The sequence below is a fragment of the Cyrtonyx montezumae genome, unplaced genomic scaffold, assembly GCF_038088225.1.
Source record: "Cyrtonyx montezumae isolate F1298 unplaced genomic scaffold, pur_monq_1.0 scaffold_10, whole genome shotgun sequence".
NCBI lineage: Eukaryota > Metazoa > Chordata > Aves > Galliformes > Odontophoridae > Cyrtonyx > Cyrtonyx montezumae.
The window spans coordinates 18,383,082-18,445,223 of NW_027071826.1; the positions used below are offsets into that span (position 1 = coordinate 18,383,082).

Below are 62,142 nucleotides of genomic sequence, written 5' to 3' on the forward strand. Positions count from 1 at the left end.
TTTTTCTTCTGTCACTACAGATGGTTTTTCATACTGTAGATTATATATTTTGAGGCAGGTGGAAAGATAATGATTAAGCTGAGACCTGAGAAAAGCTATTTTGCACTTACTAGTGGTTGTTTTAAGCTTTTGAAAAATTTGCTGTTTAGGTGAGGTAGAAAAAGGTGAAGGAAAAAAAAGGAAATTTTTGCAGAAGCATTCTCACCATACTGCATAGAATGTAGTGTGTCAATTTTATTTTGACAAACACTAATGGTCAGATGCTTGAGGAGAGGAGCAAGAATGATCTAGAAGAGGTATCCAGTTTAAATATGAGCTTTAAGGCAATCCTCTTAAGTACAGGTGGGAAGGTCATGCAGGGAAAGAGAAACGAGACTTGCAGTTCAGCAGTGATACTTCTAAATATCCTTGTGGTGTCATTTGGTAATCTTGCAAGACAGGTCTAAAGAAATAGTAAAGAGTAGAGGACACAACTTGGAAAACTTCTGAGGTGGAAAGACCACTTATAGAAAGAAAAAGTTGAGGAAAGTGAAAATACTTAAATCTGGAGAAGTTATTTTTATGTATCTATGCATCATCTTAAAATATCTTTTTTCCTCCTCTATGAACTTCCTGCTTTTTTAGAGATCTGTTTCCATTTGCAGTACACTAGACAAAGATAAGTAAGTCATGGAATTTCTATTTCAAACGGAATATAGAGAGTGGTGTAAATAATATTTATTTGCACTGTTTAGGTGCTTTAGAAAAAAAGTAAATACGCATAAGGATAAATTTTTGTGAAGGGAAATTGCGAGCACTAGAACTTGCAGAATAAAGGAATGAAAAGATTTCATGTGACATGTTGATAAAAGACTATTGTGCTCATCATCTGTTTTGAACATTGAAGCTGGGCCCTGAAATTGGTAAGGACATCCCCTTAGGGCTCGTATCACCAAGGGAAGAAAGGAAAGGTACACAAGCCCTCTGCTGGAAAGCTTAATACTTCACACCTCAAATGCTCGTATAGATCCATTCTAACAGACTGTAGCCTAGGCTGGCACAAGTAATCTAAGTAACTGTTACAACTTTACTAAAGGTTGCAACTTTTCCCATGTGTTTGTTTCAGGAGCCTCTTAACAGTGAAGATGATGTGAGCGATGAGGAAGGACAAGAACTGTTTGATACGGAAAACGTTGTTGTGTGTCAGTATGATAAGGTAAAATATAAAACAGAATGCAAGAAATGTAATTTTTCTCATTCCTTCAAGTCATAATTTTTAAGTGATGAAATATCTTTGTGTGACTGTTTAGTACAGGTAGATCAGTAAAGGTTATAATATGATTGTTGATAAAAAAAAGCTGTCAACCATTTATGTGAAAGGTAAGGGTATTTTGGTTTGTTTTGTGCTTTTTAACTAGACCTGGTGACATAGAATAAAACCTAGAAAAATTTGGTTGAATTTTTTTCTTCATCATACCTGTGATATCTGTGACTTTAAGGGAAGGTCAGTGAGCTGTGCTATGGAGAATTATCATAAGTAAGTTTTGTAGTTCACTGTAGCCTTAAATTATAGTAGTCATCAAGATTTTGACTTAGTAAAAAACCACTTACTGATCACTAAAAATTTCTCTTTTTGATATGTGAATATTTTTCAGAGGAGTGTGTTCTTTCTATGCTGTTCTTTTTTTATTTTTATTTTCAGGAAAAGCAGTGTGGAATTCTTTTCTACATTTTGCTTTAATTTCTGAACTCTTCTGTCTTCTGTAGAATTACTATGTTATTTCTGTATGCTTGCCCCAAAATACTTGTGTATGTATGTTCACATCTTTGAACTATTTAATATTTGTCCAGAGGCTCTTGGAGGATTTTCTTTCTTTTCATGTGTGAGGTGACTTGGACTGTGAAGAATTAAAGATACATTCTAAAGCAGAAAAAAGATCTTTGAATTAAAAAGCTCTGCATTGCAAATAATGTCTTGCAGAAATAACTGAAGATTTTTTATTCATTCTGCTTGGAGTTTCCTCAAAAAGAATTCAAGAACGAGGAGAGTAGCAGTGCTATCTACAGGCTGGCCGTCCTTCTCCTCCAGACTATAATCAGAAAATACTAGTTTGGAAACAGTTCATAAGGGTTATGAGAGACAGTAGGAAGGAAAGCTGTTTTGGAGCTGCTAAAGCTGAGCAAGAGCAACTATGAAATCCTTGCCCTCTGAAAAGAACTTGAACTTAGTAGGGAAGACTGCCCATCTTGTAACTCTAGAGCCATGTGTTCACCTACCAAACAGCCACTGTTCAGTTTGTTTTCATAAAATACAAAAACAATAGCTCAGGTGTTCTGAACAGAGTTCTCTCTTGCACAATACGTTGTGTCCTGCATCAGCAGATGCCTCTGGCACAATGAGATGAGGGCAGACAGGTAGTGTGATGCTCACAAAAGAGCATTCCACTACCCTTCTGTGATCTGTCTCTTGAGAGAGATAACGGTGGCTTTATATGGTCAAGAAATTATTGTTTTTTGAATCCTAGTAAACTTACAGGGAGAAATTTTGTAGCTGAATTATGTGATATGTGCAAAATTACATATTTCTGAGCATGTTCGTTTTGTGATATTTACTAGTTCTTTGACTGAAAGTGTTTCCTGTTTGCTTTCTTGGTACTTTATGTATTGGAGATCATCATATGCTTCTGTCTTCAAAATCAGAGTTGTACTTTGCTTTGTTGTTAATTGTACAGCTGTCCAAACGTTTGATTATTCTTTATTCTCCAGATGTATTTAATTTTTCTGTATCCTTCCATATCTTATTTGGTATCGAGAGATGTTGACAGAGGATCAGGGATATTCATATTATAGGTGAACCTTCAATTTACCAAATGGTGTAACAGTTTTGTGTCGTTATTCAAGTGTGCTTTTGACCCCACTGATCAGAGAGCTGATGACATCAATCCTTTAGAAAGCTTGGATTTTCAAATTCCTGAGTTGTAATTGTCAACTCCAGCATTTTTTTTTCTATCTGTGCAAGATATAATTGTTTTTTTTCCCTCTGTCATTACAATTATCATATACATTGAATGTCACTGTCACTTTGTTACACAGCTAGGAGCTAGGGTTGCAAAATTGTTCTGTAGCTGTTCAGTAACTGTTCCTTTTATGATCAGTTACGTTTCATCATTTTGCAGATGATTAGTGAATTCTTAAACCATGTTCACTCCAACGAACACAAATATCTTTTGAAATTATCTCATTCTGCTGTAATAGAGGAGTTCTTACTCTTGGTTTACCATCTTTTATCAGTTACTTATCAGAGGGTTTTTCTTCTTTACTTACGTCAGCTCACACGTGTCTGGTCAGAGATATCTGTTAAATGCCATGTGGAAATTAGAGTATAAGAGTCAGACCTTTTCTTGTTTGCTTACTTGCTGATGCCACTAACGTATTTTAGCTTAAAATAGCCAGAGAGCAAATGATAGTACAAATAATTGTTAAGAGTACTGTGGTTCTACACCACTAGTAATAGAGAATGAGACTTTCTGTCCTTGATGAAACTTGAAGAGTAGCAGTTGGGCTTTTTTGATTTTTATGTGCCTATTGTAAAGTTTCCTTAACTTCTTTTATATTGCTTACTGACACTTTTGTGTTCAATCTGTTAGAACTTACAGTGATCTTTCTCTTTTGGACAGTATGTCCTCTTGGAACATCCTTGCTTTCTTTAAATATCTCATTGTTCCATTGCTTAATTGTTCTGATGATTTTGTGATTCTTTCTGATGGCCTTTTTGAGGGGTGGCATGGATTTATTTGTTTAGTACTTACAGTGTGTTTTATTTGCAAACAAAATAAGAGAACCCTAAAATATTCTAACTTTATACTGAATTTCAAACTGCTGTTCATTATTTGTTATCTAGTGCCAATGGGAAGATGTATTGTAAAGAGAATATCTGAGAATGTCTGAGAATTTCACACTGACTGAAGTCTTTTAAAATATTCCATTTGCTTTTTAATCAGTTCTTAACATTCTGAATCCTAGAGTCAAACTCATAATTTAGGTAGATAGTTAAATATGTGCACTGTCTATCTGTATATGAAGTAGTCAAACTAGTTTGCAAGCAAAATAGAATTTAGACAACAGAAGCAAAGAATAAATTTAGTGTTGGACTCTTGCAGGGCTAAGTTTAAAACATCAGTCTTTCAGTATTTGAAATAGAAGTATCTGTCTTTCAAGTGGAGTTTCATAATATGTTGTAATCAAGCATAAAAGTTGATGTCTGTTTCTCATATTTCCTTTCCAGCCATCTCTAAAAATGTTTAAATGCTTTGGGTTTTACAATATCTTTGTGTTTGAACGGTTTCTCAACAGTTGCTGTGAGGATTTGTAACCTGGTTTAAAAAATGTTGCTGAAAGTATTGCTAGATCTTTCATTAGGATTTGTTTTCCTCAGCTAAATGCAGTATTGATATTCAGTGTGTTTATAGTAATTAAGTAATGTGTTTAATTGTTATTTTCATTTTTCTTGCTTATATAATTTACTTTATACATTGCTGCCTATTTTTGATGTGGAATAATACTTCAACCTTCTCCCCTATTTTTAGATCCATAGAAGTAAAAACAAATGGAAATTTCATCTCAAGGATGGCATCATGAATCTTAATGGAAGAGATTATGTATTTTCCAAAGCCATTGGGGACGCAGAATGGTGAAGTTTTTAAGACAAACAAAACAAAAACTCCCTGTAAAAGGAAAAAAAAGTTCAAAAGCAGGAAAGGTTGAGACTTGGACATATTCTCCAACCAAAATATGTTTCTGCACATGAAGCATAAACAAAAGTATTGGAACAAAGGTAAAATGTGGCAACAAAGACACTACTTCAGATGAGCAAGCCATGGACTGTAGCAGCTATAGCATTGTCTGGGAGCTGGTTTTGTGTGTTAGGAATACCTTAATTATCAATTCTACATACAGGTACCTACAGCTGGTATTTAGCATGTAAGGCTTTGTCCCCCCCCTTTTTCCCATCGTTTAAGATTTTAAAATACTTCCAATGATTGAAGGAACTCTTCCCTGTGATAGATTATTAATCTGAAAATGCTTATTGTGTGTACAAATCTTTGCTTTGAACACTTCCTTTTGGTAGTGAGGATGGTCAGAATGTTACTTTGACTGCGTGCAAGCTTTGTACAGAAGGGTAAGAATTAAGGTGTTAAATTTTAAATAACTTGTATAAGGAAAATATTTTTAATTCATTAAATTCATTAATTATAATATCTATTTGTTGTTTTCAGTTCCCCGTAAGCAAGTTGTTGTTCCTAGCAGTTATAAAATGTTAAAATAATCATTTATATTTCAAAGTTATTTTAATTTCATATAAGTGATACTTTTCATTTAGGACAATTTTTTTTTTTGTAATACTAAGCACCTGTAGCTCTGGGCTCCCCCTGCCCCAAAGTCAAACTGCTTAACTTTTTAATTATAGTCTTGCTGTTTGGTGGTGGTTTCAGCATTGTTGAACTGAAACAAATAATAGTTTCCATTGACTTCTTCAAAGGCTTTTTGGAGGGCTTCTGAGTCAGATGTGTAGGTAATTGCATAAAAGATGCATTCCTTCACCTACTTATTACATCCATAGTACAGACATCCACTAAATTTTTAATACAGAAGGTAACATTAACACTGTTGAAATCCTGGCTGCAGCTCTCTTAATCAAAGATCTGCTTTACAATGAAGTAGAGCGGTAAGTTACTTGCAGTAGTTAATCTCTCTAAAGTTTCCAGGTGGCATGTAATTTTGTGAGGAGAGCTTAATGTCTTTGAGAACACCAATTTTGGAAAAGTATCTGTAGACTAACTTCGTTTTTCTGTTACCAAGTCAGAGGCTCTAAATCTTGTGTATCTGCTTTCTCATATGCCTTTTCAAAGAGGTGTGGTTTTGTAATAATTTTCCTTCTAAGCAGCAAGGTTACTTCCCTCTGCTTCTCCTTCTCTCCTGAGTACTGAAGGTTTTTCTTCACACATTGGATATTCTTGGAAATTCTGCTTTCAGAAATGCAGTTACTTTTGAATGAGGAGAGGAAGTGGGCATTATACCTGACAAGCTGTTGAGGAGAGGGTGTCCATGTGGCTCACCATTTCAAACCCTTTTCTTTGCGTGAGTTCTTGGAAAGGCATTGGAAAGAACACAGCAGACATTATTTTAGTTACATTGAGGAATACTTGCAGAAGCAGAGAGTTGACTCATAAGTTCTGCCCTTTTCCTTTCACTCTGGAGAATGAAACTCACTAAGCATTATTTAATGAAGTCGCAGGTATATTTTACTGGTATATAAGCACTGCTCTAATTTTCATTCTGTCTGATTTACTTGCCTTCAAGTGTATTCATAGTCTCAGTAGTATGTAAACAAACAAACAAAATCCTCCATATACATTACAAAGAGGGTTTCTTTACTGTGATTTTGTACATCTGTGCTCTTGTTGATAAAGACTAAAACTGCCTCTAGGCCGTGCCTCGGGCCATATGGTTGTCGGTAAGCCATTTACTTACATAAGCTTTATGAAAAGTTAACTGATATTTTTTCTAATCCATTATTTTGTAATGTCATTATTTAGAGTATGTTTTTGGCTTAGGGCTTCAAGGTCTCTCAGAATGATCGGTGTTTGTTTTCTTCTGAACAAAGCAGATACTTTAGTTATTATTATTTGTACCACTGTTGATAACTTCTATGTACAACTGCAATGAAATCAATATTTTACCAACTAATTCTTTCCTTCTCCTTTTCCATATCTGTTACCAGTGAGTCTTAAGTAGTGGACTTAATTAAAACTCCTGTAACTGCACAGCTAAGCCAGCAAAAGGAAACAGTCCCTTTAGCTATAGATTCCTGATTAGGCTATTGGAACCCACATTACTTGGACAACAATTTGTTTTCATACATCTTAGTAATTTATTTTTTTTTTACCCACTTCTGCATACTAGAAGCTGCATAGCCTTTTTATTTATTTTTAAGGGATAGCAGAATTTTGAAGGTAACTCAAGTTTAGGCTGTTCTGAAGGATGTCTGAAGCTATCTGAACTTGCAGTCTTTTGCAAGCTCATTGTATGATATGCTTTTCAAATAAGTTTTATTTTCAAATACAAGTACCTGTGAAGTTTTCTGTAAGCCAGTCAAACACAAATATACCAAACTGTGCTCTTATTTCTACATCAAGTGTTCCTTTTTTAAATCAGAAAGCATGTTTTAATTTTATCTTATTGTAGCAGCTTGCTGTAAGAATGTAGTTTGCTTAATTTTAATATTGTACTTGAATTTCAATCATGGTTTTAACAATGTAATTAAACAGACCATTTCACTAGGTTCCATAGAAACCATTCCTTCAGAGTGCAAGGGATTCCCATGATTATAGTTCATAAATGATTTTTTTTTCCTTGGAAATGGTTTTTGATGCTGATTTTTTTTTTCTTCTTTAAAATAGTTCAGTATTACGGAAACAATTAATGATTTTGAGAGGACTTATTTAAAATTTGCACAGATAATGGAGCACCTTTTTATGACAAAAAAAAAAAAAATGGGGAAAGATAACTTTGTAATGTTAACCATGATGACTGATTGAAACTTGCAACAGGGCAAAATTGATACTCTTGTGCTTTTTTGGTTTGCACAATGCCTGTTTTGCCAGTATGACTTTCTTTTTCTGCTGGATTCCTGAAAGAGTAAATTTCCTGCAGTGCTTCAATCACAAAAGCAACTTTTTTGCTCTAATTCTGTTGGGTTCTAGTGTGTGCAATCATTTAAAAACATCTAAGTTGAAAACATATTCAAATAAGTTTTCTTTTAAAGAGATAATAGAAAATTTAGTCACATAAGGAACTTTATATTGGACTATTTAAATAAAATAGGATTTTATTCCCCCTGAGTTGCTGGTTAGTGACAAGATTTCTTTGAGGCTTTGTACTCCTTGTTCCTACATTGTACTCATAAGTTGCATTTGAACTTCATTCAGTTTTCTTAATGCAGTTTAAAGTGGTAATTGTGGTTTGAGTTATTTCCAAGATTATGATACCCGATTCTGTAGCACAGTTTTAGGAAGAGCAAAGAACACGTTGTGTCATGTAACTGAATTTTTTACAAATGGTTTTCTACTTCTGCTGCAGAATAGAAGTGCTAATGTAAATTTAACTGAGTCTGTGAAAATAATTCCACCATTTGACAGTTAGCAGTAATTATGTCACCATAAAGCATTTCCAGAGTAAAAATCCTCAATTCCAATGAAGCAGTTGGAGATTTTATTAAATGCATTTTGATTCAATCTCCTCATTTGTTTAAAACGAAAAGAAACAAACGAACAAACAAAAAAACGCTTTTAAAACAAAACAGGTGAAAATTCTTCCCAAAGGAAAAGCTTCCCATCAACTACAGTAAGATGTTCAGGAGGTAAAGAGTGGTCTTAGGATAGTGCACACTGATACTGGGCTGCTTGACACAGCACCGTGAGGGTTTGCTGTGTGCCACCCCCTTCCCTGCTCCACACACACAGCTGAAATCAGAATTATTTTCAGACGTTGAGAATAATGACTGTGAAAGATGAAGAAACTTGCACATTGTTTTGTATTGGTGTCTGGCATTTAAAGTCTTGTTTTCCCATTGCTGTGGTTGGTTGGGAAATGTGTAAAAAACAGTCCATTGGTTTCCCAGTTGTCTAGTTTTTTTAGGGAGTTCATGCAATGTGTCTTTTGATTATTATTTGGCGGATTTGACATTGTGGAACAAAAGGAGCTTTTTTACCAGGATGAACTACCTTGAGTTAGCTATATGTACAGTCATTCAATGAGACATGTTCCAGAGTGCATAGGGTACCAATAGAATATGGAGTGGGGGAATATCCTTTTTTGCTGTTCTGAGCTACTATTGTCAACTGCTGTTGTACATATACTGTTATGTGTAAGGGGGTAAATATATTTATTATGTTTGTAAAATTCATTCTGTACAATTGCAGATCAAGGTTGCTCCTCTGTGATATACAGGATATTATGTTTCAAAGGCCATGCTTGGAATACAATTAGAGAACTTAGTATTTTGATGTACTAAGACCTATTTTAAGTTTAATATTTTGCCTTTGCAAAAACTTTAATTAAAGATGTTATTTAAAAACGTTTGTCACTTCATTTACTACCTTGCACGTGCATTTGATATCTGATGTTTAATGCTTTTTTTGAAGTATCTGAGTTAATTATCGTAACACGAGTAACTTCTCTGTCACCAGTGTGTTGAGTTCACTTTGTAGGCTTTCCCTTTTCATGTCGTTCTGATTATGTTAAAACTCACATTTTAATCTTGATTCCAGACATCTGTATTTATATAAGAATTATTTCCCTGTGGTAACTTGAGGCTTAGGTCTTGAGACAAGATTGTTTGACTAACTTGCTGTGCCATCTGGAGTAGCAGTTCTGTAAATGGGAATGCAGAATAGTACTGGAAATGAAATACACAGTTGTTGGAGAGCAGGCTGATAGTAAGGGTTTCAGCAGTGAAACCAACTGGACAGAAACGCTTTTCTAGTGCAAGCAACTGGCATCTCTTCAGTTTTGGCTAACAGTAGTCTCTTGAGACGTGACTTGTGAACTTGAAATCATTTTCAAAAAGGATTTAGAAATCATTCTGAATAAACATCGGAAATGAAGGTGTTCTGCCACTGCTGCCTAAGCTAGTGTACTGTGCAAGAAATAAACCCGAAAGCTTGAAAAGGGCCTGTTGTTTTGGCAAAAATAAATAAATGAATAAAGAAATACCGAAGGGCCTTAAAAAGAGAAGAAAAGCAGAACAATGGCAAATCAGCAAACTCAAGTGAGTAGATTATTTATTTATTTAACTACATATTATTTTTGTTTGTTTCGTTATTCACTGTTAACTGTGCTTTTCCAGCTGGCATGAGCAAAGCATTTCAAGGTAATGTTTTGGCAAAATCAAGAACTTAAACTGATTGGAAAAATGGTAATTTGATTTCTTTATGGCTTTATTCTTTAACTGCAGAAGTATGAGAGGATAAACATCTCAGAAGGTTAGCATAGCTTTTAATGCATCTCCATTTAACTTCAAGCAGACATCATTCCTTACAACTTGTATTAAATCTGTTAGTGTTTTGTAGTTTTGGGGTTTTTTTTTAGCTAGGGCTTCTGTCTGTTAGAATTCTGGTCAGAGACTGTAGGTGTTGCTGCTTATGGTCAGAGCAGGTCAGGTCAGATTTTCTTCAAAGTATTTTTCTGCCACTAATGAGATTATGCTGAAGCCACTCTAATCCTCTCAGGGGTGATGACATCTGTGGTGCAGCTGCAGTTTGACTTCTTTTTTCAATCTTTATGGGGCTATAAAGCAATCAGAAAAGTAGCTTTATGACAAACTTCACCTTATTTTTGTGTAACGTACCTGTGCAATTAAATCCTTTTACATGTTATGAAATGCCTCTCCTTGCTTGACTTGAAAAAGGATAATCTGGAGCTAATACAGGGAGAATAAATACTGAGAATACTCTTTGCTTTCCAAAGGATCGTGAGTTTCCCATTAGTTTCCAGCATTCAAAATCCCCTCTCTGAGGACGGATACTGGTGAGCTGGTGTTTTAAAATGCCTTTTAGTGATAATTATGTTTAAAACTACAAATTTGGTTTACACAATTTCATTCTTAGTTCAGTTTTGTACAAAAAGTTACTGAAATGGAAGGCAGCAGAGGTCTAGTTCAAGTAAGTGTATTTCAGTAACAAATGAAAACAAATCCTATTGTTAAATTGTAAACATAACTTTAACCACAGTATCTTTAAAGCATGGATGCATAATTCTGCCTAGTTAGGAATGCTTTTTCTTTGCTGGAGGTGTCATACAGAGCACCCGCACTGCGGACAAGTTCTGTAGACACCTGGAAGAGGAGACACGTTTGGAATCCCAGGAGAGCTGGGCTTCTGCTTCTCAAGGTGCGGGAGTCTGTGCAGTACTAGGCAGGATTTAAAGTCAAGGTGACAAAAATAAATCCTACCTAGCAGACCTAAGTTGATGATGGAGAATTGAGTAAAAAATAAGGACTAAAAATGGGCTAAAAAAACTAAGGAAAGTGATCTTTTCTACTAAACCACCTTGCTTCCTCATCTTTCCAAAGGTGTTTCCATTTGTCCTAGGAACTGTCTCGTGAGGTCTCAGGGCTCTGTGTCCTGCATGAGCAGCACCCGAAGATCTCATCTCTCACAGAGTTTTCCCCTCAGGAGCTGCCTGACTCCAGGTGGTCTGCTCAGATCCTACAGGTAATGTTTTCTGAGACGGTGTTCTAGGGAGCAGAGCATTTTGTATGGTGTTATATTGCAGTTCTCACCTTGTAAAAGCTTCTTGTAGATTTTGCTCTGTCTTAGGTTCCCCATTGCTTAGAAAAATCAAATTTTGGAGGTTCTTCTCCCCTTGGTGGGATTGCCTTGTTGAGGCTTTTAACAAGATTAAAAAAACAACAAACAAAAAACAAAGTTGGTGCTGGGAATAATATTTGTAGCAGACTGTTCTCCATGAACGTTAAAGCAGCCTCTAGTAAATTCTCCTGTGTGTACACAGAGTTAACAAATTGCTTAATGACACTGATGATGCTTTCTAATGCTGAAAGCTGCTTGGTTAAAGAAAAAATGTATTCCTGTTACAGCCAATCTGCACACATCATGAGCTGCTTCTGGAGGGGCACAGAGAGGAAGCAGAGCACTTGTTAATTTCAGATCAAGTTGTTCTAATGTTCGTTTAGAACAGCCTTTGGCTTTCATCTTCTGTTCTAAATTGTCATACCCTTAAACAGATCTGTAAAGTCTCCCTGAGGTGTCTTTGAGTATGTTGCCATGCAGCTTAAATAAACTCTAGTTAGGTATGTATAAAATGTAAAGTGGTTCGTCATACAGAGCTTAGGATTTCTTTCATGGTTGGAGAAGGAGACCTAAAGAGCTTCTGGAAAAGGGAAACAACATAGGATAGAGTAGCCAGACTTCTTAGAAAAACTGAGATAGAGTGCAAATATGCTTAGCTGTACAAAGAGAAATATATATAAGGAACAAAAAACTTTATCCAGTGCCTTTCACAAGAAAATGCATCACCCTGTGTGTTAGCTGCCCCTTCTGATTCTTTGATCAAAATGTACATAATTGCTGGAATTCGCTGGAAGTCCATAGCTAGCTAAAAGAGTTGCTCTGTTGTTTCCACAGTTCCCTCTAGGCAGCAGCAGCAGTCTGTGTATGGTTTAGGGAATTCTTTTGACTACATTGAAAGTACAAACAGCCATCAAGCTGCTTGGTATTTCAGTGCTACCCTGTATGTGCTAGCCAGTAACAGGCCATGTTGAGGGCAGACATATCTCTGTTACAGCTTGGGTTTTCAGCTTTGCCTCCACATCAGACAGAGAGTGCTGTCATTTTTCATCACTATTAGCTTTCCAAGGAAAAGCTGCTGCCTTGTCAGCTTTCAGATGACCAGCTTGAGTTTTGCAGTCCAGCCACTTAGCAACCTCAGAGTTTGGAACAGAGAGGCTCTTAGCAGTGAAGTTTTTCTTTGTTCAAAAGGTCTCACTGTGTCTGTCCCTCTATATGTGTATGCACAGGTAACTGTCCCATTGTAGTGACTGGTTACTGAGCTCTTCGATATGTATTACAAATGGAACTGATGTTCACAGCAGATCTCATTCCTTAGAAAAGAAAGAAAAACAGAAACTAAACATTTGTCCTCATCACGGCTGCATAATAAATATCTGAAAACCAAAATGTTGTACTCCTTTTTATCTAACAAATTAATGAAGCTAGATGAGTTTCAGCTGAACCATACAAGTGTACAGCAGTAAAGATGTTTCAAGTGACCATGCTTTACAAGGTTTGGCATTCTGTATAACTGGAACGTCATGGAACACTCCTACCCAAAAAACACTAAGTTTCAAGGTGACTCATTTATCCTCTACAAGAGGAGCTCTTGGAAGGAGCAAGGTGAGGTTGGCCCAAGTGAGTTCTTATTGGATCAGTATGAACTAGAAGTCTGCAATGATGTCAGAATGTCATAGTGTGCATCATTGAGACTGCTTAACTGCCTTCTGTTCCAGGCCACGATAATAACGGCCCTTCACAACTTGTGCCTTAGCCCACAAACAAAGTGCAGTGTGGTAAATGTTTTCAAAACCATTTTTTACCAAGAAAGACAGGAGTGCTCAACCAATTTTGAGCCTTACCCCATCCAGTTCTAACTGTGAGGTAGAAGCTGTATGATTACTGAGTGATTTTAAATCAGATATGTCAGGCATCAGCTAGGTGTGGGAGAACAGAAACAAATGAACAAAAAAAAAACCCAAAACAACCGTGAGATTATACTGCTACTGCAAAACAACCTGAAGGAGGGTTTGGTTAATTTTAACATGAGTATTGGTCTGATCAAATCAAGCTCCACTTTACAAGAAGATTTTCCAAATCTGTGCTCTGAAAATTATGTTAATTATCCAGCAACAATAGAAAGTGCATTTTATATATGTTAATAATCCAAAATGCAGTGGTAGTGCATTGAAATTTACTTTTTATTACTTGTACTACTTTCAGATTCCAAGATTCTACAGGAGATTGTGCTTGACTTTGACGGTAGCTGACACACAGTGGGTGGGATTTTGTCTGCTCGTTGAGGAAAATGCATCTATCTTCAGATGGAGACAGAGAAGAGCAGCACAGGTCAGCTATAGACAGCTTAAATTGCTCAGAGAAAATTAAACATTCTCCCAGCTAAGGCTGCAGGTCAGCTTTGCAGCTGTTTTTTTAATTCTGAGAACGAAGAAATCTTCCATAGTGTCTACAAATAGAATCACATAAGTTTATGCAGAGAAATTAAAAGCTTTCTCTGCCACTCTCAAAGTGGATTTTTACATTCTGTTCTTCTGTCTGAAATCCTAGGTGAGCCCAGAAGACTGTGGCTCTTGCCATTACTATGCAGGGCTTTGAGAGAGGACAGCCAGGCTCTTAACAGGTGCTCTTACACCTGTGCTGTGAGGTAGATCCAATGAGGTGGTGCTGTGAATCGGGATAGTGCTGCTCTCCACTCAGCTGGATTTTGAATTAGAAGGGCTCTGTGATCAGGCCTACTGAAGAAAGGTGCAGTCAGAGATGTTTTTGTAGTCTGAACTGGGGATCTGTTTGAACACAAAGGCAAGTAGCTGTCGTGGAACAGTCTAGAGGTCAATCTGTGCCAAAATGCTGATTGTGACCTGCTAACAAGGTGTGGTGGAGGAAGCATAGCAGATCAGGCAGGTATGTGTTGTTGCCCCAAGTACACCCATCCATTGTGCAACTGCCAAGCAGAACAATGAGGCTAAGTGCAGGAGAAATATTCTTAATATTCTTTACTTCTTTTGTAGGAAAAATTGCTTAAAAACTTCAGAAAAGCTCTCTGGGCCTTTTAAAATTTCAAACAGAACATTTTATTCCAATACTCTGAGTTATTCCTGTCTAGAGGGGAAAAAAAAAGTACTTCACACCAGAAATAGTACATCTTGCTGAGACATTTAAAATAGCAAGTATTACATCAAGGTATACGCAGGCCAAAATGGCTGAAGGAGCTGACCAGAGCAGAAATGTGAGAGGATGTCTCTAGTACCCAACTATTTACAAGTAAAAATCTGACAAATAAATTATTTAAAGTCTACTGCCTGGATGTTTCCCATAGCTTTTAAAATATTTTTCATCAACTTAAACACAATCAGGAATACACAAGACAGAACAAAAATGACCTAACTTTGTTCATACAGGCAATATCACAGAATCCTCATAATTGACAAAAAATAGATACGCAGGGATGGGAGGTTAAAACAAAGTACAATGATGTATAGATACACATCTTCCAAAAGTAACAGCAAGTAACTATTAATTCAAAAGCATAATGCAATCAGTCCAATACACCAATGTCCTAGTAGTTTCTTTGGGATAAATCCTCTGGTTTAGTTTAAGTTTAAATAAAAAGAAAAAAAAGAAAAGAAAAGTTGAAGTAAGTGATCTGTGATAGTTTTAAAAACGTTTTTTTAAGTTAATGCTGATTCAGTCTTACCTCTTTTTTCTGAAAAAAGAATACAGTTCAAGTTGGGATTTTTTCCCCTGCTGGTACACTAGTACATATGAAATTTATGGCGTGAACATACAGTATGTTCTCTGGAAGTTGTTGTTTTAACTGCTGAAGTGATAAAGGCCCTCAGCACAATATGGATAGGTAACTTTTTCTTCTTGTCACAATTACACCAGAATCAGAACTACTGCAGAACCTGAGGGGGGGAGGGAGTTGCATTTTGTAACTTGCTTTGTGTTGTACTCTTGGGCAGGGCCACGTGTTCTGAAAGCAACAGTTCCAGGAGTGTTTGCCCTGGGAGATGAGAAGAATTTGTGCGCTAAGAAGCTACACTGACATTTCACCTGCTGATTCCTGGCCACAGAGTGCTTTCTGTTTCAAAGTCAGCTGAAAGTCAAATGAAAATGGAAGCATGGTCCTCCCCAAAATAAGCAGGTAAATTTATCATTAATGCTTTCTTTTTTAATGACGACAGAATATTTTTCTATGACACTGTGTCACGTCATTGGTTCATGTAGGTCCTTGTTTCTGCACATGGAAGCAGCTTGTATTTATAATCAGGAATATGGAATCCAATTGCTTTGGAACTGAAGTATGTACGTGGTATTCACAGTGGTGCAGTTACAGGCTGTAGCAGCTCTCTTTTGAAAGGACTCTGCTGTTTGAGTATTACAAACTCTTACTATAGAAGATCTGACTACTGTAATTCCAGGAAAATAGTACAGATAGCATAGATAATACAAAACAAACTTTAAAAAACCTACCTGAAGGTGGAGATTAATTGAGTATTCTCTATTCTCATCATGGTGGGCCTCCCAAATTGATGGGTGAAATCATCAATTGCTATCTTGTACTAGTCCAAGCAGAGCTAGTTTCTACATCTGGCTGAGAACAGGTTTGCATTTCCTTAAGTGCAGTGTGGAGAGCATGCACCTAAGCTACAGACACACAGCACCCAGCCATAAGCTAACCATGTGGTGAACGTAGTTGAATTGCAAACACTGTGAATTTCACATACAGATCTTGCCACAGGGTAGAGAGGTGTTCTTAAGATGTGTCAGGGGAGCTAGCGTTTGGCTTTCAATTCAGTACATGAAGGGCATGAAATAAACAAAGGGGGTGGATCCTGCCCTCAGGTTAAGTGCAGACATAAGGCAGCTCAGCACAGCAAGTGCTAGAAGGAAAGTCATTCTAGCCGTGCAACAGTGTGATAAGTAGGGATAGCAGTAGTGTTCGGTGTAATATCTAAAAGGTGGCTGTCAAGTAGATGGGACCAGTCTTCTTCTCTGGCCATTTCAAAACCCACCTGAATGCTTTCCTTTGCAACCTACTGTAAGGAACCTGCTTTATCAGGGAGTTGGACTAAATGATCTCCAGAGGTCCTTTCCAAGCCCTACAATTCTGTGATGATAAACATGGGCAGGATTCATGGATTCCCAAAATGGTTGAGGCTGGCAGGGACCTCTGGATCCATCTGCTGCAACCTCTGCTCAAGCAGTGACAACCAGAGCAGGCTGTCCAGCACCACGTCCAGGAGAATTTCGAAAGATGTCCAAGAAGGAGACTTCACACCTCTATGGACAGCCTGTGCCGCTGCTCAGCCACACGCACAGCAAAGAAGTGCTTCCTGGTATTCAGACTAAATATTAGTCTGAATTGGGTTAGGTAAAGAATGAGGTGGTGTTAGAATTTAGTACAATCTCAGGTTTTACACAGCAAAAAATATAACTAACTTGACTGGGTAGACAGATCTTCAAAAGAAATTCAGACTAAACCATCTCCTGTTTAGGTTCATGAAAATGTGAGAGAAACTGATAAGATTTTTTGTAACACACAAGGACAGGTGCCCACATTTGTCATCAGTTATGGAAAGCAGTAAAGTCAGTGACATTTGCCTTTTATCACTACAAATGGGATATGAAGAAGCTTCTCTTTGCAATCCATCCAACTAAACAAAAGACTGAAAAACTGCATGTCAGGGTGGTAGAAGCAGAAGTAATCTGTTCCATTTTAGCTTTAGTGGAAGTTCTAGAAATTTGTTCTTAGAAGAAAAAAAACCGAACCATTTGACACGTAGCCATTTGGCATTTGAGATCTTCAACTAATATCTTAAGATATTGTTTTATCTATAGAACTGCATTCTTTTTCAGTCACAAATGTTCCCTGACATTTTATGCTTGGTCTCCTTCCTTTTTCTTTTTTAGATGAGGGTACATTTCATAGTCGCTTTTTTTCTATATATTAATTTTCCTATATATAAATAGAACTTTCCAATCCATTTCCAGCAGTGTAATTGGACCATTATCTTGTGACCTGCAGTAGTAAGAATGTGAGACAAGAGGTTTCGAGTGAAAGAGTTGTCTTTCTGAAAGTACATCAGCCATCACTAGGGGTAGGGTGTAGGAAAATAGGCTATGGAGAAAATGTTCACTTGGTCTACTGTGAACACAACAACATGTTGACCAAATTGTGATTGTGAGACTTTGAGACATCATAGCTCAGTTTGCTTGCATTCTTCCACAAGAATTTGGTTTTGCACTGTCATAGCAGGAAGGTAATCATTGACTGGGTCTTGGATGCTTGTAAGAATCTGACCTATCCCTCGGCTGATTCTGTGCCCGTACGAGCCGCTGCTGTTTTTGGCTGAGACTGTCTGACCTCTGTAGACTTGAGCCTGATGCTCACATATACCAAACTTGCTTAGCAGGATAAACACATCTCTTCGGAAAGCTTTGGTGAAAATAGCATACAGAAATGGGTTGGCACAAGAATTGAGTGGGTAGAAGAGTACCAGCAAAATCTTGGAATTAGTGACAGTTATCAGTGGTTTGTTCATAATAGCAGATAGAGCATGGAAAGAGATAGGAGCCATGCACAGAAAGTCAGTGAAAATCAGCACAGCCATCCTCTTGGCAATCTTGGTGTCTTTATCTCCTGACTTGTACTGCGGGTTTCTCACAGTGAGATAGATTTTTATGTAGCAGGCACAAATGATGACAAAAGCAATAATGTTACATATTAAAACAAAGACAACGTAGGCTTCAGCCACTGGCGTTTCAGTGTCCATGGGTAAGCAGATGCTGACTTTGCTGTAGCTGCTGACTCCAACCAGTGGCAAAAGGGCAAGAAGAAAGCATGAAAGCCAACCTCCCAGCATGATAACTAAAGCGTGCCGGAGGTGAATCCTGCGATTGGGACGCATGGCAAAGGTGATGGCGTACCAGCGCTCCAGGGTGATCACAGTGAGTGTGTATACAGAAAGCTCACTAGCAAAGACTGTGAAGAAGCCTGCCGTGTTGCAGCCAGGCCCTGTCTGCCACTCTATAGCATGATTATAGTACTCCGACCTGGTGTAGAGGTCCACTGAAGCAATCAGAAGGAGGTATAATCCCATGCAAAAATCTGCAAATGCCAGGTTGCACATTAGAAAGCGTGGTACAGTCAGTTTGTAATGGCTGGTCAGAAGGATAAAAAGGACAAAAACATTACCTACGATGGCCAGCAGGTTCACAAACCATACCACAATCCTCAGAAACTGGTATCCCATTATGTCCTCACAGGGATTAAACTCATCAGGCTCTGGAGTGCATATGACATCCTCACTTCCTCCACAGACAAGATAGTCGTAAAGGCTGTCAAAGGCCTGCATGTCTTCAAATTGAGGATTTTTCAGCTCTTGGCCAAACCCAACAGTTTCTTCCCCATGCTCTTCCAAAAATATATAATACGGGGAATTTTCATGAAAGTTCCTGAACTTGGAGTTTTTGTCATAAACAGTTTCAGTGTGGTCTGTGTATTCTTCTGCATAATCTTTGTAAAATGGCCCACTGATAGCTCGGAATGATCTTCTCTTTCGAAAGCTGTGACTGCCTGTCTGGTTACACATCAAGTACTCCAGAATTCTGAAAGAGGACAGAGGGAAATCACCACAGGCATTTACAGTTTGAGGTACAAAGGGAGCACTTCAAAAACAAATTACTGAAGGAAAACGTAGTGATAATAATGTATCAGTTACATGTTTGTTAGCAGAACACAAAGTAAACAAAAAGCTTGAGAATTTCTGGGATCAAATAGAAAATTCATTATCAGAATAGCTGCTGTTTTTTAACCTACATCTTCTTTTCTCGGTGGTTATCCAATATCCCCAGAAGAAAGTTGGTCTGCCAACTTCTATAAGCCCTCTTACCTGTAATCCACATTCTTAGTGGGTCACAAGCCTATTTATAACTTCCTAGATAACACGCGGTACTGTATTCCTTCCTATTTTTACTCACAAATCAGTTTTTCACAGAACTCTATGAATTTTTATTTATGTTCTGTGTATTTCCTCAACCTTCCTTACAGCTATCAACATAGTAGTTGGGAATACTGTACATCATGCTGTGTTATCAAAAATGTATTTCTTACTTGAAAAAAAGCTGCAATTAGATGCCGAATTTTTTTACACTGCTATCTGTTGCTATATAAGCTTTAGCATTTTTCATTTCCAGTTGTTTTAAATTTGAAATTGCTTACAATTTGAGATAGCCTACAATTAAATCTGAGAAATGTTCACATCTCTTAACAGACAAGCATGTCTGTTTCATTTTGTCACTAGATTGTGCTGGGCTCTTCTGCACATTCTTCTTGTCTAGGTTTTGAATCTTTCTCCGCCTCTATTTTATTTGATTGCTCTCATTTTTCCATTCCATTGTAACTGAATGGAATTGGTATATTAATTTATTCTTGAAGAATTCATAAAGTTATCATAGCACATTTTAATACGCTACACATTCCATCTGCAAATACTGCATTACTGAAGATTGAGGTTGTGCTCTTAAATCAGAGGCTGGCCTGAATAATAATTCATAGCTCTTAACTTTATTCAGCCATCGAGAAAATGACCATGGATTTGAATTCTGCATTCTAGAATTATGCTGCTAACCACAGCAAGTTGTTCCTCCCCATGTGCTTTCCCCGAGCAGATGGGTTGCTGTGTTCCACCAGGACATCTGTAAATGCATTTTTTTCTCTCCAAAAGCTCTCAGCACTAGTTCTGATGCAAGGATAGAAATCCTGCCAAAATTATTTCAGAATCAGATCTTCTCAGTTTTCAGTTAGAGGACATCTGAAACATGAGGTTACAAACCTTCCAGAACTTCTTTTTGCAGCACTTTCTAGTTGTTCTTTTTACCCTTTTTTTTTTTTTTTTTTGGATTTCTGGGCTTAGCAAAAGGAAGAGCTTTGCAAAAGGTTCTACTAATTCTATGTAATATCAAAAATTATTTCTTGATTTGGAGTTGTATCCTTCTGTTTTAAAGAAAGTCCTTAAGAACTAGAGAAAATGTTCATAAAAGAGCTCATGTATGTACTTCTGTATTAATATTTAAAAATTGTCTTTTCTTCTAGCATTTAAAAACTTACCCACTGTTTTTTTTCCAGTTCTTGAAAGCACAGCAGTGACTTGGATAGGACAGATCAGCTCGAATTAGCTGAAGAAATATCTTTACAGCTGGCAATTTCTTTAAAGTCCATGTGTTTTTGGCCATTAGTTCTTTAAGGCTTTCCAATCCTTTGACAGGAAGATTAACAATGACTGTTCTGGAGACATCGCTATGTAAAGAAAGAAACAGACAAACTTGAGAATAGTAAGTGATTGGATCTGAAATGTTTCAGATTCTCACAGTGGTTTATGAGTTTCACAGAATTCTATAGCAGAAATAAAATCCAGGTGAGGTGAGGATTTAGGAAGCTGCATAAGTATATTCCACTTCTGAAGCACAAAAGCAGACACAGTGTATTCTTATGAACTAAATAAAGCTTAACTTTATACCATGGACTGACTAAATCACTTAATTTTCAGACTCTGATACTACTAATAATTTAGTGTATATATTATTATATATATAGCAATATGTAGATTAACATAGCCTTCATTAGGAATACTATATAATTTCTAGGTATGTATGTGTTTTAAAGCCCATCTTTAATGTCTCATAGATGAGAACAGAGATGACAAATACCAGGACTTTAAATTTACAACTTTAGAGCTGATGTACAAAAAAAGGAGCTCTCAAAATTATTTAACAAAACTGCATCTTCCATTGGAAGAACAGTTTTCCTTTAGGCTTCCTTAGACTCATTTTAGTATGTTCAGGCAGCTTGTAATTGCTAAAACAATGTCTTTATGGTCTGAAATTAAAATGCTCTATCTCAGTTTATCCTGAAATACTCAGAAAAAGTTATTGTTATATTTGGTGCTTTCTGTTTTTCTGCAATTGAGTCCAAGTCAGCAGATATTTTGCAGTTTATGGATTTCCTTAAGCCAACTGAATATCATCAGATCCTGCTAGTGTTTGCCATTCATTTATTTGCTTTGTTGCAGACTTCTAATGACATGTGAGGTCATGGTCTCAGAGTTAGCTCTGTGAAGAAGTAAACCAGTAAAAAAAAAAGTTTATACTGTGGGAGCATTAAGCACTTTCATCATGAAACATTATGCTAACAAATAGCTCAGCTTTTTTCTGCGCTGTTGTTATCCCTCCAAGTCTCACCCACTCTGACTGGTTTCCTGTGTTTAAAAGAAAATAATTACTAATTCTATTATTTGAAAAAATTGCTTCTAAATCTTGTCTTTACATTGCCTTATTTTTTCTTCTGATTTGCCTAGTGTTAGTTTTTAAGTTAGAAATTGCTTCCAGAGTCTGAAGGAGGGCTTTTTGCATCTAATAGCTTCTTTGCTATTATATGTATTTGAATATGTCACAACTAGTTGATTTCAGTGACATCAGCTTCCTTTTTGTTCTTCTAGATCTTTTTTAGTAGGCCGTACATGTGTGTGCTAAGCCCCTGAAATGAGTCTTAGAACAGTCTGAATGCTCCCTGCTGTCATTTTGTCTTTATAGAATCTCAGAGCAGAATCGAGAGGTCATCCAGTGGGACTTTCCTCCCCAAATCAGGGCCACATGGAGCGGGATGCTCAAAGCTTTGTCTTATTGAGTTCTCAGTATATCAAGAAATGGATATTCTACAACCTGTGCATTCAGCTTGTTCAGCATTTGGCACCCACACGGTAAAGATTCATCTTACAGTGAACTGAACTTTCCTGTGTTTCAGTTTGTGCTTGGCTCTTGTTCTGTCGCTGCCTTCCACTGACAGTCTGGCTGCATTTTGCCAGCTCCAGTCCCACCCCCTTTCAAGTATTTGTATACATTGCTAAGTATCTCTTGAGCCTTCCCTTTTCCAGGCTAAATGTTCCCAACTCTCAGCTTCTACTTATATGAGGAATGTTCTAATCCCTCAGTTAACTTAGTTGCCTTTACCTGTGGCTTTTTTTTTTTTTTTGCTAATTTCTCCATTTCCATATATGTCTCCATATGGACATCCTTCTAAGGAAAACATCTTGGTAAAGTAGATCTTGGAGCAGATCTTACCAAGACATAGCTGGCCTTTTGGCAACCCCCATGGGTCTCCATCAAGTCCTCATGGTGGTGGCAGCTACCTGCAGGAAGGGAACATGGTTAAATGCTGTGTGATGGGAGATACTAAGGCTTTTTGGAAGGGGAAAGTGTCGCACTGCAAGTTCTTGGGCATTCTTTGAAGGTGTTCTCATATAATGGGAAAAGATGGTGCAGTTTGTACAATGAAGTTTCATTTTTGAAAAGCCTAGACAAAGTCAGATATTGAGAGCAGTTTTGGTATCTAAGATGTTATGTAACAAGAAGAATGGCTCTCGTGGATCAATAAAAAATAAAAATAGTGGGGAAAAAGCCTGGGAATTCAGCAGTTTTCATACTAGAGTTAGAATGGAAAATGGTATCAGAATATATACATCATAGCAACAGAAGTTCACGTAGCGTAGGCTAGTCCTGGTACTACTGAAATATTCATAAATAATCTGACAAGACAATAGACTAAAAGCAACAAAGTTTCTTTCTGACACAAAATAATACAGGGTATTGAAATCTAAAGATGTCTGTGAAGAGAAGCTGGATCCTGCAATGCTAAGTGACTGAGCAGTAGATGTGACTCAGTACTGATGCAAAGTGCATTTAGGAAGAGCAATCTTAACAGTATGTAGATGGCAGTGAGGTTTAGTTTACCTAGCGCTCTGGGAAGATCTTGAAGTCCTCCTTGCCAAATGTCAGTACATTGCTATTCAATAATGATATTGAAGGGAAACAGAATGCTTAGAATTTGTAGGAAAGAAGCAGAAAATCCTCACTCCATAAATCTAAGATGACTACATCTTAAATACTATGGGCAGTTCTATAAATACTATATGCAGTAAATAAAGTGGAAAAGCATAGAAAGCTACATCAAGGATGATCATAGGATTATCAAATACCTTCTGTAGAAAATAATAAGGACTTCTGCTTTGCTAGACTATTGTACCTGATACCATATAGAACACAGAATATGTGACATACATTATAGAACATATAGAATTTTCCTGAATGACATTTTTATTTTGTTTCACTGTATGATCAGTACTGATTCTGGACTACTAAGAAAAATACAGTTATGACATCCTTACTAATATCTAATTCTACATATAACAAAGACATTATTAAAACACAGCCGTGTTTACAACACACACAGTATCTTGCCACTGCTACTAAGCTATGGCTGACTCACTTTTAAAAACACTCACGGGGATGTACAAGAGGTCTGATAGTCTTGTCTACAGAAGAGGCAGGAAACTGATAAAATGAGTGACAACGAGTCACCAGGACTGGATGTTTTTCACATGATTTAATAAATGTTTATGATTTAATAAATGTTTTCTGAGCGATCTGTATATATGATAGACGTGTTAAACAAATATTCAACTGCTCAATTTGATATTTTTTCTGCATTATTTTATAATTTATTATAATAAAATATAATGAATTATTACTATTTATAATTAAATTCAAAATTAGGGGTAACTGGTAAGTTTTATCAAACTTCTTTCATATTCCAAAACGTGCATTTGTAGTATGAAATCAAATGATAATGAAAATTTAAAAGAGATTAATGGAGAAAACGAGAGTGAATATATAGCAGCACAATTAGGGTTTTTTTATCTAATCATACCCAATCTTCTTAATATTGCAGTACTATAATAATTATAAAAGCTATTCTAAGCTGGACTTAGACTACATGTTACTCTCATTTAAGGAGAGAGTCTTTATATTTACACATTTTTATTGTTTGCTTAACAGAACGCAGACAGTTCCCATTGCTTGAAGAATTCTTACTGCCCAGGAGCATGAATAGAGTGGATCTTCCTAAGGTAGGACTCATTCCTAGTAAGGGAAGTGATGCTTTAAAAAATGCATTTTCTACATATAATTAATTGTTCGTGTGTATCTTATGCAAAAATTAATAATGTTTTGAATTCAGACTGTATATTTTGCAAAATCTAACTGTACAGTATGCCTGATTATATTTTTATTGTACTCAATTGAACTTGTAATCTAGGTGGCAGCTCTTGTTGATGTATTTTAGTAAATCAGGTCCTCTGAATCCTAGCCAAGAACACATTTTCAGGATAAGAGCAGTGCACTGTAATTATGCTGCTAGAATAGTTTTCTAAAGGGAGTAGTCCATACATCTGCAATGACAGAGAAATATGAATTACTGACATCTTTTCTTCTCTCTTCAGTGATCTAATTCCCCTCTTTTTTTTTTTTTGTTTTTCCAAACTAAATATACTAAATGGAGCATGCCCAAACTCATGTAATATATCTAGGATAATTCTTCTGAAGTTAGATGTTTTCTACAGACTTTCTTTAAAGTAAAAATGGAAGAAAATTACCCCCTTGGGGTAGACCCATGGTAATTATTTCAGTCTTTAGGTTCCTGTTGCTGTTTAAGTCCTGATCAGAAAAAAAGAGTAGTAGTCTGTGGTTCTATCAACCATAACTTCAGAAGTGTATAGAAGAATCTCAAGAAGTTGAGTTCTGCCAGCTTGCTAAGGTGGCGAGGCAGAAAGAGTTTCATTTTTTGAAATCATTTTGACTATTGTAGGCAATGACCTCCATTGCCCCAAGTAATGGAACGTTTATCTTTTGGCAATCTGTTTCCACAGAATTATTTTGCAAGACGAAAGAGTATTTTAAATGGAACTTTCTTCTTGAGGAAGATCCAATGTCCACAGATTCCCATGCCAGCCAAGGAAGCCAACAACAGCTAGATGCCTGAACCAAAAATGACATAATTATATATTAAAATCCTTCAGATGACTATGAGACTGGAATCCAGGTTACATGAGAAAGAGGACAAGGCAGCACCAGAAATGAATTTATTCTGTCTGAAATTCACTTTTCATCTCTTTCCATTTCCTTTACAGGTATGATACTAGAGTCCTTAGCTTTACAATTGTACTCCTGTTTCATGGTCATGAGACAGATTGTAGTATAGAATCTTTCAGAAGAAAAAAACTGTAGAAAAACTAATTCTAAGAGCAAATCAATTTCCTGTAGAAAAGCTTTTGCTGATCATTGTTTTAACTCGTCATTCCCACCCCACTGTTCTGCTACTGATGATAGTTGAAAAGAAAGTGCAAGCAAAATTATATTATTTGTGAGGCTTTCTTTACTTCACTTTCTCATACTCACAGTAGAGTCGGTCCACTGTGCACTCCCATAAATGCATCTTCATTGATAACTTTCAGGTACTTGTTCTTGTGCAGATAGCTGCAGAAACAGACAAAACGCAGGCATTTGGAAATACTCATCCATAGGTAAAAGGTCTTTGGTTTACTTGTCTAAATTGATTGACAAAAATAATGTGAAATGCACCACCCTATTCCAGAGTCAAGTTAAAGGCGGGCAATGCAATGCTACTGAACACTGTAAAATTAATATAAACCAATTGAAACATGCAATTTTAAGTTTTGTTTTGCATTTTTTTAGATTACATTTTGACTAGTCTGGAATGAATCTTCTTCATTTTTAAGATGAATTCCTTTTTATCATGGTCCAAAATGATAATGTGAGAAATGTAAAAATACATCGGTTGCTCCAAAAGTAATGCCTCTTATTTATTTTCATGGGTCTTAAAACACATGTGAAGAGCATAATACTGTTTGATAGAGCAAATTCTCAGCTACAAAACACTACTTTTCAACATAGTCACCAACACCGGCTATTCATTTTCATCAGCAATGAAATAGAGCCAGCAGACTGCTCATAAAAATCTGTATCAGCAGAGGTGACCCACTGTTTCACAGCTGTTACGATGGCTCTTGCAGTCCATCTTTCATTGGCCTCTGTGCTGGAAGAATCTTACAAATTGAGATAGGTGAACTGGGGGTTAAGCTGTAAAAATAATGAAGTCAATGCTCTTGTTTTTGGTTTGGAGGGAAAAAAAACAACAAAAGAACAAGTAAAGATTTTAATCCCATCCTGGTCAAAGTCACTGGCAGTTTTTCCATGACATTTGTTGTATACAAGCTCACATTGATCACCATAGTGAGAAATGAGCAGAAGTAAATGCTTTTCGGCTGGCTTATTCAAAGTCTTAGGGAGCCATGCCAGAATAAAATTTCTGGCATGTTATTCACTGGATGTTGCCAGTGCCTAAAGCCTTGCTTCTTACATAGAAAAAGAGCTTATTCTTTTTCCTCACGTATTGTTGTTTGAAAAATCTTTGTTTCTTTAAAAACATGAAGTATTATAGTACCACCTTACATCTGTGGTTTTTGAGGAGACCTCAGACTCTGTAAATGACAGTCTTTGTTTTGAGCAATTGCTTCATTTTGCAAATTTCTTCAGTTTTATCTACCAGTCAATACAAAAACCAAAAGCAGAGCAAGAACTGAGAATAATCCAGTGGTTCTGAAGGACACAAAAACCTGCCTGATCTAATTAAACCTGTCTGATTTGATAACTAGCTATTATTATAAAGCCAGATAAATTGCTTTTCCAGTTACGAAATATTTTCCCCTGATCCTTGGATATCATAGTGATAAACCTGAAATATAACAGTTCACTTATGTGATAAAGATCTTCAAATTGACAAATAAAACAGTCCAGTGGAGACCTATGAGAAGTTCCTAACCGTGTGTTAACAAGGAGGGGCTATAGTGTTGGCTGACAGTTTTCACACAGATCTCTCAGGCTCATCAGAACATATAATTTTCTGATGAAAATTGATTTCAGTTGTTGAATCTTTTACTCTGGTAGGTACCTCGTATAAATGGAAAAAGTAAATCTTTGGTAAACAGTCATTTGACAAAGGAAGTTTACATATAGCCAACATAACTTCTTGCAAGAGTGCCTTTAATTTCACTTTTATGCATGGCTAAATGGTATAGAATGTCACTTACATGCAGTGCAGAAAAAAAAACAACACAAGAGTGGTCATGTCAATAGTGGAACTTATTAAAACAAAGTTTGAAAGGCTGAGAATTTCTGTCCTCAGTGGGAACAATAATCAGAAAAACAAAATCAGATCAATCAGCTAACCATGCCACTGATTTATACTGAATCTCTGTGGGTTCAAGTTCCAGGGGTAAGAAAGGAGACTTATTACCACCAGGACAACATGACTATGGTATGCTGAGCAGCATCTATGACCTTAGGAGGACATGAAACAGTAATAGGGTTTTTTAAACTACTGTGGAAAATAGGACACTGTCGTGTCAGAGCATGACAAAGATCTGAATATTTAGTCTTTATTCAGTCCTACTCCATAAAGCAACAAGTCAGTCCACCTGAGGAAAAGCAACTCTTGATTTTAGCTTTAGAAGCTCACAGAGTCATACAGTTGTAGAATCATTTGAGTTGAAAGGGGCAATTGAAGGTCATCTAATCCAAGTCCCTGCAGTGAACAGAGACACCTACAGCTAGATCGTGTTGCTCCGAATAGTGTTCAGCCAGACCTTGAATGTCTCCAGAGATGGGGCATCCACCACCTCTCTGAGCAACCTGTTCCAGTGCTTCAGCATCCCTATTGTAATAACTGCTTATTTATATCCAGCGTTAAACGTGCTCTGGAGATGTAATGCATTAGTCTAATTAAATATCCAGTTTGTTTATTAATTGGAAATTAAAGAAATAGAAAGCCTGCAAAAGATGTGAGCAATGTTAAGGATTCATCATGTGCTTCCACTACACTGTTGTTTATCTTGTCTCTGAGCTTGGCCAAGCATTAAAAATGATCCCTGGAAGCATACACCAAAATAAATATATTCTTTTGGAGTTATTTTTGTAATTAGATTTTGAAATTGCACACTCACAGTTTCAGTAATTTAGCTCTGTAAAAAGCTCATCTCATGCATTTTGCTGTTCACTGCAACTATTTTTTAAAGAAACTTCTTTCCTCATCAATTTCCTTGCAGAAATAAACATAGTTGCAGGAGCACCACTTTGCAGAATTCTACAGAAGTGACAGGATTTAATGGTGTTTTAGATGAGATATTCAACTTTCAGATGGATGCTGTTCAGTAAAAGTATAATTCAGCTCTTTGTTCGTGTTCTTTTACTTTCCCCTACCATTACAAAACATGCACGGAGACATTGTGGTTTGCTATAAACACAGATCCTTGTTGAATGAGAAGACTTAATAGGTAGCACCGTTGTTAAATATGATAATGGCAATTATTAATGCACAACTCCACACCTATGTCTCCGTCGTTTTCAACCTCCCTGAATTATGTCTTTCTGCAAGACTGGTTGAAAGGCACAGTAGAAGGTATCCTATTGGATTCCCAACATTTCTTACTATTTGAAGGTAACATATGGAATCTTTGGATGATTCATCAAAAATGAATTTTTGTTTTCTATTGTTATCCATTTTTGCGTGTTTTATTCTCTGAAGTAATCATTCAAAACCCGTGAAACTATCTTTCCCTCACTCTTTTTCACCTCTTTTCTTTTTGCTCCTAGTTTCATCTAGTCCCAAAGCCCCTGGATCAGACCCAGAGGGAAACAGGTACTTTCTCTGCTGTGCAGTGCCAGATAAACTAGAGTTCAAATTAAAAACGTCAGAATAAAGAAAATGAAATCTTTACCTTTTGCATTAACTTAATACTGCTACTAGAAACAACAAATCTCCAGCCTTGCATTTAACAGAATTATACCTCATATTGGCACATGGGAATCAAGCTACTTAAGAAAATTAGTTTAGAAATTTCAGTGTAGTTTATCTAACAGATAAAGACTTCACCACTGATGTTCTGCTCCACGGTTTGCCTTGCAAGTCTGGAGTCATGCTTTGCTCCAGGTAAGTCTTATATAATTTAATAAGGAGAAAACTGTTGTTATAAACCATTTTTACTTCTGGTAGACAAGGCCCTGAAGGTAAGCCTGTTTTTATTTCCTATTTATTTACTTAAATAATTTTAACTAGTACATCATAAACAGCCTCTGGAAAAATTCACTTAAACAATACTAATTATAAACTTTTTCCAAAAAAAAGTAAGCAGTATTTGCACAAACTTTTACGTTTTCTCCTTCTCTACATCTACCCAGTCTAATAAATCAGAATGCTTCAGACTCTGAATTATGCAAAACTACATTTCCACTTGATTCTTTAATAATAAGGACAATTCCAATGAGGCCAGAAGCAATAGCACTTGAACGATATCAGAAAAGCAAAACAGAATTCCAATGGAATCATATTTAAATTGTTTCATCAATATGTGAGAAACTGAAGACCTGAAGTTTGTCTATTGGCTAACAGCTAGAAAAGTATTAAGCACTGCATATCAAGCTTGGATTTAGTCAAGCTGCCAGATCAATTTAGCAGTATTTTACATCTTGTGATAACTGTGGGAATTAGTACAAACACTGTGTCATTAAGAAAAACTTCCTTTATTATACAGACTTTGAATGATTGAATTCATGTGAAGAAAATAATACCTACTCAAGTACTTTAGGTTAACCTGAATATTTTCAAAATTAGAGAAGTCCAGATAAGTGTTAAGGAAAAAGAGGCAGTTTGCAAAGATTCAGCCCATGTGAAAGATAGTCTTTCAGGATTTTTATATAATTCAAGACCTATTTAAAATGAAGAAGTTGGAAAATTGGAAATCCTCATGCCTCTTTGGTTCATAATGAAGACATTTCCTTCAACTTATGAGATAGGTTGATTACCAGACTCCAGCTGAGTAAGCTCTGGCAAAGCAAATGGAACTTCCAAAATCTTTCTAGATATTCAGCTGATAAGTAGTAGTTTTCCATAAACTACAGTAAGAGGGTAAAGGGAAAGCTAAAATAATTGCTTCATGCTTTGGACAGGCTCTCTTATTTTTAGGTCACATGCCTGGATCCTCCCAGTTGCTTTTTCAAAACGTCTCTGCTACCATTACTAGTATTACACTTATTAAAATAAACTGCCTTGTAAATAAAATGATCAAATTGTCTTTAAAATACTCTTAGAAATCTTCTTGATTGAAAGATGCTTCATTATAGCTTCAGGTCAGAAAGTTGAACAAAATTCACACCAGAATCACCTGCTATGATTTTATTTCTGAGGTGTAAATATTTATATATAAAATCAAAGTACACTGCAAAAGACATTAAAATGCCCATATTCTTATTGCTGGCTGAAATTACTATCCCCTCTTTGCTCCTTACAAGCAATTAGAACAAGATTCTTGTATAAGAACCTCCAGTAGCTAGGGACTATTCAATATAGGTTGGTATATTTTGTTTTATGTTTCCTTATACGTGTGTTTTGTTGTTGTTGCTTGTGTTCTTTAAGAGAAGAGATTATCTGGTACTTACATAGCATCCAGATTTGTCCCATTAAAAGCATGGCCTTGGATGCTGGTAAAACCATTATTGTAGAGTTTGCTGCAAACAAAAATAAATATATTAGTGTATTTTGGGATCCTTCAGTAAACGAATACCTGTCATCTTATGTATAACTTTTACTGGCAACTGTATGTTTATGAATGAGCTAATTTCAATATCTGGAAGAAGACTGCAATTATAGTGCAAGGCTGAGCAGAGCCACAGCATTCCTAAACGTCAGATCAAGAATTCTGTGTGGCAGTTGTGCGATCTTTTACTTCTTTTTGCAGTAAATATAGAACTACACTAAAATACTTTGCCAAAACTTTCCTGCTTCCAAGCTAAAAACAAGGAAATAAAATTCTGCAAGGTCAAATTAAGGAAATAACAAATAGCAATATGGGTACTGTTTTACAATAAGGCCTGTCTGAACTTTTAGAAGTATGGATACTACATACAATGCCTATGATGTTTCTCCATTACAAACTACTAGAGAGCAGAACTGAGTTGGATTTTTAACATAGCACCATGTGCTTGAGAGATTAAGGCGAGGTGTTTGCCTTTTGACTTAAACTGGAAGAACTTACAGAGTTAGAGATTCATTACAGAGCCCATGGAAAGCATTTGCAGGCACTGAAGTCATGAAAGGATTATCTGCAATTTCCCTGAAAGACAAAACATCACAGTCAAACATCTGCCTGACAGCTTCCCCGGAACAGTTTTACTATTCATTGCTCTCTGCCTTGATAATAAATAAAAGTGTGGAATAATTATTTAGTTACACCTACAGCCGTAAGAGGCAAGCTGGGATGATTAAGAATCAAGGATGTCCCAGCATCTAGGAAGTGAGCTTGCAAAGTCAGTGTGTTTTATAGTCCTGGTGAGATGTGCCATCCTGCATGATTCCTGTAGCAAAGACAGATTCATTCTCACGAAACCCAGGGAATTTGCAAAGTGAATCATGCTGCAATGTTAGCCCAAATGACTTTAGACGTGAGGTCTTGCTGTATAGCTATGCTTAGATTAAATATCAGATATATATTATAAATGAGAGAGGCATTTCACTTTATAGAACTGCTTCTAAAGAAAGTGAAATACAAATGTACTGCCTGATCTAACTTAATGAATTTTCTCAACTGTTGTGCAAATGTGCGTTTCAATATCTGATATTTCTTAAACACTTAATTCCCACTCTGCTGTCTGAGGAAATACACACAGCATCACATAACCATTCAGTCTCTCTCGCATGGTGGGATGGGGAACAGAATCAAAAAAGAGAAAAGTGAGAACTCATTGTTTGAGACAACGGCAGTTAATCAGGACAAAATGAAAATAAAAATGGGGTGCAGCAAGGACAGTGACCATGGGCAGAATGTCTGAGGCCAGAAGGGATCACTATGTCTGGCTCCGTGTCTGCTCCAGCAGAGACACCCACAGCAGGCAGCTTTTAGATCTCCAAGGGGGACACTCCACAACCTCTCCAAGCAACCTTTGCTAGTGCTCAGCCACCCACACGATGAAGTGTTTCCTGATTTTCAGTTAGAACATACTGTGCTACAAGTTTGTGTCTGTGGCCTCTTATCCTGGCACATGGCACCATTGAAAAGAGGCTGTCTCCATCTTCTTTGCATCTGCAGTTCAGGTACTTATAGGCATTGATAAGATCCCCCCCCCCAGCCTCCTCTTCTCCAGGCTGAACAGTCCCAGCTCTCAGTCTCTATGGGAGAGGTATTCCAGTCCTCTCATCATCTTGGTGGCCCTATGTTTCACTCTTTCCAGCTTGACTAGAAACACTGCTTATCAGTAGTGAATCAACATCTAGGTCAGACCATTAATTAAGCATTAATGAAGTTCCTTTCCAGAATAACACATTGAGATTTTAATAGCCTTTTACTTAGTCCATCCAACAATCAAGCCTATTCCAGCCGAATGCTGCTGTGATATGCAGACTGCTAACACTAAGTAGTGTCAGAGATACTTTCGTGTCAGCCTACAAGCCTTCATCTTAGCTGCTCTTCCTCCTTAGCTTGATTGCAACCCTGATTTTAGGCTTAAATTTCAGGTTGGGGTACAAAGACAGATGTTATAAAGGCTTTGCTTTTTTGAATGCAAAGAAACACCTATTGTTTTCACAGCAGTAGTGTTTGTTTCTGAAACAGCCTTAAGAATAACAGTGGGAGACATAACACCACCACGTTTGTGTTCCCCTTCTTTTAATCCAAGTTGTTCTGCAATTTGCTCCAAGAGAAAAGGAAGGAGGAAAAAAAGAAAGGGGATCCTTTAAATCAGCTGAAGTAAACTTTTTTTTTTTAAGCTGTAAGAAAGGGAGAAGGCTTTTCCATGACACAGAAATGCATCATGTGAGCAAACTCAAGTAAATTAGCACAGCTGCTAGTAGGACAATTCCTTGCAGCTGAGGACTGTAGTTAATGAGGACTCCACCTAGGAAGTCTTGCTTAAAAATAGTTAATTCCAGCTGCTTTGTTTGTTTGTTTAATGGAACAGTAGAGTTGTGTATGAAATGTGATTGCACAGTTAAGTTTAGGCAAACTATATGTTTGTATGGACTTGTGCTGTGGCTCTAAAAGATGACATGCATCCCATTCAACTACTGTGAAATGAGGTGAGTGTCAGAAGGGAGATAGGCAGTTCTCTCTCTTAAGAGTGCCTTCTCACAGAGCAGCCAAATAGGAGTTCTTGGGAAAGGCATGGCTCTTTATTTACAGGTTTTTAGGCAGAAGAATTTTCTGTGTTAGCTTGGTATTGGCAGGCTGTTCTTGAAAAAGAAAGAAGACTTGTTATCCTCCATGGTGAGGACAGAAGAATGCAAAAGTGACACAAGTACTTAACAAGTGCAGGGAAAGTGCCTGGATAGAGAAAAGTATGTGGTTCAGAGTACTTAATGCTAGTGAGAGGCATGGATGCTGCTGGAGTTACGCCAGTCACCGTGGGCATGAAAGGTCATCCAGGAGGCTCCTGGAGCTGCTTGTGCTAAATATTCACCAGCAATTCTTTGGCGTGCTACAGCTGTGTATGTGTAGGGGAAATGTGATGGACCCTGAAGTAACGCTCTGATATTAGGAATGGGAGAAATGTGCTTGCTGCGGTTCTGAAACAAGGCTTTGATATTTAGGACTAATAGAGTCCATAAGCTGAGGGTGAGAGTTTACACTTGGTATTGCTGACATGTCACCTCCTTACAAAGATGTCCAGTGCTTTTACACCCTGTCACTAGTAGCTCATTAACCATCAACCACCACCTGATGCTTGGTAATAAAGTATGAGTCCAGTAGCACTAAGATGCAACAATCTAAATTACAGCAGTGCAGGCAGGCTCACAGAATGAAGAGTGGATGTGCTGGCCTGTGAAAGTTCTGTATTTTGGGATCTAGCTAATTTAAGAGAAATGCAAGTATGCGTGTGGCTCATCCAGTTCAAATCATCCAGTTTAAACACACAGAGCAGGATGACCTGACATCTCCCCAGTTTGATACTAACAATCGTTGAGCTACAGTTTGAGGAATAGTATTTTGACAAACTTATTTTCTATTTCTCTCTGAAATAGAGGTCTTCACTATGGTTTTTCTTGGGATCTGAGGATGGCAGTATTCTATCTGGCTGTGAGAATAGGTACTTACAGTAAAAAGTTGACATCAGATGAGGCGATTTTATTGAGGTCAGGAAATACTTTGAGACCAGTATTAAAAATTCCGCTAAAACAGAGAAGACAGTGAGAGATTTACATGTAGTGGATCACAGAACAAAAACATAGCGTATTTGTATCATTCAAAGGTGCAGGATTGTATTTTCTCTCTATTGTCAGTCAATTTACATATAACCCACTGTACAAAATACAAGGATGCAAGAATAATAATAATTAAAAAGGAAAACAAGTTTATGGGAAAGGATAGAATCTGAAAGATGGGAACTCAATAAAAGACAGATGAGCAGATCTGCAAAGGGAAGTAGTACGTGAAATGGACAGGGAAAAAACAAATGCAACTCTGCATTCACTTGCAAGATTAAGGCTGCTTCAGACTATTAGCTTGGTGCCTGAGTTCTTCGTCTTTCATTGATGCTAAGAGCTGTTCAAGTGTCTCTTAAAAGGAGAGAAAAAATCTTGTCTTCCAGCATTCTTCAAACAGTAATACTCATCAATTCTCAAGTTTTAACACTATTCTCAAATTAAATTATTTTGATTACATTCCTTTTACTGCTGCCAGTAAAATCTTTCATCCTCACTGTTATCCTCACCAGACACACTCAGTCCTTTCCAGAGCCTTCTAAACACTACTTGAAATTATGGAAGTTAATTGTCTTTCTCTTCCTCTATTTTTTTTTGTGCAGTAATTTTATAAATTCATGGTTTGGTTGTTCTGTGCTGCTTTTCATGGGAATACAGAGAATCCATCAAGATTTCTTTCTACCATAGAAGTCATATGAAATCTGGAACAGATTTTCTGTCAAGTGTAGATGATGGGTTTTCTTTAAAATCCTATTTGAATATATAGCAAAGATGTGTATCTATTGTGTCCCTCTTCCCAGTATTCTATAGAGAAATACAATTAGACAACACAGAATATTATTTATGGAATTTTACCAAGCAAACATTTATGCATTACAGACATGTAATGGATCAGAAGAATAGCAAAGGTGAAATGAATTTCTGAAATATTTCCTTTCAAAAGTAGTCAAAATTCCAGCCCCTATTCTAACTGTTTTGTTTTGTTTTGTTTTTTGTCCCTAAAATAAAGTAGTAGCACACAAAAAAAAAAAAAAAATTAGCACCAGTTCCAAAATGAAATGTAAAGAAACTGTTACTGTGTAAAGAATTTAGAGAGATGTTTGTGAGGTCAGCTACTTGCAGGGGCCCAATACTTACAGGTATTTCAGCAGTGGGAGATTCTTGAAGGCATCTGGATCTATGTAATCCAAGTTTCTAAGATTTCGGATTTCGCTGCAAAGAAATAAAGAGGGTTGGGGGGGAATGTTACCATAACAATAGTTAAAAAATTTATGAAACCAGCGATGTTAAAATAAAATTTCAGGGAACTAATTCTAAGAAGTTGACATTTGCTTATAGGTCTTCAGACACAGCCCTGTGGTTGTGGCTCTGAGAGAACATAGGGGCAGTACTTTGCAAATTTGAGTAAAAAGAAGAAAATTGTGTTTAAAAGAAGAAAAAGTTGAAACAGGAATACATCTTGAATAAGGCTACATCAGTGCCACTGTTACTACTGCAGAGTAAGCCTCTTACCTGGTAACTTAATTTGAGTGTCTGCAAGATTAATGTAAGTCAAGATAGATATTAAATTTTTAAAACACATTAAATAAATATGAAGGCAGCATCTTCCCTAGGGAAGTAGGAGTGGGACTTCCACGTGTGAGTTTATATATTATTTATGTAATTAAATTTTTAGCACCCAGGATTGCAGCTGGAGTGAGAGGCACCTTTGGAAAGCTAAGGCCATGCAAAATATTAATTTAAACTAGCTTCTCTTTTTCTCCTTAAGTTGGTCTGGATCACGAATGCTTTTAGCTGTTCTCCTCTTCCTATCAGAGCCATGTTCCCCATGAATGACCAGTCTCAGGATAGATCTCAGACTCTCAGGACATCTTGTTACTTATGTAGATAAATTTTACAAAAGACAAGTATGCGTGGCGTGGTGGTGAGGTTTCTGTGAGTGATGTCCTAGTCTTACATAGGTCCAGAAAGTTGTGTTACTGGGTTCAGATACAGTAGAAAGTGGTAGTATTTCACTTGCCATGCCCTAACATCAAGTATCCCAAGGAAAAAATAAAGCTAGCCAAATATTCTGAGAAATAAAAGTGGGAAAAGAGATATCAGACAGTTGATATATCAACATGTGGAAGGCTTTAGCCTCTATATTCTGCTCCACTGAGGAAGTTTCTTCCCAAGCGTTGTGTTTTTAGTGCATTTACTTTAGGGGAGACAAGAGTTTACATTCTACTTGCACGTTAAACTGATGTAGTTAATGGCTATACTACTGCTATTATAGTGCTGTGCACTCTTCATGTCTGTTAGCTTCTTTAACAGTATTGTTTTTGTTATTATAAGAAATCTATGTCAGTATCTTGCTCCTCTCAAATTGCTTAAATAGTTATGTAGCAATCAAACTTCTAACAGTGGAATTTTCTCCATAAACTTTGACGTGTTTTTTCCATCACTGCTACAAAAAAATGAAGTCAGGAGCTTTTTGGCAGCATACTACTTTGTTGTGGACCAAACATATTGCAAGGAGAGATCAACATTCAGTCTGGAAATGGATAATACATTGGAGTGCCACAGAGTCATCAGGTTTTGCTATTCATAGTACTCTGCGTAAATGATTTGGATGAGGATAATGAAAATAAGAATTCAAAATCTACAGATGGTACTAAAATTGGGAGCACAAAATAATTAAATGAAATTCAATCAGATTTTATTAAGTAACTAGGCCAAGAGAGAGCAAGTGCTGGTTGACAAAGGAAAATGAAAAATGAGAATAAAAGATTCAGAATTGCCAGATGAGACAGTTGGCCCCATAATCAGAGAAAAGCTTAAAGAACTCAAGTAAATCATTACATACAATGAAGATGGGAAAAGGTTTATGCACTTGCTGTTCCATTTTCTTGAATTGGTGATGCTGGGATTAGGGAAGAAATGGGCTTTAAAATATAATTTAATTTAATTTAATTTTTAATTATTCTATACTTTGTATTCAGGAGGTTCCTTATGGTCCAAAAGGGGGGAGGGGAAGTAAGAAAGGTCTATTGTGGCAGGTGCTACATAAATGAAGAGTAGGCAATGAGCTGCCTAGAAGACTGTCTTCAAAATTGATGAGAAAGTGGATGAGAGGTACAAAAAAAAAAAAAAAAAAAGATGCTTTGACAAAGTGAATATTAATCCTAAGAAAAAAAAAAAAACTAGGAGAGAAATCCAGTCTTCTCTATTCCTAGTCCAGGCAAATATGTCTCTTGAATGTGACTGGCTAAAGATATGGCCTCTCATTTCATATATGTGAAAAAGAGACAACTTTGAAGTCAGATCCATCTATGAAACTGTCATAATCAATCTCACAGTACTGGAAAGAGTTTAAAGGATATCTGTAGCTCCATCAGTATTAGAACTTATAAAGTGAGCTGAAAATGAGAGAAGGTATTTTAATAGTTCTAGTCACATCAGTTAAGAGCACGATGATACAGAAGAAGGATTTTGAATTTTTTTTTTGCAAAAAATTTTTCATTCAGCCTGGAAAAGAGAAGGCTCTGGGCCTTCCAGTACTTAAAAGGAGCTTATAAATCAGAAGGAGAGTGACTTCTTACAGTAACTTTTTACATGCAGTCCCACTAAGTGTGCCTCACCATAGTTTTCCATCTGCACACACCTGCCAAGTTTTGGCATTGCTAGCACTAGAAAACTGGATCAGGCCCTAGCCAGTCTATCCCCTACCAGCACATATCAGCTTTTAAAATTTTCCTGCGCAGCACTTGTCCCAGTGCCCTAAAATTCACTGCAGGTATATAACCCTCCCTTTCATTCAGGTTCCTACTAGGGCCAGCTCTTCTTTCTTTAATTTTCCTCTCCAGTTACCCCTCAGACATTACCATAAAACCACCTTTCCTTTCTGCAGTCCTACATCGCAAGACCTGGCTCCATGGCTGTCCGTGTGCAGAAGTGCCCCAGCACCCACTCTGCACAGGGATGTAGAGTAGTCCCTCCAGCTCTTGAAGTGACGTTGCATGTACAAAGGTAAGCCACTTGATCCACAATCTTTGGCTGTATTCCCACGCTCTCGAAGGGCTTCTCACATGGTTGTTCAAGAGGAGAGAGTGTTTGCAGTAGGGAGTAGTGGGGAGAAATTAGGGAGAGGGGAGCATGAGCAGAGACACAGAGGATTTGAAAAGAAAGAGTGAATATTCCTTACCTAAGAGTGTTTTCCTGGGGAACAAAGATGTAGTTACAAAAGCTCCTAAGTCTAACACCATCAAGTTGCAGCTTGCTAGTAAGATTACACAGAGACATAGACTCTTTCATGTTTGTATCTAGAAAGCACAGTTTTGTCACTGTACGTGAAAGACAGTCGTGAACTGGTAAACATGATAAATTTGTCTCACATATATGCTTAGAAACAGTCATGACAAAATCAAGGAACTAGAACAATTGTGAGATCAGCTTAATATAATTGGGGAAAATATCAACACAAAGTCTTAGCCCTTATTTTAACTTTAGTATAGCGTGAATTTTACTATGACTTAAAAGGGAAATGAGATCCAGCTCATTAAAATGCAGGAGGTGATCTGTACCCTTAGTTTGCAAAAGTTGCTTAGCACTTAAGAGGTTTAGGCTCGTATGCATATAACACGGTCAGAGTTTGCTCTTTATGGTAACAGTGGATCTAAGAGCTGCATACAAGCAGCTGAGGTCTGGAGGGAACAGAAAGTCAGGATGGAGGCACATAGGCAGAACTGAATGTGGACCCGGAAAAATGGAGCGCTGAAGTTCAAACCTGAGGCATACAAGCAGGCTTGTCAGACAGAAGTGATGATGAACACAGGATGCCTATTCATATGACATTTGACTCAAGCCAAAGTGATTAGTGCTTTCCTTCCATAAACACTAGATTTTCTTATAAGAAGTTCTGTAGTAAAACAAATGTTTTTAAAATTAAACTGTATGTATAAGTTTAAATTGGAGTGAAAAAGATTATTTACATAAAACTGTACTCTATGAAAACTCCATGAAAAATTGAACCTGTGAAAGCTAAGCTCTATGAAATGACTTATTTTCAAAACTGTTAGTTACTTCAGACTTCTTTAAAATAACCTATGATGATCTTTATCCGGCAATAATACTTTGAAAATAACTATGTAAGTGGAGAACATTAAACAAATATACAGCACAATATAACATTTATCCTTGAATAATCTTGTTGTTTGAAAAGTAAATTAAACCCAGCAACAAAAAGCATTAACAAATCAGACTAGTTACGGAAGCAATTCAGAAAAATAGTGAAATCTATAAATAGCTTTTTCTTCTAGCTTATATGCAACTGTTGCCAGATGTCTGAGTATTCTCTGATTAAATAATTTGTGTGTCTCACATCCAAACAAAAAAGTGCGTACATGGTTTTGAGTAGTAGAGATAATTCTTCATGGACTAGCAGTGTTTAGGATTTGCCTATAGCTTTTGTGAGTAAAGATTCCAGTGTCTTATTTTGAGAGGTCTGATTCTTTCATAGGAAAAAACCTAAAACTTTATCTTGTTTATCTATTTCTATTTCCTATGTGGTATTTCCTTGTAAGAAATATAAAGGTTTCTCTATTAAACATAAATAACCAATGCAAAAACCGCTCCCTGCCATGCCCTCCTGAAGAGCCTTTATGTGTAGATGCCATTGAGCTCTGCTGACTTCTACACAGGCTGCAGAATGGCATGTGCAGGCCTTGGGTTTGACCTGGATGTGATAATGTGGTATCAAACCTTGAGCTCTGGCCTGACTTTAGGAAGAGAGGGAGGAGCAGTGACACAGAAGCATGACATACCACGACATACCAAAACAACCGGATGTTCTCAAGTGTATGAATACGATTAGATATGCCTTGGAAGGCCTATAAGGCAGGTATGGATATAATGCCTTACAGACAGCTAGTTGGGTGTTCCACTCAGGAGCAATCTGAAGAATAACACTGGTTTCTAGAAGAGCCTTCATGTGCTAGAGAAGGCACTGACAACACTATAGCTCCATCTACCAGTCTTATAGTCACACACTTCAGAATGCACAGTTTATGAAAACTTCATTTATATTCAAAAGCTTAATCTATGTTACACTTTGAAGGAGAGCATCTTTGTGTTATTAATTTTTATCCTGAGGGAGATTTTTCTAGTCCATTCCTTACTTTGAATCTAATATAGAAGCAATAAAAGGTTCTGCAATGAAATGAGGTGGACCAAGAGTATTTTATGATCTTCAGTTTCTAAAAAGGTGAACCACAAGACAACTATCACATGAGTAATTTGTGGTATGTAGTGCCAAATACTTCATTGTTTATAAAATGTGATGCCAGAAAATGTTTCTTTAAATGTTCTTTTTTGTTAAACAAGAAATCTTAAAGACAGAGCAACTGTTAATCAAGAAGGGAAAATGTGAGGTAGACAGATCTGGAAAACATACCCACAGAAGGGACTGCATTCAAAGTGAAAATAAATATTATTACATTAAAGCCTTCCACTGAAACTATTTCAGCAATACTATAGGAGCATGTTATTGAACTCAAGTTAAGTCTCAGGATCCTGGATTTTTAGTGAGGACTGATACGAACAAAAAAAGTATAAATACATTTCCCAGAAGCCTTTGTCCATAACATTCCCATTCCTTTTGATAACTGAATACTTCGTTTTACTACTAGTACACTTCCAGAACAATTGCTTCATTCTCTATCGAGGGCTATCTTGGTCTATGCTTTTGCTTTTTTTCGCTTTTTTTTTTTACTTCTTATGATTATGTTACTACTTCACATTTGCTTTTGGTGATTTGACAGAATTAATTCTTAATTCCACCAATTTATTTAAACTTGATACTGAGCTTGTGTATTATGGAGAAAGGAAATAAGAGGAATACTTAGCTACAAAGGAGAAAAGAATGACAATTCACGCATCAACATACATGTTATTCCACACAACCTCAAATCACTGCATTCATTTATTTATATTTATTTAATTACAATACTTACATGTGAGTGACTTTACTTAAGCTGTTGAAAGAGTGGGCCTCCAGACTCTGAAGTGTTTCATCAATGGAGATATAACTAAAAACCAGGAAACAGAAAAAGAAATAAATTGTAGACTTTGGCAAGCCGTGGCCAGGGAAAAAAAGAAGAAAAAAAAATATGCTGTGACCTGAATTTGGAAATAAATTTTAGCCAAAAAGAGAATGTCATAAAGAGATTTCAGTCTGGAGAAAATTAGGCTCAGGAGAGACCTTATTGCTCTCTCTATAACTACCTGAAGGGAGGTTGTAGTGAGCTGGGGACTGACCTCTCATAGTGATAGGACTAGAGGAAGTGGCTTCAAGTTGCACCAGGGGAGATTCAGACTGGATGCTAGGAAGTACTTCTCTGAAAGAGTGGTCAGGCACTGGAATGGGCTGCCCAGGGAGGTGTTCAAGGAATATTTAGATGTTGTGTTGAGGAATGTGATTTAGAGAGATTGGTAATAGGTGGGTGGTTGGACTGGATGATTTTGTAGGTCTTTTCCAACCTTGGTGATTCTATGATTCTGTAAAGAGTAATGTGGCACCGAAGCAAAAAAAACCCCAAACAAACAACAAAAAAACAACCCAAAACAAAACAAAAAACAAAACCCAACCAAACAAACAAAACTTATTTACACACGGATTAGATTTAGTTGCATTTACACTGACAGTGATCCACTGAGTGAGATGAGAAACTAGCTCTACAAAGTCTCCCCATCACTGCTGGGAAGATGATAGTGAGATTTGTCTGTTAAAGGCTGTGAGGTGTGAGTAAAATTGCAATACAACTAACAAATGCAAATTTTCAGTCACATTGACATTAGCTACTTAGATTACATTACCTAATTATGTCATTCAAAATATCATTTAGTTTGAAAATTGATTAGTACTGGAATAACATCTAAACATTGTCTTCCTGTACTTTATTCACTTTTTCTAATCATATGCTATATTTCTAATCCTGCATCTTTTAAAATAATAAGTAATTAAAACATTGACAGTATTATCAGTAATTGTAAATAGGAAATATAAATACAGTCTTTTAAATCAGAAGGACTTTGTCATGCAAAAAATTAAAGATCAGATTCTTTGTTGTTGTTGAAATTTGACTTCCATAAAATTTCAACATCTTTCAGTGGATATTTTAGAAATATCTGAAATGGTTTTAAAAATGGGAAACAATACTTTCCAATCAGCTTGTGCTCTGACAACCAGAAGATGACTAATACTGTTAACTGCTCCAGTGGAATTTATGCCCTGTCTATACTGGAGCATGGCAGAACTAATTTTAACTTTTCCTACAGGAGATCTACTTTTTTATTGGTAATTGAAGATGTATTCAGCAGTGTTTGAAAAGATATCATAAAAGTAACTAGTAGAGATTGCATAACCAGCAGATTCTCTTTTCTCAGTAATATTATTTCCAAAAAAGCCATTTGGCTCTTCCAAAATGAAGGAAGAAAATGAAAGAAGAATACAATCAAGAAAGTAATTTCCAGGCTGTAGCTCTGTGATTGAACATTGCAGAATTATTTGTTTACATGAGGTGCTTTAATTGTATCCTCCTTTAAGCTTTAAATATCTACTGCTCAAGAAATTGGAGTTCCAATCTTCACAGAAAAATTGATTATTTAATTTTACCAGAGCCTGCATTTTAACATACCAAAAGATAGGTAGTGTATGACAAACAGCTATGTTTAAATCAGCTTGACAGAAAATTAAATGAAAACCAGAGGATGAGCAAACATCACATCCTCATGCCAGGCAGCTGGTTCTGCGAATTAGAGAACTTTTGGTGTGCCCCATAGTTCTGATTGAGTGGCCCACACCAGGAGGGTGAGGGCCTATCTGGAGCATATGACAGAAGAGAAGCAGGGGCTGTTCTTCCTTCCTTCCCTCAGCCCTCCAGCCACCACTTCCCACCAGTCCACATCTCCCATTTGTACTGCGCTGGCTGGCTTGGAGCCGTCTGAGTTACAGTTTTACATCTTAAACCTGCAGGGTGAAAGTGGGAAGGAAACGGCATATTTTCTTGGCACGTTGACCTCTGCTTTTCTGCTTTGTAATTGTCTACATTATTAGATGACATAATAGCTGAGTAGTTTTATTTCCTTTACTGTAACCTGGATCAGTGGCCAACAAACATGCATAAATATATTTGATCCCATATGAGAAAGAGGTGTTAATGGAGCATAAGTATTTACTTGCAACTGTTCAGAGTGCTTCTGCACTTGCCAATGCCTTGGTTAATGAAGACATCATACAACCCATTTAAATATACAAAATAAAAATCACAGCAATCATAATTGGATGATGTTACACTGGAAAGAGACAGAAAGTGTTTTTGAATTCCCATTTTTAAGGCATAACTCAGCACTGCCTCACCGTGCCGGCTGTTTTATTTGCAGAATTCCAGGATGCTCTGACATTCACCATGAACATAGTGCCAACCTAAACCCCAAGTTCATAGCTTCTCTTTTGGAGAAGGTCTGTTTGCAGGTAAATAACTTTTTATCAACATTGCCCATTCCAAAAAACCTGAGGACGCAGGACTTTAAGCAGACAGCATTTGGCAGTAACTACGAAGACCTCTCACTGTTCTTCCTTCCCCCTTTCTCCACCTTCCTTTGCTTTATCCAGCTTCAACACTCTCTGTCCTGTGCTGCACAGAATCAGTGTGCACAGGATATGAAACCACACTGTGTTGCATAGAGAAATACAGAGCAGAAAGGAATGCTCTGTGTAGGGCTACTACCTCGTATGGAGAAGCTGTAGAAAAAACTGCTTGGGAAACTACCTATTGGGTGTCCATGAGGTACTCAAAAAGCATCACCAATGTCTTCTTCAGCTCCTCAGAACCCAGGAAAAAGTTCTTTATCTCTGACCTTAAAAATACTGTATGTTCAACCTGTCTAAAGTCAGAAGGGGCAAAGTCCTATCAGGATTTTTCAGCTTTAATAAATTTCTATTACATCTAAATACCTTATAAAACATTTTTTAAAATGTTGTTATTGCCAGAATGAGGCATATGCACCTGAGTGCACTGATGCATTTCTGACAGGAATTAGCTTTGTGCTTGAGCATTTCATTGAAATGCTTTTTGTTTCATTCCTGTGGCAAAGCAGCAAAGGGAAACAATCTCTACTTCTGACTGTCAAGAGTACACAGATACGCATGAACTTAAGAACACAGTAGCTCTAAAATTTTTGTTTAAACAAGGTTCATAAAGAGGCCAACTAAATTTCTATTCAGTGTAGAGGGGGAAAAAATGGTTTATCCATTCAAACTGTATAGTAGAAATTATATAGTAAAAGAAAGCAATATATTTGGCATAGTAAATACTGTCTTTATTATCTTACTGGAACTTCAGAACACCAGGCTGAATAAAGCCCTAAGCAACATGGATTGACCTCATATCTGGCAGAACTTAGAGCTGACTAGAGGCTTCCTGAGGTCCCTTTCAGATTACATAACTGTGTTTCTAGGGAGTGAACTGAGAGATGTCAGAGACGTTTCCTGCATCAATTAGCCATACTCAGGATTACAGCCAAGCCACAGAGAGGAGCTAACAAACTTGCTACACCTTTGTCTCAGAAATGCTGACATCAACAACCAGGGCAGATGCGAGCAGGCAGCCACGTGCGAGAAAAGTTAATGTGAGGCAAGTATGTAGATGCTGCTGCCTGCACATTTATGGATTGTATCCAAGCAAATGTTCATATACAAAAGACATGAAGCAACAGAAGTCCTTCTTGCATCACACAAGTACTAGTATTTTTGTAGAAAGCCTTTCCTATTCTAGAAAAGCTATATGGTCTCTGGTGAAATGAGTTACAAATCATGCAAAAGCAAAAAAATAAAATAAAAAAATAAGTCTGAACCAATAATATAGTATGTCACTTTAACTCACAAACAAAACAAAAAAAGCCTAGTGTGCCTTTCTATAGCCTGTTTTGTTTATAATCAATTGGATGATTGCTCATGGACCTAAATTTTTGATAAGAAGGCAAAAGAATATCGGAAATAGAACTTACATTCTAGAGATGTTAGGGAGATAAGAAAATGCTTCACTTGGAATTGTTCTTAGATGAGTCTCCATAAACCTCCTATAGAAATAAAAGTGTGCTGGTTAATATTCTCTGTTAAGTACAATTTAACATTAAAAATCCGTACGAAAATCCAGCTCTGTTCCAATAATTCTGTTATCTTCACTTTTCCCAGCTTTTCCATCTTCATATTATTCCAGCTCCTGTTTCATTATGTATCTTGGTTTGCATGGTGTGCTCCCTCAGTCTCAATTAGAACCTTCTGCAACATCTCTGCTTGGAACTTGGCATTCAATTGTAATGATGGTTCCAAAAACCAAGAGCACTGATGGCAAATATCTGCCCATTGAAGTAAATAATTCTTTTGATCAGTTCAGGCTCTCCACATATGACCCAGTCCTGCTTCCAAGCAAGAAATGCCAGTCAAAATTCAAGTAGAGAGAATTGCATGTTACTTCCAAAAAATTCCCTGTATGCTTTGCAGTAAATAAGCCACTTTTTCATAAACATATGTGGATGGCATGTGTGTTGTTAAGTCCAGTTAAAGCTGCACTTCAGGAGACAGTAGAAATAGATATCTTACCAGTGTGGATGAGATTTCAGAAAAAAAGGCAACTTTTAAAGGAGACATATATCAACAGTCAAGTTCTTATCAATTCCTAGCAGACTGACTGTTTCAATAAAGGGGAGGAGATGCTTTAGAAAATTAGCCCATAGTATCCGTAGACTTACAGTTACATCTGATCATTACTGAATGAGGTCACCTTTGATTTTCCAGTGCATCTGGGAATATGCTTACATAATAGAAATCTTCCACAGCTTCTGCTAAGAACAACTTGGTACGAAATGCATGAACAAACATTAATAATATTTTGTTTTCTTCTCATATATGTAACATATGCATGTAACAACTATATTTGTATAAGCAAGGAAAACTTAAAGGCTATTCATCAAAAAATGAGTTGATGTTTCTCCTAATTTTAGTATCTCATCTTCCACCTCAGCTGTAAGCGTCTGATTTGTCCAGAGGTATAGCAGTCTATGCCCCTACACCTGTAGCACCTTGACATTACTACCAGTACTCCCCCATCCTACTCCCCCCTTCACTTTGTAAAACAGCTTCCTCTTAGGATCACAATCCTAACAAAAGTGTTTGCAAAGAAAAACCAGCTACAGCCTGCTGACCTTGCTGTTGTGTTTCAACATCTGTCTGTATTTACAGTCCTTTTAGGAAATTGAAAATGATGACTGAGAAATTTCTGTTTCAGAGAGATTTTCAGAAGTCTTATGTAGAACAATGTGAACAAATATCAGCAGGCTGGAGAAATAAGCTGACAGGAATCTCACAAATGTCAAAAAAGTGAAGCATAAAGTACTGGAGTGGAAAAACCCGGGCACCAGTTTGTGCTGGGGCCACCCAACTTGAAAGCAGTGCTGGATCTAGGGGTCCTGCTAAATACTGAGTTGAGCATGAACCAGCAGCATGCTCCACAAATAGAGCTAACAGTGTCATGTACTGCATTGGGAAGCTCTCCTAAGGCTTTTCCTGGAGACTGTCAGAATCCAGATGTCAAGAAAAACAGGTTTTTCTTGAAGAAACCACTTGCAGCTATCCAGGCTTGATATAACCTGTGTTATTTCTGTCTGGTCCTCTTCATCTAAAAAATGTTGGCTCACAACATCATACTTACCTCTCTCACCCATCATCACAGAGATTAGTACTTAACCTGCAATCCCATATCCCAGAAACGAATTTAAACACTACTGTAAGTCTCACACAGACCTCCTGCTTAAAGTCAAACATTCAACCTCCATCTTTGCCACATAGTGAACTGAGCTATACATGGGCTAAATGAATTCACGTTAATCTTTAATTGATATGCCTGGAGTTTACACATTCTGACAGAAAAGCATGGAAGTTCTAGATAACGTATATGAATCCATTGCTGTAAAAGTTGCTGTAGTATGAAATGACTCTACGCCTAGAACTTCCTATATAAGGCTTCTGTTATCTCAAGAACAGCACAGTGAAATAACAGCCATATATTTTGACTGAACAGCTCATAAATTTATTTATATGTTGGAACTGGGAGTATCATATTTCTTCATATCTGTTTGCCAGAATTTACAAATATACCATCATCCTGCAAATATGGCAAGAAACCATAGGTGGTACAAGGTGTGTGAAGTGAAGGACAACGAAGTATTAATAGAAAGAAATCTTAGGCTGATGAAGATCAAAAATGGCACATTTCATGACAGTAGCTTAGTTGTGGAGTGGAACAGTATCAGAGAATACAAACAAATCTAAAGGAGTCCAAGTTATGGAATACACCTGCTACATAAATGATTTGCTAAATAATGGCATGTATAACATATAGTGACCAAGTAATTGGTGTTGGCTAGCAGCAATTCTTTACCTACTTGCGGAGTTAACAGACTGCTGACTGCATTCACAGTCAGTGCTTTTGCAATGGTCCTGGTCTTATGTGTAAGTTTTTAAGCCAGCCTTTCTATATAGCTGCAAAGCCCTGATTCTTACTGATGAACATGTATACAGATACACTAAAGCAAATGGTAACCCACCTCCTAAAGCAGTTTAAAAATTTGGAGAAAAACAATTAGTCCTTTTTTCTACCTGTGAATCTGCGGATTATTGCTGGAGGCTAACACTAACTAGTGGTGTGTAGAAAGCTGTGCGATGGGTAGTTATTTCCAAGACTGAAGACAGGTTGAGAAAACTCTCAACCAGAACAGTCTTTGTTGGATCAAAAATGACATCAATTTAAATAGAATAGCTTTAGTTTAGTCCAAAAATAAAACGGTGATAACAAGCTTACCCAACTGCAGTAATATGGTCCTCAAGGTGGAGTGACCAGACAGTTTGGAATGTAAAGTCCAGAGTAGGAAAAGAAAGACAGGTCAGGGCTTCCAGCTTCCCAGCCTGCCAGCTTCTGACACCAGCACCAGTCTTAAAATACAGTTTGAGTAGGTGATAAATAATTGAAAATTTGTTATATTAATTGCTTATGATTCTTCCTGTCTTGCATGCATTAGAAATTTTCTTTAAACATGCATGTTTTAATTTGCACTTTAGCAAGTGAGTCCAGTATCCAGCAATTTACAGAATCTTCACTAAGAAAGAAAGCTTTTTTTAAGAATAAAGGAAAAAAACTTTAGCGGGAAAATACACATTACTTTTCCATTTGAGAAAAGAACTGTAACAGCAAAAACTTGCATATTTAATAACTCATTTGATATCCTTTTTATATTAAGGAAAAGATGACACACATGAGAATGAAAGATTGTTCTTTTATGCTAACCTGAGCACTTCCATTTATTTCTACTTTTATTTTCTCATTCAGATTGAAAGCTTCAGTAAATAGTAAATCTGGAAAAAGGCTTCAGTTTATATTCCATAAAATCTTTCAAAAAGTCCAAGGTCATTTTCATTAAACATATGCGATCAAGATTTGCAAAGATGCAGAAGCATACAAATCAAATTTTTACTAAATGAATTGTTCTTAAAATAGCAATAAAATATTTCAGTAAAAAATTTAGGTTTTGTATGATGGCATTTAGTTTGCATTTCTTCTTTTCACAGGTCAGAAATCTAGTTGAAGTTTTAAAATTTCCTTTCTCCTTTGATATTTGCAGCTAAGTTTATCCTGCATGTCCCTGAAAGGCTTCACATTTTGTCTGTTAAGAAAATGAAACCTGAAGAGAACTCATAAGAAAAACATTAGGCTGCTTGTTCAGAACTTTGTGGTTTTGCTTTCCTCTGCCCCAAACATCTGCCAATCTAGAATGTAGAGTCGCTTAGTCAAAAATCAAGTACTTCAAATATCCAGCTAATGACTGGTAAACATCACTCTTTGATTCCTTTGATCTTCCCAATCTTCAGCAAGGATTGTTCCCCAAAGTTAGCCTAGTTACTCTTCAATGAGAAAACACTGTTTGTTTGGCTTTTGTGGTTTGTTTGTTTTTTTTTATTCATTTATTTTCTTGCTGTTGTTCTGTTTTTTAAGTACATGGACTTTAAAATATTTTATACCTGCACAGGAACAACCCTGCTTCTGACTAGCAGGAATACAAGTTCAAGGACTGTGAAGAATTCAGGCTTATGCATATTTGCTTCATTTTGATGACTGTGCAGTAGTGTTGCACAGAAGGTTACTCAAACATCTAGTGGATGGTTATGTTTTGTGTCTCTTAAACACTGCAGTTCTACTACTACCAATGAAGATTTATTGTCTGTAAATAACACAGGCTGATCAGACACAGGATTTGGTCAGACAAGCATACTAACCAGCCCCTTAAAACACTCAACCATACACATCTTTGTCCTCTTTTGTTCCACCCGTATATTGCCTTGCAGGTGGCACATTGCCATCAGTCCCAACCCAATCCTCCCCCTTCCCCCCAAGTCAAGTATTCAGGGTCCCTAGGTTTTTATCCTTAAAAGTTATTCAGTCCAGGTTAGGCCCTCTTTGCAGAGATGCCTACAGTGCCTTCATAGCCCATCGTTTGGTGTGACTGACCAGACTGGTTTCTTCACATTATTTTGTCATTCTTGTAGTTACTACTCCTCTATCAGGTCTATGTCTCTGTGTTTTGTTTGCTGCCTCCAATCTGCTCTTTGCTCCCATTTGACACTGATCAGATAAACTTCAGGTAGCAGACACATTCTTTCCTTCCCCATACTCTTAGAGGTGACTTGAATAATTGGTCTGCATAATATAAAAATCCAGAATGATTTTTCAGTGTTTTTAAAATGTTACATCTCTGAATTCTTGACCAAAGCAAAACTCCAGTTTTTCAATCTCCTTAATCTACTCCAACAATGAATACTGGCTAAAGAGATATATTTTGTAATACAAATGGAAATATTTGACTAACTACAAATACTGAACTGTTAACCTATTCATTCCAGCATCTATTAGATTAATTCTAGACTTGCCCATATTTGAAAATAAAAGTGGGACACTGTACGTATTATCTTCACCTTTCTAAGAAAATTATAACAAAAAAGGATCTTACATAGGAGAAATAGCTATGACAACTAGGATAGTGTCCAGGTAAACAATTGTAGCCACATAAACAACCAGAAGTGAATTAATGATTTATTTTTCAATATTCTACTGAATCCTGGACAAGTTAAACACGCTTGAAAATATGCATTTAATTTTATTATTCTGAAATAAATTCATAGCAGTCTTCCAGTGGAGCAAGAATGATGAAAAGGCAAGTCACATCATGGAATGCACTTAGCTGACCAGAAGACAATTACCAGCTGGTGTCTAATCCTAGTATTATGTACAGTGTGGTAGAACTGTCAAAAAGACTCAATAAAGTAATCCTTAAAGTAGGAAATCACTCAGGAATATGGTAGAGGACTGCATAGCTGCTTTCCCACAGTAAAGTAGAAGTCCAAAGGAAGGTCATAAACTATTTGTCAAAAAACAACACAACCCTAAAAAATTAAAGAAATACTAGAGACAATCAGAACAGAAGCATTCAGGTCAGTTTGGTTAGCATTCTGTGTGAAAAATAAGCTCTTATAACTAACATATCCTCCTCCTACGCACTGAAGTGCACTGGAGTGCTGTCAGAGGGACAAGAATTGATATCAGGTTCCTTACTTACTATTATTTAGCAAACAGAAAATACCTGTTTATAATTACAGAACTTACTCTTGCCCAGTCTGTGAAAACTAGTTGTTTCCTTGCTGGATGTGAGTAAAAAATGAAGACTTCACAGGAAGTGCTGACTCTGCTAAATTTGCTGTTTTAAAGCAAACAAAATGAAATTCAATAGATTTCAGAACTGTTAGTGCTGAAAAAATTAATGTGATATAAATGTCTACAAGACAGAGGTTCAGTTCCACTTGAAATACTGATACTACCCAAAAAAGTGGTAAAGAAGAATTTTGTGAGGAAGTACACTCACAGAGAAATCTAATGAAGGACATTAGCTGAGTATAAAACTTCTAAAATATGAAGAAAACAAACAAACAGGAAACTATATAATTGCTTTATATTCTGCTTCGTATATTTTCAGTGCTACATAAAAGTGACCATACAAGTAAATTAGAATTATTCCCTCATAGTATGATGAAGATAATGCTCCCATATGCATATGTAAATGTCTGCAGAATGTTTAATTAAAAGAATACCCACGCAAGGATGCAGATTATTTTGCTAATTTTAAAGTTACAGTAAAATGCTACTAAACTGAGTATATGTTATTATGTTTACTCTTCTTTTTCATTTCTTTTTTTTTCAGACACAAAATATTCTCTTAGAAAAACAGTTAAAGGCTAATAAAATCTGAAGAACATAAAGGAAAATTTAAATGGGATATAAATTAGATTATAAATGGAGAGTAGTCGCACTTTAATTTATGCCTAATTAAAACTGGTCATTATAACAACCATACTGCTCTGCCTGGTACTAAAGTCTTTGTAAGGCCTTTGTGTTTGAGTTTATGTATAAACACTAGGACTTTCAATCAACTGTACTCAGTTTGAAGATGTTTTAAGTGTCTTCCCTTACTCAAAGGACAGTTGAAGAGACAATAAGTTGGAAATACAATATATCAGTATAGAAAATATTAAGACAAAAGAACCTCCAAACTTCTAAAGATAATCTAAGTACCTGTTTTGCATAGGATTTTTTTTCCAAGCCTACAAACCAATATCCATGAGTTCCATATCCATGAGTTTCCAAGCCCAGTATCCATGAGTTCTGTTCAAAACTGGGAGTCACCTTCAAAATTATCATCTTATTTCAGTTTATGATATCATGCAATATTACTTAAAGGAAATTGTCAATGAAATTCATGGTAGACCAGGTACTTGTGTACCCAGTATATAACTACTGTTTTTGCATCAAATGAAGAAAGTAGAAGTCAAATTAAGTATTTGATGAGATATCCCATACAAATTTCAAACACAACACAGACTTGAAGTTTATTCATTGGTTGTATTTCTCAGATTTTTGCTTAACCTTTTGCAATATCTGGATATTCTGTATGTACTGCATTAAAATTCTACTCTTTTTGAAAGCAGTTTTAATTGAAGTTGGTTTATTTTTCAAATAATGCTGTTTTCATGTGTAAATGTATTTAATTATTTCTGAAGTCCAAGCCAGACATGAGCTCTCTTAAAATAATTGATTACTTTTCTACCAAATATTATTAAATTGTCTTTCAGGTAGTCATTTAAATAATTTTATGCACCTGGTACAACATAACATGCTTCCAAAATACTATGTTTTGCATAAATCTGTGCTTTTAAACAGTTCTCATTCATGTTATTAAATTTGACTATGTACTTTTCTTTAAAAGGTATGGCATTCTGTAATTCCACCTCCTTAAGGAAAATAAGTAAATATAGTAGCCTTGCACTTATCAAGAGTAAGTCATAAGAAAAAAAACATGGTCTAAGGATTCTTGAAGTTATTTTCAAACTATGCACTGCTTTGCAATAGATAGACTTCTCAACTACCAGATGAAGAAAAGGAATGAGACAAAGTAGAGAGACTAGAATATTCTGGACTCGAAATAAATACATTTCCCCCCCATTTCTTATCATTCCTTGCATCATTCTTGCATCTTTGTAGCATTTAGGCTTCCTTTGTAATGGCATGGAACCACAGCCAGTGCTAGGAGCTGTTCACATGCAAAACAAAGAGCCATTCCTATTCTGAATAGAAATAAGCATTATCTCAGTATGCTTTAATTACATATGTAGTTTGCTTAACATAAAAGTGGAGAGACTACAAATAATTATTTTGTAGATGTTAAGAAGAGGCCTATTTAAACGATAATGCTGCACATAATTAGAAAAGATGAGAGTAATTTGGCAGTAGAAACTCATTTTTGTCTTTTCATTGTCTAAAGAGAAAATTAGTTGTGATCCTCTCAGTAGGTTTTTAAGCTTCAACTTGAAACCTCTAACTTCAGAAAATATTTCATGAGATGTTTAACCAATTGATTGTGTAAGTGGTACAGTTCACTGAATCTTGAATTGCTGCTGCAGTCCGTTTTCATTACACTGTTTCCTTTTAACATTAAATTTCCAACCCATTCCTCTTCAGAAGCACACAACAGCTTTCTCCTGGACTGAGAAACAGAATTTAAAAATCTAAAAGTAAAGAAAAAGTTTAAGGATTAGAAAATGCTGTAACTATACGGAGTTGTTTACAGAGTATTTTGCAAAGAGCTGGGAATAGTATGTTTTCTGATGGTATTGGTTAAGAAAGCAACTTTTCACAAATTTGACTCACACAGTTGTTTTATGTATTTGCAAAATCAGTGAATGTTTTGTACGTTCCATAACATGCATTTACAGAATTTGAATAGAGTCTTTTTTAAAAAGGTGATTATGTTTGGAAAACACGATCATGCCTGGAAGCATTATGAAGAAATCTAAATGATCTGCATATAATGGAATACTTCACATGTACTGCAGACATCCTACTGTCAAGTGCTGATTTACCAAAAGAGGAATCAGAAGTACACTGTATAATTTCGGTTCCTCAAAATTTTAACTTCAAACACATGTTTTTGTGATCTCCTGGACTCAGCCCTTGCACATCCTCAATATTTACAGGATATGCATGAAAGAGTAACAAAAAAAAGAAAAAAAAAAAACCCAAACAAGCAAAACTCACAAATAAAGTTAGAGACTTGTAATAGCACAGCAGCTTGTCAGCCACATTTATGTGTCCCTTAATTTGTACCCAACATTTTAAAGAGTACAAAAAATATCTTACTTTACTCAAGAAATAAAAGCTGTCATATCTGTAAAAAGCCCACTTTATGGCAACAGATTTTATTCTACTAAAGATTCTGAATTCCATCCAGGGCCCTAGTACCTTAAATAAGCCAATGAGAAGCAATGATATTTGGGAATCTGGAAAATCCAGTGCTCCTGACTGAAATAAGCACAGTGGTAACACCTAGAGTGATTTTTTTGCAATTTAAATTTCAACATGGATAATGAGCTGTTGACATACACTAAAATTACACCAGTTCTCTCTTGATCTCAAGGCATTCTGTGATCTGCCAAGGTCTAAAAAGAGCACTGCTGATTACTTTTAAAGGACTCTTTTGAGTTTGTTTTTTGAAATGAAAACAAATTTAATAAAATGTATAACAATTACCTTCAGTATATCCCCATTTAATGAAAACTGATTTATTAAATGGCAATCTATAAGAAAGGTTGTGTCACACAGCATAGAAAGTCTGAGCTATTTTCTCTAGTGGATAAGGAGATACTTAAACATAAGGATTGAATAACGGTTTCCTAAAAGACCTAAAGTAACATTTGTTCAGAAAGCTTTGTTTAATCAGCTCACAGCCAAATGTTTTACAAAGACAAGGATGATTTATTTTGGCCAACTCTGGAGAGGCTCTACCTGGCACTGTGTGCCCCTCTGCAGCCCACTGTTCCAAAGGGCTCCCTGCCTCACTCCAGCTGCACAGGGCAGAGGACACACTCCAAATGCATTTCTGAAGTATCAAGTTGAGAGCCTATTAATGGCCTCAAAAAAAGTTCAAATGGGAACATGAAATTTCAGAAAACCTCAGGTGAGTTTTATATCCTAGAATAAAGAGAGTAAGAACAGGCTGTAATTGCTGGCTACCAATGTTACTAATTAGAGGACCACTAAGTGCCTATAATTGCTGCCAGCTGCTCAGCAGAGGTCAAAAAGGCAAAATGAATGCTGGGAATTATTAAGATAGAAGTAAAGAACAAAACAGATATAATTGTTTGCCATTGTATAGATCCTAACTGGAGATGTAGCACATGTGATATCTGAAAAAGGATGTTCAAGAGTACATACGTGTATATATGAGCCACCAGTTCCCCAGATCCTCCTGTTAGCCTTAATGGAAGGTACGTATGATGTTTGCCTTTTTTTAGACATCATGAGCTTCCCTTGTTCACTGTGACCTTTGAAAGATAGTAAAATAGTGGACTAATAATGTCATTTACTAACTCCCTTGTAAAATAATTCTTAAATTGTTATGCTCTAGGGCACTCCAGAGAAATCAGTACACAGAATTTCCCTCAGGAATTAATGAAGTAAGCTATTTTCAACTCAGACCTATTTATGAGAAAGGAAATGCTTATCAAAACAGTATCAAAAGACTCCACATTAAAAATCTGGTTGTGTCTTTACTCACTTAATTAGGGAATTTGCAGAGGTGATAATACAAATTGCAACTATACAAAATATAATTTTCCTGCAGAACCTTTCTACAGCAGTTCTTCCTTCCTCAACCAGGACAGATGAAAACTGGGAAAAGTGGAAGTGTCTGTCACAGCAAGAGAGTGAACAAAGGCTAAAGCAGGTAATATTTTTATTTCTTCTTTATGGGTGAAGGCAATTACGAAGAAAATATTACTCAAGGATATCTTCAGTGTCTATCTCCATTGCAGTGTTCTGTCATACCTGCACGTGGCTCCATGGATGCAGCTGAGGCTGAGACGCTCCTGATGGCAATTTTGAAATCTGTGTAGCTCAGAACAAGATTTTTGTTCTTGATATTTTTTTGAACAAGTGCATATCTGTATTAACTGAAAAATTACAACTCTGATCCACATTATTACCTTCTTACTGCAGATTCACAAAACAAGAAAATATTCTTCCTTTCCACCAAATTTTGTCTCTTTTTCTAGTTAGCCCTACTTCCTCACCATTTGCTTATGCTCCATCTTTTATTTTCAGGTTTTTTTTCTTGTTCATTTTCTTTTCAGACATATAAATTAAAAAGTCGTTACAGGAAGCTGTATTTCCAATAAGGACCAGTTTAAAAGAAATCTTTATGGGTTTATTTGGGAATAAGGATTGGAATCTGCCCAACTGAGCATGGATTATAGAACAGCATGCTTTAGTTAATAATTATATTTCAAATGTAATGTAAGAAATTTCCTGCAATTCCATATGAACAAAAAAGTGATATCTGGCTTTGTGAGACAAATCAAAACTCGGTGCTGAGATATCTATAGAAATGAAACAGGCTTGAAGAACCTTAGAGGCCTTTGTAAACAACCAGAAATACTTCAAAATTCAGAAAGATCTCTGAAGCTCACTTTTTGTTTAACGTATGGCAAATATTATAAACACATATGAGAAGGTTAAAAAAAAAAGTCAATTATATTACTATTAAGATTTACTAAAGGACTCTTAGGAAAAAAAATACACAGGATGTTACTTCAGAGCTGCTTGAATTTCTAGTGAAAACAAATACAAATACTAATTTCTTTAATGAAGAATGCAAAAATATCTAGTAGCATAAAGATACAAATAATTCATCTTCTGAGACAATTTATTCCAACTAGGTGCCCTAGGATAGTTCTAGCACTGTCCTTCTGTGCAGTTCAGTGCATCAAAATTAGAAGCCTGAGTTTTCTGAAGTCAGTACAGAGAGGTCAGCACCTCAAGACTGGCAATTGAAAGTGAAAAATTCAATACCTAAGTGCAAGTCTTTATGCCACACAACAGTAGCCAAAAAGAGAAAAAATAATGGATTCTCAGCCATTTGAACAGATTGTCAGGACTAGTTTTTCTTCGATATTAAGAACTTACAGATATTACAAAGCCAGTTTCTAAAAGATGTGGACAAGAAACTGCATTGTGAATGCAGATTAATGCAAATTATCAGTCTCTGTGCAGTATTCATGCATGTTATCAATGACCATGAATCTAGAACAGTAAACTACAGATTTCAATCTCACTATAATTGATCTATGTAATTCCTACTTTAAAGTCAATTAGGCTGTCTCAGGGAGAATAGTCAGACTTCCATCTTTTTCAGCTAACTGTAATTGCTGGTGGTAGGATAGTACAGAGAAATAGTATGAACTTACGCCGTCTTACTCATCAAGACTGTAGGATATCTAGTAAGGTACGTGCTGAACAGTCAGAGAAGAACCTAGGAGCAACCTGAGCCTAGGAAGAGGTGATACCACTAGTGCTCTGCCCTACCCTACCACTGTGCTAGAGAAAAGTGCTGCCAGCTGTGAGGTTGGGTCAGGCATACTGTCATTACTGTACACATCATGCCACAGTGCTGTAGAGCCAGGAACAGACACAGGTAGAAGAAGCAAATGAGGACCAGAAGGGGGTAATATGTGGCCAGATAAGGCCAGGCTGCCAGCTGTGCAGAGATGTGAAAATATAGCTACCACAAAAGCAATTACACCTAATTTCATATTATTTAGCAGAGTATTTCAATACTGCTTAGACCTGCTTTCCTACCACAGCATTGTATGGACATATAATCCTCACAGTCAACCAAAGAAGCAAGGTCTGCCTGTACTACACACACACAGGGAAAAGGAAAGAAGAAAATCTTGAAATCTTGTAGAGGAAAAAAAAGCAACTCTCGGAAAAATATCTGTGCACTCAGCCACTCTGGATAAGCACCTACATGAACTATATTTAGATAAATACATTAAAATCTGTTTAAAACCAACACTCTTTCCTGGCTGATGTTCATGGCAGTTTTTTACTAGCTGAATTTGAAAATATGCAATTTTTGTAATTTCTTATAAGCATGACTTGTTAATAAAAAACAAAACATAAACAAAGACAAAAAAAAAAAAATAACCTCACATCACTGACCTAAAGTGGGACAGAGAAATGAGAACAGTCCCAACTGAATAATTGGAATGAAACTTCAGTTGGAGTTTCAAGATCCTGTGCACTGAAAAGAGTTACCGTCATCAAAAGCTGGCAAAGCATTCCTAAATCACTATAGTCTCCTAGATTTATAAATTCTACAGAACTGAATAGCAACATAAGAAAATTTTAAAATAAGTGGTCTTGAGATTTCACACACACCCAGCAGCAAAATTAATTTAAGTGACTACAGAATATGACAGTCCATCAGGCTTGAGCTATTCAAGTAATAACAGAGGGAAAACTACAAACCAATGTTAAAAAGGCTACTTTTTTCTTTTAAAAGAGTTGTACTTTCCTTACTTTCTTGGATAATTGTCTTAATCATTTTCGAATCAGGCTATAATTCTGTGTTCTACCTTTTCTACTACACATTGTAAAACTACTATTATTTTTCTTTTCTTATACCGACTATGTAGGAAGTACATTTCTTGAGAAGTTTTCAAGGGTCATACCACCTAGTTCAGATGATTAAAATACACCCAAACTATAGTTTAAAAAAAAAGTTTTTAAAAATCATTTTCTCATGGAAATAAGATCTTCACTGTGTGTTCTTGTTCTGCTTTTAAACAGCAGCATATGATCTTAGTGTCCCTTAGTGTTTAAACTGGTGATTATATCACTAGATCTTCAACAGCCCACTGAAGCTGGGTATAGAGAGGTACTTCTCAGTCCTCAAACCAGCATTTTCAGAGAAAGCATCCAATTCCATTATGTGATCTCATTGTTACTATCAACTATTTTAAAAGCCTATGCGAAAGCGTGTTTCTCTGGTAAACTGAAGGTGCTTTATTTTCTACCTTGTCACAGTAGATTTCAGGGAACCTACTGTACATTACATACAGTAACCTTACTGAAGGTAAATAAACCATATATACAAAAGTATAATATCTAAAATAAAAAATATTTGAAATGTTATCAATTGCAATACTTGCATAATTGCATTGTACCATCCAGAAAGGTAAAAACAAAACAACAAACAACAACAAAAAAACAATCCAAAAAGTCATACTTAAGCAATGGAAATATTAACAGATCAGTCCTTCTCTGTGTTTTCAGATAAGTGATTAATTTGCTAAGCCTTTACTGTTAGCGGTTAATTTCAATTCAAAATCATTCTTGACAAGCCCATACAAACACCTTAATGGCTCATATTTTAAAACGAAGTCCCAAGAATCATTATCAAGACATAAAATGATCAATTTCCAGTGGTTTTATCTTGCAGTTAAATCAGATGAGTTTATTTATTTCCTTGGAAAGTAATTTGCTAACAAATGAACTTCCTCTTAAAAACTAGAAACTTTCTGTGACTTACAGACAAAGTCAAAGGCAGACAGTCATTCCACCTGCCTTGCTATAGAGGACTAGTGTCATTTCCATTTCCCCACAGCATCTGTCCCATACACAGATACAGAGCGGACAGACAGGACCCATGACATTCTTTAGATTGACAGCAGGAATCCAGCCATGATACCTTAAGGGGAAGTTAATAGGACTAAACTCTACTACAGGGTACCTGAATTGTTGTGAAACATCTATCACATTTTTTAGCAAGTCCCAGATTTGCTGCAGTATTACATGCTCCACACTTCTGTTTTTCTCAAGTACTTTGTTTTCCAATCAGTATACTGGGATTACTGGTTCCCATGGATTCTTTTTGTCAGGCTTTGACAAGAAAGCTGAAAGTGCACAGAAACTTTCAGAAAACTGTTTGCAAGGCGGTACCTACAAGTCCTATTCTTTTTGCATTGTACAACTCTTTGGTCTACCCTTCCTCCCCCTCCACGCATGGGATACACAAAATCCAGTCTTCCCTTCAGTTTGCTCACACGCAGTCCAACCATTAATTTTACCACCCCATGCCCAGAACTTTTAAAGCCCAGCAGACAAGAATCAATTCATGCATCTGTAAGGCTTGAGGGGTAATTTTCTTAGGTGTGCCAAGCACACACAATTTCTGTTCACTGCTGTTTCCACTGTGTTACACTGCCCAGGTGAGTTACAGCACTTTCCCACCCGTCACTTCTCACAGGGTACTCAGAGCATCTCCCGCTTAGAAACATTCGCAACAAGCTTGTATCTCATGTAACCCACCACAACTTACTCACAGGGTCTGAGTGTCTTCTGGAAGTCTGGGAATGAAGTGGATGTCCCTGCAGGTAATTTTGTAGTCATCCCAGTCGGAGCACTCGCAGAAGGCTGACGGACACTTTCCCGTCCCCTGGCTGCACAGCACCAGCACCAACTGGAAAGCGACAACCAGCCACAGCATCTTCCACCGTCCTCTCCCGCTCTGCCCCTCGCTTCCTGAGGAGAAGAGAGGGCGCAGCGCACCGAAAGCAGCCGCTCGGGAGAGGCGGCACCACTGCTGAACAACCCGCCCCTTCCCGCCGCGGGACCAGCGGAGGGCTCGCACAACCCTGCACGCCCGCTGCTTCCAGAGAGCTGCGTCTACCCCTCCCGGCCCCCGTGCCCACCCCTCTCAGGCCCCCGTTCCCCGGCCCCTTCCACCGCTCTGCGGTGCAGCAGGGTCTCCCGCAGCCGCGGGGCTCCGGGGCCACCTGCCGAAGACGGCCGTCGCTGCCCGGCACGGCGGTGCCCGACATCAGGCGGTTTCGTCGCTTTGCCGTCGCAGACGGTAGCGAGAAGAGCTCACCGTCTTCATGAAGCGGCGGAGCAACTTGTGGACATCGCATCAGTTTTCAAGCACCTCTGCAGCAAAAAGGAGGGACGGGACTGTTCAGAGCAATACCGAGTTACCTGCGACAGCAACGCCGGCTGGAACGGGTGATTTTAGGGACGTGGTTAGTGGACGTGTTGGTGATGGGTTGACTGTGTGATCCAACCTTAGTAATGAAGCGATCTGTATGATCAATCTTTAAGGGCCCCTTCCAACCCGAACTGTTTAACGATTCCATGCTTTTCACCAAATCAAAATTCACTATCTGAAAATATGTAAATAAAGTAAATATGGTAAGGTAGATAAAAACAGCATTAAAGATTTGAAAAAAATGATTTTGAAAGTTGCATGATAAAAGAGACCAACATGGAAAGACAAACTTTTTTTTTTTCAAATTATCAGAAAAAGATAAAATCTTTTCACATAAGAGAAAGAAAATACTCAACCTTGATATAAATAAGGTGGAACCATTGTCATTTCAGGTAGTCAGTGGTAGGGACACTGATTTACACACATTACAGGAGTCAGATCTATGTCTGACAGACATAATGAAATGACATGACTCATTTAATTCTACCTTTCTTCAGACACAAGTGATGCTTATTAAAAACAAATATATAAAAATATATAAATATATAATTGCTGAATCCAACAAGGTAGCATAAAGAAAGTTCTTTAATACTTTGCCTCAATACTTTTTTTTTTTCATCTAAATGCCAGTCATTTCTCCTTCATGCAGGTATATTGCATAAATCACAAAACAAGAAAAATGTCAACAAAATGTTAACAGAAGTGTAACTCTCTAGGAAGGAGGAAATTGAGAAAAGTATCCTGCTCACAGTAAGAAATTAGACATGATCACAGTTTTAAAAAAATGAAATACAGATACAACAAAAACTGAACAAGAATAAAATTTTAGTGTAGTAGAGCTAGACTCAGCCTGGGTCCTTTACCCAAAGACAGAAACCAAACAGTTAACTTGATCTAATATTGCATGTGTTATAATATCAGCATGCTTCACCTGCCTTCAGAATTTTACTAGGATATCAAACTTCTCTTCTGATTTAATTGTTCTTACTGCTAAAATAGCCAGCTTGTCCCAGGGATACTGAATTCTGTATTAGCAACAGGACATGAAAATCTCAGTTCCTTTTGACTTGGGCAAATAAATACTTTGACTGACACAGGCTGACACAGAGGAAA

The 62,142-nt window shown here is 36.8% G+C and overlaps 2 protein-coding genes across 2 annotated transcripts in view; one reads left to right on the forward strand and one right to left on the reverse strand.

The window, feature by feature from the left end:
- The window catches only part of GTF2A1 (general transcription factor IIA subunit 1), a 23,305-nt gene extending 17,934 nt beyond the window's left edge, over positions 1 to 5,371 (forward strand). The window contains exons 8-9 of the mRNA XM_065752231.1: positions 1,106 to 1,195; positions 4,566 to 5,371. Of these exons, the coding sequence (XP_065608303.1) occupies positions 1,106 to 1,195; positions 4,566 to 4,673 (198 nt within the window). The 3' untranslated portion in view covers positions 4,674 to 5,371. The remainder of the gene's footprint in view (positions 1 to 1,105; positions 1,196 to 4,565) is intronic.
- A 12,067-nt stretch (positions 5,372 to 17,438) lies between these two features.
- Positions 17,439 to 60,531, reverse strand: TSHR (thyroid stimulating hormone receptor). Its single transcript, XM_065755686.1, has 10 exons — positions 60,368 to 60,531; positions 45,553 to 45,624; positions 41,499 to 41,573; positions 35,647 to 35,721; positions 34,403 to 34,477; positions 31,352 to 31,429; positions 30,756 to 30,824; positions 25,641 to 25,718; positions 20,461 to 20,649; positions 17,439 to 18,959 (listed from the first exon to the last, which is right to left on the reverse strand). The coding sequence occupies exons 1-10, from the start codon at positions 60,529 to 60,531 to the stop codon at positions 17,549 to 17,551; spliced, it is 2,286 nt and encodes a 761-aa protein (XP_065611758.1). The 3' UTR covers positions 17,439 to 17,548.
- Between the last annotated feature and the right edge of the window lie 1,611 nt (positions 60,532 to 62,142).

Excerpts from the sequence above, each read along its gene's own strand:
- TSHR (XM_065755686.1), bottom strand. The coding sequence starts at position 60,531 with ATGCTGTGGCTGGTTGTCGCTTTCCAGTTGGTGCTGGTGCTGTGCAGC. Across the intron at positions 41,574-45,552 it reads CTCCCTAACATCTCTAGAAT|TTATATCTCCATTGATGAAA; the intron begins GTAAGTTCTATT and ends CCTGGTTTTTAG. Across the intron at positions 34,478-35,646 it reads CTCCCACTGCTGAAATACCT|CGGAATTTTTAATACTGGTC; the intron begins GTAAGTATTGGG and ends TCTCTGTTTTAG.